The sequence below is a fragment of the Arachis stenosperma genome, chromosome 4 (assembly GCF_014773155.1).
Source record: "Arachis stenosperma cultivar V10309 chromosome 4, arast.V10309.gnm1.PFL2, whole genome shotgun sequence".
NCBI classification, from domain to species: Eukaryota; Viridiplantae; Streptophyta; class Magnoliopsida; order Fabales; family Fabaceae; genus Arachis; species Arachis stenosperma.
The window spans coordinates 44,577,890-44,649,978 of NC_080380.1; the positions used below are offsets into that span (position 1 = coordinate 44,577,890).

Here is a 72,089-nt window from a genome sequence, read left to right on the forward strand (position 1 = left end):
ATTTCAGCCAGAATTTACCTGAAATCACAGAAAAACACACAAACTCATAGTAAAGTCCAGAAATGTGAATTTAACATAAAAACTAAGGAAAACATCCATAAAAGTAGCTTAAACTCATTAAAAACTATGTAAAAACTATGCCAAAAAGCGTATAAATTATCCGCTCATCACAACACCAAACTTAAATTGTTGCTTGTCCCCAAGCAACTGAAAATCAAATAGGATAAAAAGAAGAGAATATACTATAAAGTCCAAAATATCACTGAATATTAATTTAATTACATGAGCGGGACTTGTAGCTTTTTGCTTCTGAACAGTTTTGGCATCTCACTTTTTCCTTTGAAGTTCAGAGTGATTGGCATCTCTAGGAACTTAGAATTTTGGATAGTGTTATTGACTTTCCTAGTTAAGCATGTTGATTCTTGAACACAGTTACTTTTGAGTCTTGGCTGTGGCCCTAAGCACTTTGTTTTCCAGTATTACCACCGGATACATAAATGCCACAGACACATAACTGGGTGAACCTTTTCAGATTGTGACTCAGCTTTGCTAGAGTCCCCAGTTAGTGGTGTCCAGAGCTCTTAAGCACACTCTTTTGCCTTGGATCACGACTTTAACCACTTAGTCTCAAGCTTTTCACTTGGACCTTCATGACACAAGCACATGGTTAGGGACAGCTTGATTTAGCCGCTTAGGCCTGGATTGAATTTCCTTGGGCCCTCCTATCCATTGATGCTCAAAGCCTTGGATCTTTTTTACCCTTGCCTTTTGGTTTTAAGGGTTATTGGCTTTTTCTACTGCTTCTTCTTTTTCTATATACTCTTTTTAGATCCTTTTTTTTTCACTGCTTTTTCTTGCTTCAAGAATCAATTACATGATTTTTCAGATCATCAATAACATTTCTCTTTGTTCATCATTCTTTCAAGAACCAACAATTTTAACACTCATAAACAACAAGATCCAAAGACATATGCACTGTTCAATCATTCATTCAGAAAACAAAAAGCATTGTCACCACATCAATATAATTAAATTAAATTCAATAATGATTTCGAAATTTATGTACTTCTTGTTCTTTTGAATTAAAACATTTTTCTTTTAAGAAAGGTGAAGGAGTAATGGATTTTATTCATAGCTTTAAGGCATGGTTTACATACTAATGATCATGAAATAAAGACACAAAACATAGATAAACACAATAATTAAAAACCGAAAAACAGAAAGAAATAAAGAACAAGGAATGAATCCACCTGAGTAAGGGTGGCGCCTTTTTGAAGGTCCAATGGTGCTCTTTGAGCTCCTCTATGTCTCTTCCTTGCTTCTGTTGAATGATTCCTAGTAATTTTCATGTTCTTCCCCTTAGTTGCTTCCAATATTTGTGTGGAGGACAACTTATCCCCTGAGGTATCTCAGGGATCTCTTGATTTGCAGCCACATGTTCTACCACTGAGCTATGATGGCTTTGTGAGTCTTTCCATCTCCCATGACTCAGAGGTGGAAGCTTTTTGTCTTCCCTTTGAGGTTTCTCTGGCTTTAGGTGCCATTAATGGTAATGAAAAAGCAAAAGAGCTATGCTTTTACCACACCAAACTTAAAATATTGCTCGCCCTCGAGCAAGAAAAGAAAGGAGAGAAGAAGAAGAAGAAGATGGAGGTGAGTGAGGGGAGATGGATTCGGCTATATGGGTGGGATTGGGTGGGAAAGAATTTTGAATTTTGAAGGTGAGTGGGGTTTATGGGAAAGGGTGAGTGGTGAATGAAAAACAGAAGGGATGACCATGAATGGAGAGAGAGAGGGCGAGGTAGGTGGGGATCCTGTGAGGTTCACAGATCCTGAGGTGATCCTGTGGGGTCCACAGATCCTGAGGTGTCAAGGAATTCCATCCCTGCGCCAAATAGGCATGTAAAATGCCTTCATGCATCATTCTGGCGTTCAAACACCCATTGGTGCATGTTCTGGGCGTTCAACGCCCATGTAATGCATGTTTCTGGCGTTGAACGCCAGTTTCATGCTTGTTCCTGGCGTTCAGCGCCAGTTTGTCCTCTCTGTGCACCATCCTGGCGTTTAACGCCAGGTTGTTGCTTGTTTTGGGCGTTCAGCGCCAGAATGGTGCTCTGTTCTGGCGTTGAACGCCGGCCAGATGCACCTTCTGGGCGTTGAACGCCAGCCCGTGCGTCCTCCAGGGTGAAAAATTTTTTTCTTCTGTTTTTGACTCTGTTTTTAATTTTTTTGATTTTTTTCGTGACTCCTCATGATCATGTACCTAATTAAACACAAAATAGCAAAGAAACAAAATAAAATAAAATTAGATAAATAAATTGGGTTGCCTCCCAACAAGCGCTTCTTTAATGTCAATAGCTTGACAGTGGCTCTCATGGAGCCACAAGGTGATCAGGTCAATTTAAGTGTGGTATTCCCAACACCAAACTTAGAGTTTGGATATGGGGTTTGAACACCAAACTTAGAGTTTGGTTGTGGCCTCACAACACCAAACTTAGAGTTTGACTGTGTGGGCTCTTCTTGACTCTGAACTGAGAGAAGCTCTTCATGCTTACTCTCTTTTGTCACAGAGGGATGGCCATGTGCCTTAAACACAAGGTAGTCCCCATTCAATTGAAGGACTAACTCACCTCTGTTGACATCTATCACAGCTCCTGCTGTGGCTAGGAAAGGTCTTCCTAGGATGATGCATTCATCATCTTCCTTCCTAGTGTCTAAGATTATGAAATCAGTAGGGATGTAAAGGCCTTCAACCTTTACTTACACGTCCTCTACTATTCCATATGCTTGCCTCACTGACTTATCTGCCAATTGTAATGAGAACAAAGCAGGTTGTACCTCAATGATCCCCAGCTTCTCCATTACAGAGAGTGGCATAAAATTTATCCCTGACCCAAGGTCACATAGAGCTTTTTCAAAGCTCATGGTGCCAATGGTGCAAGGTATTGAGAACTTACCAGGATCTTGCTTCTTTTGAGGCAGAGTTCTCTGAATCCAAGTACCTAGTTCACTAATGAGAAAGGGAGGTTCACTTTCCCAAGTCTCATTACCAAACAGCTTGGCATTCAGCTTCATGATAGCTCCTAAATATTGAGCAACTTGCTCTCCAGTCACATCTTCATTCTCTTCAGAGGATGAATATTCTTCAGAGCTCATGAATGGCAGAAGGAGATTTAATGGAATCTCTATGGTCTCTAGATGAGCCTCAGATTCCTCAGGATCCTTAATAGGAAACTCCTTCTTGCTTGAGGAACGTCCCAGGAGGTCTTCCTCACTAGGATTTTCGTCCTCCTCCTCCTTTGTGCATTCGGCCATATTGACTATGTCAATGGCCTTGCATTCTCCTTTTAGATTTTCTTCTGTATTGCTTGGGAGAATATTGGGAGGAGTTTCAATGACTTTCTTACTCAGCTGGCCCACTTGTGCTTCCAAATTTCTAATGGAGGATCTGGTTTCATTCATGAAACTGAAAGTGGCCTTTGACAGATCAGAGACTATATTGGCTAAATTAGAGTTGTTTTGTTCAGAATTCTCTGTCTGCTGCTGAGAAGATGATGGATATGGCTTGCTATTGCCCAGCCTAGTACGTCCACCATTGTTAAAGCCTTGTTGAGGCTTTTGCTGATCCTTCCATGAGAAATTTGGATGATTTCTCCATGATGAGTTATAGGTGTTTCCATAAGGTTCACCTAAGTAATTAACCTCTGCCATGGCAGGGTTCTCAGGATCATAGGCTTCTTCAGAAGCTGCCTCTCTAGTACTGTTGGATGCATGTTGCAATCCATTCAGATTTTGAGAGATTATGTTGACCTGTTGAGTCAACATTTTGTTCTGAGCCAATATGGCATTCAGAGCATCAATTTCAAGAACTCCTTTCTTCTGAGGTACCCCATTATTCACGGAATTCCTCTCAGAGGTGTACATGAACTGGTTATTTGCAACCATGTCAATGAGTTCTTGAGCCTCTTCAGGCGTTTTCTTCAGGTGAATAGATCCACCTGCAGAATGATCCAATGACATTTTCGAAAATTCAGAGAGACCATAATAGAATATATCTAATTATGGTCCATTCTGAAAACATGTCAGATGGACATCTTTTGGTCAGCTGCTTGTATCTTTCCCAAGCTTCATAGAGGGATTCACCATCTTTTTGTTTGAAGGTTTGAACATCCACTCTCAGCTTGCTCAGCTTTTGAGGAGGAAAGAATTTATCCAAGAATGCAGTGACAAGCTTATCCCATGAGTCCAGGCTGTCCTTGGGTTGTGAATCCAACCATACTCTAGCTCTGTCTCTTACAGCAAAAGGGAAAAGTATGAGTCTGTAAACTTCAGGATCAACCCCATTCGTTTTTACAGTCTCACAGATCTGCAAGAACTCAGTTAAAAACTGATAAGGATCTTCAGATGGAAGTCCATAGAACTTGCAGTTTTGTTGCATTAAAGCAACTAGTTGAGGCTTAAGCTCAAAGTTATTGGCTCCAATGGCAGGAATGGAGATGCTTCTTCCATCAAATTTGGATGTTGGCTTTGTGAAGTCACCAAGCATTCTCCTTGCATTATTATTATTATTTTCGGCCATCTCCTTCTCTTGTTCGAAATTTTCTGAAAGGTTATTTCTGGATTGTTGTAATTTAGCTTCTCTTAATTTTCTCTTCAGAGTCCTTTCAGGTTCTGGATCAATTTCAACAAGAGTGCCTTTATCCTTGTTCCTGCTCATATGAAAGAGAAGAAAACAAGAAAAGAAAAAGGAATCCTCTATGTCACAGTATAGAGATTCCTTTATGTTAGTAGAAAAAGAAAGAGGTAGAAGAGTGAAGAAGAGGGTTCGGATTTTTGGATGAAGAGAGGTGAAGAGAAGTGTTAGTAATTAAATAATTAAATAGAAGAAGAAAAGAAAAAGGAATTTTCGAAAATAATTTTTGAAAAAGAGGTTAGTAATTTTCGAAAATTAGAAATAAAATGTAATTAAAATTAAACATGAAACAATTAATTAATTAAAAAGAATTTTTGAAAAAGAGTGAGATATTTTCGAAAATAGGAGAGGGAGAAGTAGTTAGGTGGTTTTGAAAAAGATAAGAAACAAACAAAAAGTTAGTTAGTTGATTGAAAAAGATTTGAAATCAAAATTGAAAAAGATAAGAAGATAAGAGGTTAGATAAGATATGTTGAAATCAAATTTTGAAAAAGATAAAATTTTTGAAAAAGATCAAGTAAAAGATAAAAAGATTTAATTCAAAAATTTTGAAATTATTTACTTCACTAACAAGAAACTACAAGATAAGATTCTAGAACTTTAAAGATTGAACCTTTCTTAACAAGAAAGTAACAAACTTCAAATTTTTGAACCAATCACATTAATTATTAGTGAATTTTCGAAAATTACATATGAAGATAAGAAAAAGATTTTGAAAATAATTTGAAAAAGATTTTTGAAATTTTCGAAAAATAGAAAAAATTGAAAAAGATATGATTTTTGAAAAAGATTTTGAAAAGATAAGATTTTTAAAATTGAAATTTTGACTTGACTTGTAAGAAACAACTAATTTTGAAAATTTTTGACCAAGTCAACCCAAAATTTCGAAAATTTGGAGGGAAATAAGGAAAAGATATTTTTTTTTATTTTTGAATTTTTAATTATGAGAGAGAAAAACAACAAAAATACTTAATGCATGAAATTTTTAGATCAAAATCATGAATGCATGCAAGAATGTTATGAATGTCAAGATGAACGCCAAGAACACTTTGAAGATCATGATGAACATCAAGAACATATTTTGAAAAATTTTTAATGCAAAGAAAACATGCAGGACACCAAACTTAGAAATTTTTAATGCTTGGAAAATATGAATGCAAAAATGCACATGAAAAACAAGAAAAGACACAAAACAAGAAATCATCAAGATCAAACAAGAAGACTTGTCAAGAACAACTTGAAGATCATGAAGAACACTATGAATGCATGAAATATTCGAAAAAATGCAAGAAAAATTTTTAAAGCATGCAATTGATACCAAACTTAAAAATTAGCACAAGATTCAAACAAGAAACACAAAATATTTTTAGTTTTTATGATTTTCTAAATATTTTTGGATTTTTATATAATTTTTTCGAAAATAATGTGAAGAAAAACGAAAATAAAAGAAAAATTTTGAAAAAGATTTTTGAAAAAGAAAATTACCTAATCTGAGCAACAAGATGAACCGTCAGTTGTCCATACTCGAACAATCCCCGGCAACGGCGCCAAAAACTTGGTGGACGAAATTGTGATCATCATTATATGTTTCTTGGATTTTGAATGAAAGCTTTTTTATGGCACTGGTTGAATTCACAACTCCGTTCAACTAACCAGCAAGTGTACTGGGTCGTCCAAGTAATACCTTACGTGAGTAAGGGTCGAATCCACAGAGATTTTTGGTATGAAGCAAGCTATGGTCACCTTATAGATCTCAGTCAGGCGAATTAAACATTATTTATGGGTTCGAGGATAGGAATAATAAAATAGAAAATAAATAATAAAAAGGATAGAAATACTTATGTAGATTCATTGGTAGGAATTTCAGATAAGCGGAATGGAGGTGCTGTAGAGCTCACGGACGCCTGCCTTCCCACTGCTTCTACTCAATCCTTCTTACTCCTTCCCATGGCAAGCTTTGTATAGGGGTTCACCATCAACTGTGGCTACTTTCAATCCTCTCGGGGAAATATCCTATGCGGCTGTCACTCGCACAGCTAACCAGTCTGGAGGCATCACCCATGGTTGATGGCTACATCCCATCCTCGCAGTGAAAACTAATGCTCACGCACTCTGTCACAGTACGGCTAATCACCGGTTGGTTCCCTCCCCTACTGGAATAGAATTCCTCTTTTGCGTCTGTCACTAACGCCCAGCAGGTTGCAAGTTTGAAGCACGTCACAGTCATTCATTACCGGAATCCTACTCGGAATACCACAGACAAGGTGAGACTTTCCGGATTCCCAGGATCCTACTCGGAACACCACAGACAAGGTTGGACTTTCCGGATCCTCATAAATGCCGCCATCTATCTAGCTTATACCACGAAGATTCTGTTGGGGAATCTAAGAGATACACATTCAAGCTCTGTTGCATGTAGAACGGAAGTGGTTGTCAATCACGCGCGTTCATAAGTGAGAATGATAATGAGGGTTATCTAACTCATCACATTCATCATGTTCTTGGGTGCGAATGAATATCTTGGAATAAGAATAAGATAGAGACCGAATAAAAGAAAATAGAACTTCATTAATACTTGAGGTACAGCAGAGCTCCACACCCTTAATCTATGGTGTGCAGAAACTCCACCGTTGAAAATACATAAGTGAAAGAGGTTCAGGCATGGCCGAATGGCCAGCTCCCTTAAACGTGATCAATAGTCTCTTAGGATGAAGAATAAAACAAAACTGAGACCAAAGATGTCTAATACATTAGTAATTCATCCTATTTATAATAAACTAGCTCCTAGGGTTTACATGAGTAAGTAATTGATGCATAAATCCACTTCCGGGGCCCACTTGGTGTATGATTGGGCTGAGCTTGATCAATCCACGAGCTGAGGCTTCTCTTGGAGTTGAACTCCGAGTTATGACGTGTTTTGGGCGTTCAACTCCGGATCATGACGTTTTTCTGGCGTTTAACTCCAGACAGCAGCATGTACTTGGCGTTCAACGCCAAGTTACGTCGTCATTATTCGAATAAAGTATGGACTATTATATATTGCTGGAAAGCCCTGGATGTCTACTTTCCAACGCCGTTGAGAGCGCGCCAATTGGAGTTCTGTAGCTCCAGAAAATCCATTTCGAGTGCAATTAGGTCAGAATCCAACAGCATCAGCAGTCCTTTTGTCAGCCTTTTTCAGAGTTTTGCTCAAATCCCTCAATTTCAGTTAGAATTTATCTGAAATCACAGAAAAACACAAAAACTCATAGTAAAGTCCAGAAATGTGAATTTAACATAAAAACTAAGGAAAACATCCCTAAAAGTAGCTTAAACTCATTAAAAACTATGTAAAAACTATGCCAAAAAGCGTATAAATTATCCGCTCATCAGATTTCCATTCCAAACTCATAATTCACCAGTTCTCATCTCATATACCAATCCTTCTTTACGCTCCATCAATCCCATCCTCAACACACCAGAAACCTAAGCCTCCGTCTTCTAATTTTCTAACGTAAAACCCAAATAAATTCTCCTAAGATCTTTTCCCATGTTTTAATGCTCAAGAATAAACCCAAGAGTCTTAAAATGGTGTTATAGAAGCTTACAACCTTGTTGGGAAGGTGAAATAGTTGAAAACAAGTTTTAAATTTGAGAAACAGGACATGTGCGTGCGCAAGCCCAGAAGAAATTTCAAAATGTGTGCGTACGGATAGGGGTGTGTGTACACACAGGTGCCAAAATTCACAAAGTCTGTTCGCTTGCACAACCTGTGCCAGCGCCACCAACAGACTAGCCTTCCCAACGTGTGCGTGCGCACAGGGCTATGCGTACGCACATATTGCAATTTCTCATTGGTGTGTACGCGCACAAGCTGTGCTAGCGTTGCAAGCAGACTGCCTGCCTCTGCGTGTGCGTACACACAGGTCCGCACGTGTGCACAGGTTAAAGATTTCTCAGAGGTGTGCATATGCACAGGGTTGTTTGTGTGCACATACCAGAAATCACAAAATTCTGCAAAGTTACAGAATTTCAGATTTTGACACCAAAGTTTGAATGATCATAACGTCTTCTACAAAAATCTAAATTTTACAAACTTTATATCAATTTAAAGCTTTCAAAGCCATCTTTAATTTAAAACAAGTTTCATGTAATTTCAAGCTTTGAGGCTCAAGTTATGATCCATCAAAGTTCACTAAAAATCCATTTTTACCTAAAATCTCAAAAACTCAATTTTAATCAAACCTCAGTCCAATACCAATTCAATCACATTTCAACCATACCAAAACAGTCCAAAATTGATACCAAACACTACTTCAACCATTTTCTCAATCACACAACCTTCTAAACCATTCAACAATTCCAAATCCAACTAAATTCACATTTTCCACTTCCCATTAACCTTTGTAAGGTATCAGGCTAAAGATGATGAAGGTAAAGTAGAGAAAAAGAGAAGATGGATCTGAATTGTGAAAAGTGTGAATTTTTCTCTTATGGTTTTACAAGAGAGACAGCTGTATATATAGATGTAGGTGTAACTGATTAGCTAACTGAAAGGTAACTAACTGCTTCTAGAATCGTCTAGTAACTGATTTGCTAACTGTCACTTAGTCTACAAATTGCTTGTGTATTACTGCTAACAACCTTATTAACATCAACAAACTCTATCAATCATTAACAATCCTAAAAAATAATCATTTCTCGATTCCCACATCATGCACCAACACCATCATTTACCATAATCAACACAACTCATCAATAATCATCAACAATACCAACAAATCTCAACAACCGTAACAAATATCAACATTCATCCTCAATTTCCTCAACATCAACAACCATCATAACACTCATAATCAATATCAATCATCAGCAATATTAACAATCACTACAAATCCTCATCAATTTCAATAATCATCAATCCCTCATCAATTACAATTAAATCACACATTCATCATCAACCTTCATCATCATTAAATACCAACAATCATCATCAAACTCATATACTCCTCATACTAAAACTCCATATCATCATCACTATCATACAAGTTATCCCCAAACATACACCCAAAGCATTCAATCTTATCTTAAGGTCAACTAGCCTAAATGTCCAGAAACATTACATATTACAAAAAAAAAAAAAACAAAACCATACCTTGGCCGATTCCCAATATGCACAAACCACCACTTGAGTCCAAACAAGCTTCAAAGACTCACCAACAAGCCACCAAAGCTCAACTAACATCACATATATCACCAAAGTCAAAACCTAAGATATACAAAAATAACTAAACACAAGAGTTTAGTGAAACCTTACCTTACCCAATGAGATTAGGGGTAAAATCCAATAATTACCCGCTACTAGAGATCACCTAAACAAGCAAAACCATAAAATTTCCTCAAAAACCAAACCTCAAAAATGCAGAAACTTAGGGCTGGAAACTGGAGTGTGAAAAGAGAGATATTACCAGATTTCTTTAAATATAAAGGAATATCTCGTCAAGAGTTTCGTGTGGCCGCAAACAGCTCGTTAATCGGAGCTCCGGATCAAAAGTTATGGCTCCCGGAAGGTGGAGGTGAATAGTGTCACCCCCTTCCTTCTCCCTTCTCTCTTAATCCACGGCTCTCTCTCTCTTGGAGGTGAGAAATGAGCTGAAAGCTCATTAAACATGTATATATATGTTGGGCCTTGGGCCGGTCTAACCTGTTGATGACTTGCATCATCTACCCTTCTTTCTTGCATAAAGAAGACCATAAAAGAGCATAAATCTCATTTGATCAGTACAATTCATGCATTATTTGATGAATATTATGGTACACTACTTTAATATGAGTTGTGCTGAATTGCAGGTGAAAAAGGTATCAAAAATGGGAAGAAGACAAACAAGAAGCTGGGCGTGTGAGACTGGTGTGTCACTTGGGGGCAAACGCCACAAAAATGCACTGGCGTGTCACGCCAGGAGCTAAGCGTGGCATGCCAGGAGCTAATCGTGGCACGCCAGTACTAAATTCCAGAAGGGAGATCCAAGCATGCATGTGGGCGTGGCATGCCAGGGACTAGGCATGGCATGCTAGTACAAAATTTCAGAGAGTAAAATGGAGGAAACAAAAGGGGCATGGCATGCCAGGTTGGGTGTGGCACGCCTGACCCATCAACTACTATGGGCGTGCCACTTGAAGTCGAAGGCGTGGCACGCCAACTCACTACCTCAAGAAGAACCTCCACTACAGCATGCCATTTGGTGTCGAAGGCGTGGCACGCCAGCTCTAAAAAGTCACTTTGGCGTGCCACTTGAAGACCCAGGCGTGGCACGCCAAGCTTGAAGAGTGCACAAATACATGGGCGTGCCACTTGAGCAGCATGGCGTGGCACGCTGGTACAATGATCCAGAGAAGGGGCTGAAGGCTATTGAAGACTGGGCGTGCCACTTGAAGTCGAAGGCGTGGCACGCTAACCTCTCAACCTCACTTGGGCGTGCCACTTGGTGTCGAAGGCATGGCATGCCAGTTCCAAAAAGTTACTTTGGCGTGCCATTTGAAAGCCAAGGCGTGGCACACCACTTACTGGAGTGAGACAAGATCATGGGTGTGGCACGCCAACCTTTAGGTGTGGCACGCTGGTATAAGTTTCCAGAGAGGGTAGAAGAGGCCAATTACATGGGGCGTGCCACTTGGTATCGAAGGCGTGGCACGCCAATCACTATTCTTCACTTAGGCGTACCACTTGAGCAACCAGGCGTGGCACGCCAGAGTCATTCAGAGGCCAAAGCATCATTGGGGCGTGCCACTTGAGTTCGTGGCGTGGCACGCCAAACAGAGGAACCACTCACTCACAAAGGGGCGTGGCACGCCAGACCCTAGGCGTGCCATGCTAGTGTAACTTTCCAAAGAAGCTTAGCCAAGCACATAACAAGGGCGTGGCACGCCAGACCCTGGGCTTGCCACGCTAGTTCAAGTTTCCATAGGCAAACAAAGTGGAAAAATCAAAGGGCGTGCCACTTGAGCTCGAAGGCGTGGCATGCCAACACAAGAATGCCACTATAGCGTGCCACTTGAGTTCGAAGGCGTGGCACGCCAAGGTTGACAAGGGACGAGCGTGCCGCTTGAAGGATTGAACATGGCACGCCAAGCCATTTTGAAGGGCACGTGACACGCCGATGAAGCGCCAGCCACATGCCAGCTAAGGAGTCACGTTTATTGAGTGTTTTCTTTCCCTTCCAAAATTTAATTTTCCCTTTTTTACTTTTGTAAATTCTTTGTTTTCACTAGGAGTAGTATAAATACCCCCAAAGAGTATTGAAGAGGGGTTAAGCAGTTAGTTCTAGATCCACTTTTACACTCCACTTTTGAGTACTTTTCAAGCTATGAGTAGCTAACTTCCCTCTCATTGAGATAGGGAGCTCTGTTGTACTTGATGGATTGATAATAGTGAAATTCTTCTTCTCTTCATCTTCTCTTTGATTTTCTAGAAGGAATTTTGTCTTAATACTTAATGTTCAATTATCTTGGGAAATAGATTGAATGCAATTGGGTTTTATAGGAACCTTGGAAAAGAAAACATGAAACCATGCTTGAAATCCCTTCTCACACTTGAGTAGAATCTGGGTTTTGGTGATGGGATACGTGACATATAATCCCCCCTCTACCTGGCTCTACAAGGGTGTGTGGTATAATCAGGGACCGAGCATATCTCTCTTCATGAGCAATTAAACCAAGGAATTGGCTATTGATCAAGATCTAAAAGATTGAGTCACCAAGGGATTGGGGCTCAATCAATCATGATTGCCAAGAGGTCAGTGAGTTGCATGATTGAAGAGGATCTAAGCTAGATTTGATCCAAAGAGACAACATCTCCCAATCTCAATGAATTCCCCCATTCTTATCTATCCATTTCTTTATAGCTTGATTTTACATTCAGCAATTCCCCATTCCTATTTACATTCAAGTCATTTATGATTTAGCACTTTACATTCTGCAATTTCTAATTCTGCACTTTATTGCTTTTTTTTACATTCTAGTCATTTACATTTATGCCATTTACAATTCTGCACTTCACAATCTTATTGATCCACTTGACTAATTCATCAATCAATTAAAACTGCTTGGATTTGCCAATCTCTGTGGATATGATCCCACTCTACTATGGGTTATTACTTGGCGATAATTTTGGTGCGCTTGCCAAAAAAACTGTTTCACTAAATTTTTAAAAGGGGTAGTAAATTCAACTCATCAAGTTTTATGGCACCGTTGTCGGGGATTGGCTTAAATTTGACAGTGATTAAATTGATTGGGGAGCTAGATTAAGCAATTTAATTTCTTTGTTATTTTAATTTCTTTTATTTAGCATTTTTTATTTTATTTTGAGCTCTATTTCTTTCTTCTTTGATTATCCACATTTCCATCCTTCTAACTGTTTGATCAATTGCACCACTCACACTAACAACCACTCTAACAAAGTAATTCATTCACCCACTTTCTTTCTTGCTTTTTGCCTTGATTGGTTGTATGACAGGTAGGAGAAGCAGAGCTTCAACTTCCTTTGATTCTGAACCTGAGAGGACCCTCTTTAGATTAAGGAGGGAAGCAAGAGGGAAGAGAGTCGTTGGTGCTGAGGAAGAGGAAGAGTATTTTGAAACAAACATGGAGGAGAAAATGGAGAATCATCATGAGGAAGAAGTTTATAACCATGCCAGGGGAGGCCCAATTAACCATGATGGGCAAGAAAGGAGAGTCTTAGGCTCCTACATCAACCCAAACCCTGGAAATTATGGCAGCAGCATCCTAAAGCCAACAATTCATGCCAACAATTTTGAGCTGAAGCCTCAGCTCATCACACTTGTTCAGAATAATTGCTCATATGGAGGAAGTGCCCAAGAAGATCCTAATCAACATCTCAGCACATTCTTGAGGATATGTGATACTGTAAAGTCCAACGGGGTACACCCTGACATCTACAAACTACTCTTGTTCCCTTTCTCACTCAGAGATAAGGCAGCAAAGTGGTTGGACTCATTCCCCAAGGATAGCCTAACTACATGGGAGTAGGTCATGAACAGATTCTTTGCAAGATTTTACCCTCCACAAAGAATCAATAGGCTGAGAGCTGAGGTGCAAACTTTCAGACAACAAGATAGAGAAACACTCTTTGAGGCCTGGGAGAGATTCAAAGATCTAATAAGAAGATGCCCACTGGAAATGTTCAATGAGTGGGTACAGCTACATATCTTTTATGAGGGACTATCCTATGAATCAAAGAAGGCAGTGGATCACTCTTCAGGAGGCTCACTCAATAAAAAGAAAACCATTGAAGAGGCCATAGACGTCATTGAAACTGTAGCTGAAAATGAGTATTTCTATGCCTCAGAAAGGACCCAGAAGAAGGGAGTGCTAGAATTCAACTCTGTAGATGCTTTGTTAGCTCAGAACAAGGCAATTGCAGCACAAATAGCAGCCTTAACCAAGAGGATGGAGGCCAACCAAGCCTCAGTTATTTAAGATCAAACTCCTCAACAAGAAAGAATTGCATCAGAATCTGAAGGTGACTGGGAACAAGTTAATTATGTGCACAATTCATCCAGAACACCATATGACCCACACTCTAAGACATACAACCCAGGTTGGAAGAACTACCTAAACTTTGGGTGGGAAAATCAACAAAACCATAACCAGGACCACAACAAGCCTTATCCATCAAATCAATAAAACCACAACCCCAACCATCAAATAGGGAACCCTAGACCCTACCATAACTCACAAAATACAGCCTACCATAACAACCAACCCATACACAACAACCTCAATCAAGATGCACCATCCTCAACTATGCAACCATGTGAAATCAATAGCAACTTTGAGAGGATGGAGGCTGCAATAGCACAACTATCATCCCAGATTTCAGGGGTAGTCTCCTCCCTCATGGACAGACAAGCACAAACTGACAGAAGGATAGATGCTAATCAAGAGGAATATAGGTGGTGCACGAATTTGTGATTCGCACAACTAACCAGCAAGTGCACTGGGTCGTCCAAGTAATACCTTACGTGAGTAAGGGTCGATCCCACGGAGATTATTGGCTTGAAGCAATCAATGTTTATTTTATTTATCTTAGTCAGGATATCAATAGGATTCTTTAGCCTCGTATTTTAATAAAGAAAAAGGGCATAAAATAAATAATTATTACTTGAACAATAGAGTTATTTGTTTATAAAGGACTGTGGAATATGTTGGAGTTTTGGAGATGCTTTGTCCTCTGAACTTCAACTCTTCCTTGAAATCCTTCCACACACGCAAGATCCTTCCATGGCAAGCTCTATGTAGGGTGTCACCGTTGTCAATGGCTACCTCCCATCCTCTCAGTGAAAACGTTCCTATGCTCTGTCACAGCACGGCTAATCATCTGTCGGTTCTCAATCAGGTTGGAATAGAATCCATTGATTCTTTTGCGTCTGTCACTAACGCCCAGCCCTCAGGAGTTTGAAGCACGTCACAGTCATTCAATCCCAGAATCCTACTCGGAATACCACAGACAAGGTTTAGACTTTCCGGATTCTCATGAATGCCGCCATCAATCCAGCTTATACCACGAAGATTCTATTGGGAAATCTAAGAGATATTCATTCAGTCTGATGTAGAACGGAGGTGGTTGTCAGGCACACGTTCATGGATTGAGGAAGGTGATGAGTGTCACGGATCATCACCTTCTTCACAATTAAGCGCGAATAAACATCTTAGATAAGAACAAGCGTGTTTGAATGGAAAACAAAGGAATTGTATTAAATCATCGAGACGCTGCAGAGCTCCTCACCCCCAACAATGGAGTTTAGAGACTCATGCCGTCAAAAGTATGTAATTCAGATCTGAAAAATGTCATGAGGTACAAGAAATGTCTGTAAAAGTTGTTTAAATAGTAAACTAGTAACCTAGGTTTACAGAAAATGAATAAACTAAGATAATTGGTGCAGAAATCCACTTCTGGGGCCCACTTGGTGTGTGCTGGGGCTGAGATTAAAGCTATCCACGAGTAGAGGCCTTTATTGGCATTAAACTCCAGGTTATGACGTGTTTTGGGCGTTCAACTCCGGATCATGACGTTTTTCTGGCGTTTAACTCCAGACAGCAGCATGAACTTGGCGTTCAACGCCAAGTTACGTCGTCTATCCTTGCGCAAAGTATGGACTATTATATATTGCTGGAAAGCCCTGGATGTCTACTTTCCAACGCCGTTGAGAGCGCGCCAATTGGACTCCTGTAGCTCCAAAAAAATCCATTTCGAGTGCAGGGAGGTCAGGATCCAACAGCATCAGCAGTCCTTTTTCAGCCTAAGTCAGATTTTTGCTCAGCTCCCTCAATTTCAGCCAGAAAATACCTGAAATCACAGAAAAATACACACACTCATAGTAAAGTCCAGAAATATGATTTTTGCTTAAAAACTAATAAAATTCTATTAAAAACTAATTAAAACATACTAAAATCTACATGAAATTACCCCCAAAAAGCGTATAAAATATCCGCTCATCAATAGGTCAAATCTAAAAAATCAAGGTGCATCAATCTCAAAGTTGGAAGAACAAGTGAGAATTTTGTCCAAACAAATTCTACTTTCCACACACACATTTTCCAGCGATACCATGGCTAACCCAAGAGGGGAATGCAAAGCCATAACTCTAAGAAGTGGAAAGGTTGTAGAGGAAGGAGCCCCAAGCAAAGATAATCATGAAGAGGTTGCACCAAAACATGGAAACGAGGATGAAGGGGAGACCCCAGTTTCACCTCCACCAAAACCAGTTTTGAAGCCTTATGTGCCAAAGGCACCATACCAATAAAGATTCAGAAAAGATGGGAAGGATGGCCAGTTCTCTAAGTTCCTAGAGATCTTCAAGAGGCTTCAAATTAACATACCATTTGCTGAAGCATTAGAACAAATGCCACTCTATGCCAAGTTCATGAAGGAGCTTACAACCAAAAAGAGGAACTGGGAGGCAAAAGAAACCATAGTATTGACTGAGGAGTGCAGCGCCATCATACAGAAGAAGTTGCCTAAAAAACTGAAAGACCTAGGGAGTTTTCAAATCTCCTGCATCATAGGGGACATCATTATTGAGAAAGCTTTGTGTGATTTAGGAGCTAGCATAAATCTTATGTCCCTAACCATGATGAGAAGAATGAAGATTGAGGAAGCCAAGCCAACAAGAATGGTACTCCAATTGGCTGACAGAACATTTAAGTTTCCACATGGGGTGGTGGAAGACTTGCTAGTGAAAGTGGGAGAGTTCATTTTCCCTGCTGATTTTGTTGTGCTGGACATGGAAGAAGAAGCCAACACATCAATTATCCTAGGAAGACCATTTCTAGCTACTGCTGGAGCCATCATTGATGTGCAAAAAGGAGAATTAGTCTTGAGATTACATGAAGAAAAAATGGTCTTCAACGTTTTCAAAGCAATGAGTTACCCCAAGGAACCTATAGGAGAATGCATGCTGGTAGACACCATGGAATAGATAGTTCAAGAAGTTATGGGAGAAGAACAATGCGAAGAAAATATTGAGCTGGAGCAAGCATCAGATGGAAAACTACCACAAGCAACCATAAGGAACTCAATCATGCCAACTACCACAGACAACAAAGATGCAGAGTCACCAAAACTAGAGCTGAAAGCCTTACCAACCAGCTTGAAGTATGCATATCTGGGTGCTAACAACACTTACCCAGTAATCATAAATTCAAGTCTGAGTAAGGAACAAGAAGAGGAACTTATCCAAGTGCTGAGACAACACAAGGATGCCATAGGCTGGGCACTTTCAGATTTAAAGGGGATCAGCCCTTCAATGTGCATGCATAAAATCTTACTTGAAGAGGATGCCAAACCCTTAAGACAGCAACAAAGGAGGTTGAACCCAACTATGAATGAAGTGGTTCAGAAAGAAGTATTGAAGTTGTGGTAAGCAGGGGTGATCTACCCCATCTCGGACAGCCCTTGGGTAAGCCCAGTGCAAGTAGTTCCTAAGAAGGGAGGGATCACTGTTGTGGCAAATGAGAAGAATGAATTGATACCCACAAGAACGGTGACCGAATGGCGTATGTTCATTGACTACCGAAAACTTAATGAAGCCACCCGGAAGGATCACTTTTCCCTACCATTCATGGACCAAATACTTGAAAGACTGGCAGGACATGAGTATTATTATTTTCTAGATGGATATTCGGGCTACAACCAGATTGTTGTAGATCCCAAAGATCATGAAAAAACTTCATTTACTTGTCCATATGACGTTTTTGCTTATAGGAGGATTCCCTTTGGATTGTGCAATGCACCTGCCACATTCCAAAGGTGCATGCTCTCCATTTTTTCAAATATGATTGAGAAGTTCATAGAAATATTTATGGACGATTTCTCTGTGTTTAGGGACTCATATTCTGATTGTCTATACCATCTTTTTCTTGTGCTAAAAAGGTGTCAAGAAACTAACATGGTTTTGAACTGGGATAAGTGCCATTTTATGGTAACTGAAGGGGTGGTTCTTGGTCACAAGATTTCAAAAGATGGCATAGAAGTAAACAGAGCAAAAGTGGAAGTAATTGAAAAATTACCTCCACCTTGCAATGTCAAAGAAATCAGAAGCTTTTTGGGACATACTGGGTTCTATAGGAGGTTTATTAAAGAATTTTCAAAGATTGCAAAACCCCTTAGCAACCTACTTGTCTCAAATACTCCTTTTGTTTTTGATAGAGAATGCATGGTAGCCTTTGATGAACTCAAAAAGAGACTGTCATCTGCACCTATTATAGCACCACCAAGTTGGGATCTTCCCTTTGAACTAATGTGTGATGCATCTGATTTTACTGTTAGTGTTGTCCTAGGACAGAGGAAAGACAAGCTAGTACATGTAATCTACTATTCTAGCAAGGTTCTTAATAAGAATCAAAGGAACTATACCACCACAGAGAAAGAACTTTTAGCCATAGTTTTTGCTTTTGATAAATTTAGATCATATCTCATTGGCTCAAAAGTAATTGTGTTCACTGATCATGCAGCACTCAAATACTTGCTTACCAAACAAGAATCTAAGCCCATACTAATAAGGTGGATCTTGCTGCTCCAAGAATTTGATATTGAGATTAAAAATAGGAGCGGAGCAGAGAACAAGGTAGCTGACCACCTCTCAAGGATTCCACAAGAAGAAGAAATGCAGCAAGTTACAGTAAATGAAAGCTTTCCTGATGAACAATTGATGATGATTCGAGTAGCCCCTTGGTTCACAGACATAGCTAACTTCAAGGCTATTGGGGAGCTACCAACTAACATCAATAAGCACATGAGGAGGAAGCTAATCAAGGATGCCAGACACTACATCTGGGATGACCCATATTTGTTCAAAAAGTGTAATGATGGTGTCCTAAGAAGGTGTATATCCCATGAAGAAGGGTAGGAAGTGTTATGGCAGTGCCATAGGTCAGCATATGGAGGTCACTTCAGGGGAGAAAGGACAGCAACAAAAGTGCTTCAATCCGAATTTTACTGGCCAACAGTTTTTAAGGATGCCAAGGAAATGGTGTCAAGGTGTAATGAATGTCAAAGGGCTGGTAATCTAACCAAGAGGAATAAGATGCCACAGCAATACATACTAGAGCTGGAACTATTTGATGTATGGGACCATTCCCAACCTCATACTCAAATAGCTACATATTAGTGGATGTTGATTATATTTCAAGATAGGTAGAGGCCATAGCTACTGCAACAAATGACAACAAGGTTGTGATAAGCTTCTTGAGAAGGAACATCTTCAGCAAATTTGGAGTTTTCAGAGCTCTCATTAGTGATAGAGGATCACACTTCTGCAACAAACAACTGGAAGCACTCCTTCTCAGATATGGAGTCAAACACAAAGTGGCAACTTCATACCACCCACAGACCAAAGGGCAAGCCGAGATCTCCAACAGAGAGCTGAAACGAATACTTGAAAAAACTATTGGAAGTTCAGCAAAGGACTGGTCTAGGAAGCTAGACGATGCTCTATGGGCCTACAGGACGGCCTTCAAGACTCCCATTGGGATGTCACCATACCACTAGTATTTGGCAAGGCTTGCCACTTACCAGTTAAACTGGAGCACAGAGCCTTCTAGGCCCTAAAACTACTAAATTTTGATGAGCAAGCTATTGGAGAAAAGAGATTAATGCAACTCAATGAACTTGGCGGACAACCCTGACAACGATCACAACTTAAATCTAGAAAATAGAATGCCACAGAAGGACGCAGACACCACACCAAAGGAAACGTCTCAACCAAACGGAGACAAGAATTCACCAAACATACAAATCCTGGAAGCACTCCAAGCTCAACAAAATCGTCTCAAACAACTCAAAAAGGAGGCTGAGCACCAACGAGAAGCTGAGAAAGACCTTCGAAGGGAAACTAGGTGACGTAAAGAGTTAGAGGACAAACTCTTAAAACTTGAAGCCGATCTAAAAACCAAGACTACTCGATCCAGTTATGAAAGCCAAAATCCCAAAGGACTTCAAAACTCCCGACATGACCCCGTACAACGGCACATCAGATCCAAGCCATCATCTCAGTAATTTCAGAAGCAAAATGTATCTCACCGATGCATCAGATGCAATTCAGTGCAAAGCCTTCTTGACTACCTTAACAAAAATAGCAATTAAATGGTTCGACAATCTGCCCCTGAGGTCCGTCGCAAGCTTTGATGACTTAGCTGGAAAGTTTCTTGCCAGATTCTCCATCTAGAAGGACAAAACTAAGCACACCCCAAGCCTATTAGGAATCAAGCAAGGAGATCAGGAAAGTCTTCGCAACTACATGGAAAGATTTAACAAAGCATGCTTGGGCATACAAAGTCTGCCAACTGAAGCAACCATTATGGGTCTCATCAATGGCCTACGAGAGGGACCTTTTAGTCACTCCATATCAAAGAAACATCCCACATCTCTGAATGAAGTACAAGAACGAGCAGAGAAGTACATCAAGATGGAAGAAAACTCTCGACTAGGAGAGACCTCGAAATTCGGATCCTTTTACTCCTCTCGAGATAAGGATAAAGAGTCCAAGAAAAAAGAAGATCAGCATAGAGAGAAGATTAAGAAATACCACAATTACACCCATCTCCGGGTGTCTCTTGTGGAAGTATACCGAGAAGTATGCCACACTGAGAAGATCCCACCACCTCGCCCACTTAAAAGCAAAAAAGGAGGAGAAAATCAGACGGAATACTGTGAATACCATCGAATCTATGGACATCCCACCAACGAGTGCTTCGACTTGAAGAATATCATAGAAAAATTGGTAAGAGAAGGGAGACTAGATCGGTACTTAGCCAGCAAGACATATGAGCCTAGAAAAAGATGAAGGGATGAAGAGGTCGAACAAACTGAATGACCACCTCGCACCCCAGAAAGACATGTCCACATGATACATGGTGGATTTGCGGGAGGAGGAATCTCCAAATCATCTCGCAAAATGAACCATAAGGAAGTATATTACGTCGAAGGAGGAGAAGGAGCACCCGACCTGCCTACTATTACTTTCACTAAAGAGGACGCGGCTAGGATCATCTTGGGACATGACGATCCCATGGTCATCACTATCATATTGGCCAACGTAAACATCCACCGCACACTGGTGGACCAAGAAAGCTCGGCTGATATCTTATTCAAAACAGCTTTCGACAAACTCGGCCTAGAGGAAAAAGAGCTCAGAGCATATCCAAATAGCTTATTCGGATTAGGAGACACTCCAATCCAACCACTGGGATACATCTATCTACACACAACCTTTGGAAAAGGAAACCGGTCAAGGACACTCAACATAGACTACATCGTAGTCGACGTAAGCTCAGCCTCCAATGCCTTAATAGGTCAGACAACGCTAAATCAGCTCGGGGTAGTAGTCTCGACTCCAAATCTATGCATGAAGTTCCCAACTACAGAAGGGATCGCTACGATAAAAGAAGACCAGAAAACAGCACGCCACTGTTACAACGAAAGTCTGAATCTCAGAGGAAAAGGAGAAGAAATCCATACCATCGAACTTGGGGGAAGTCGAGGTCGAGAAGAACTTCGTCCACAACCCGAAGACGAGATAAAAAAAGTCCAGATCGGAGATGTCCCAGAGAAAACGACCAATATTGGTGCAATCTTAAAAGGAGATATAAAGGAGTCCCTCATACAGTTCTTAAAAGATAATGTCGATCTCTTTGAATGGAATGCCGCAGACATGCTGGGCATAGACCCCAAACTAATGTGCCACAAGCTGGCAGTGTATCCAGGATCTCGGCTAGTACAGTAGAAGCATAGAAAGCTCGAACCAGAAAGATCCCAAGCTGTGGAAGAACAGGTACAAGCTCTACTAGAGGCAGGATTCATAAGAGAAGTCAAGTACCCACTATGCCTAGCCAACATTGTCTTGGTGAAAAAATCAAATAGGAAGTGGCGAATGTGCACTGATTACACCGACCTCAACAAAGCTTGCCCAAAAGATCCTTATTCACTCCAAAGTATTGACGCTCTAGTGGATGCCTCCTCCGGATACAAATACCACTCGTTTATGGACCCTTATTCGGGGTACAATCAAATCCCAATGTATCCACCTGATCAAGAAAAAACCTCATTCTTAACCCCAGAAGCAAACTACTGTTACATTGTCATGCCATTCGGACTCAAAAATGCAGGAGCCACCTACCAAAGATTGATGAACAAGGTCTTTTCAGATCATATCGGGAAACTTATGGAAGTATATCTGGACGACATGTTAGTAAAAACACAAAGTAAAGAGTCATTACTGTCCGACCTCGCCCAAGTGTTCAAAACCATAAGAATGCATGGCATGCGACTTAACCCTACAAAATGCACTTTTGCATTAGAAACTGGCAAATTCTTGGGTTTCATGCTCACACAAAGAGGAATTGAAGCAAACCCGGACAAGTGACGGGCCATACTTGACATGAAAAGCCCAACCTGTGTCAAAGAAGTGCAACAGCTCAACGGGCGACTGGCAGCATTGTCCAGATTTCTAGCCGAATCAGCCATAAGGTTTCTCCCCTTCTATGCCATACTAAGGAAGGGAAAGAAGTTTGAGTGGACAACAGAGAGCGAGCAAGCTTTCCAAGATTTCAAAAGATTCTTGGGACAACCGCCCATTCTTACCCGACCAGTGGAAGGAGAAGCACTCATATTATACCTCGCAGTGGAAAGTCGGCAGTAGCCTCAGCACTAGTTAGAGAGGACGAGAGGGGAAAACAACCCATCTACTTCATCAGCAAAGCCCTACAAGGGGCCGAACTGAACTATCAAAGGATAGAAAAGTTTGCCTACACCCTCATACTAACTTCTCGATGACTTCGCCCCTATTTCCAAGCTCACACCATCAAGGTTCGGACTAACCAACCCATAAAAGGCATTCTACAAAAAACGGATTTAGCCGGAAGAATTCTACAATGGGCGGTCGAGCTATCTGAGTTCGATATTCAATATGAAACTTGGACGGCCGTCAAGTCCCAATATTTGGCTGACTTCATTGCTGAGTACACCGACACTCCGGGAACTCCTACAAATTGGAATCTCTATGTAGACGGCTCCTCAAACAAAACTGGAAGTGGTGCAGGTGTGATAATAGAAAGCGATCAGGGAACCCAACTCGAACTCTCCCTCAAATTCGGGTTTCCTGCTTCAAACAACCAGGCCAAATACGAGGCACTACTAGTTGGTCTAAAGCTGGCTAAGGAGGTTGGAGCTCAAAAGCTTATCATCTTCAGCGACTCATAAGTAGTCACCTCATAAATAGCAGGAAGCTACCAAGCTAAGGACCCTACTATGAAAAAGTACTTGGACAAAATCAGGGAACAACTCAGACAACTCGGGGAATATGAGGTCTGCCATATACCTCAGGAGCAGAATGCCCAAGCTGACGCACTTTCAAAATTAGCCAAAACCAAATCAGGGGGCAACAATAGAAGCCTCATCCAGGAAATACTATAGAGCCCATCAATTTCGGAGGAAGAAAAGGTCCTAGCCATATTAGGTTAGGATCAAGGATGGATAACTCCCACAATCAGCTACTTCAAATTCGAGATACTCCCCACAGATAAGAAGGAGGCAAAGAGGTTAACACGAGAGGCACAATACTACACCATCATAAACAACATCATATACAGAAGAGGGATCTCAACCCCTCTACTGAAATGTGTACCGACCTCTAATACGAAAGAAGTTTTAGAAGAAGTACACAGCAGCATCTGTGGCAATCATCTCGAAGCATGAGCTCTTGCCAAGAAAGTACTCCGAGCCGGATTCTTTTGGCCGACTTTACAAAAGGAAGCCACCGAGTTCGTTAAGACATGTCCACCATGTCAGAAACATGCCAATTTCCACATCGCCCCACCAGAGGAACTCATCAACGTAACATCACTTTGGACATTTGCAAAGTAGGGACTCGATCTCCTCGGGCCCTTCCCCCAAGGATCGGGACAGGTCAATTTACTCATTGTTGGGGTAGATTATTTCACAAAATGGATTGAGACAGAGCCCCTAGCCAATGCCACAGTGCAAAGAAGTCGAAAATTCTTATATAGAAATATTGTCACAAGGTTCGGGGTTCCTTACTCCATTACCACGGACAATGGCACTTAATTCACAGACGCAGGCTTTAGAAAGTTGGTAGCCGACTTGAAAATAAAGCACCAATTCACATCCGTAGAACACCCACAGGCTAATAGACAGGCAGAAGCTGCCAATAAAGTCATACTAGCCGGGTTAAAACGGAGGCTACAGGACACAAAGGGAGCCTGGGCTGAAGAGCTCCCACAAGTCCTATGGGCATATCGGACAACCCCACATTCCACCACAAAGGAATCACCCTTCCGACTGGCTTATGGAATGGAGGCAATAATACCAGTAGAAGTCGAAGAAGGATCTTCCAGAACGATCCTATACAGCGACGAAGCTAACTCTCAACTTCAAAAAGAAGAGCTCAACCTACTCCCGAAAGTCCGAGAAAGAGCTCGAATCAGAGAAGAATCATTAAACGTTGCATGGTTTCAAGGTACAATCGAAAGGTAGTGCAGCGAAGGGCAAACACCCACATGTATATATCTGCATATTTTCTATTTCAAATAAAGTTTTTCTAGATTTTCTACACATTCTCTTTATCAAGACGCATTAATCTGAATCCACAAAATTCATCGCCCGATTATAAAGCTACAGATCAGCAAAAGTGAAAACCAAATTCACTGCCCGACAAGGTTGACAAAATGAAAAACTGAGTTCATCTAAAGTCGGCCAAGCAAAATGCACTACCCAATTTCTACAAAATCGACAAGATGAAAAGCGATGAAAACAGAATAATGCAAGAAGTTATCAAAAGTGATCCATAAGAAAAGACCTAACGAGATCTTAACAAAAATGGGTTGCTAGAAATAACTTAAAGACAGACCGACACAAAGAAGTCGGACCAGTCAAACAAGCAAAAGTTATAAAAAGTAAATCTATAGAAAAAGAGGCCTGGCCAGCCTTGAAAATGGATTACTAGAAATAATTTATAAGGGACCGACGTGACGAAGTCGGCCCGAAAAGTTATGAAAAAGTTATAAAAAGTAATCCATAAAAAAGAGACTTGGCAAGGTCCAAACAAAATGGATTACTAGAAATAACTTAGAAGAGACCGACGTGACGAAGTCGGCCCAAAAAGCTGCAAAAAGTTATAAAAAGTAATCCATAAAAAAGAGACCTGGTAAGGTCTAGATAAAATGGATTACTAGAAAATAACTTAGAGCAAACCGAGATGAAGAAGTCAGCGCAAAGTAATTAAAGTGACAGAAGTTGTAAAAGGTAAACCCAAATGATTACTAAAAATAACCCAACACAATCTGATGAAAGACATGCGCTAGAAGGGGCACAGCTCCACCATTACTTCACCAGAATCGACCTACCATGGGAGGACTACAAAGAATAAGTCGAACAGAGCTAACCTCAAAAGCCGCTTTAACTAAACGCAGAAAGTAAATAAAAGCCCTCAAAAGAGGTCAGACCACAAGGCTCCAACATTCCAAAAGATTCCTAGAAGTGCTGACAAAGCTTCAGATAAGAATATCATAAAAAAGCAAAACTACTACAGTAAAAGACTCAAAAGGCCGCCCGAAAGACGACCTCAGGAGCTTAAAAAACTACTTTGTTTTTTTTTCTTTTCAAATAAGAGTTGCTATAGGAAAGCAACTAAAATATCCAAAGTCAAACAAACCAAACTACAGATACTAAGAGTTCAAAATGCACACAGACCGGGCAGTACAAAACATCAAAAGGAAACTCATCAAAGATCCAAGTTCTCATCGGGAGCAGCATCCTGAGTAGATGAAGGATAGATGATTTTCGTCGGAATTGCATCTACAGTCCCATCATCCCGGTTCAGGATCTGGACATCAGGGTTGGACTCGGGCTGGGGGACCTCGGCAGCAGGAATTGAAGAAGCCAGAGCAGTAGAAGCTTTGATGGATGGCGCAGGAGGTGGATCCACATTTTCATCATCATCCGAGCCATCAGGGATAATCTTACTATTTTCTACAATATTGTCCAAACAGAAAAGAGACAGGTCGAGCTCGGGCGCGAGAACTCGAACCTAAGCCTTCAAATTCTCATAAGCGGCATTCATACTACCCACGAGATGTCCCTAGAGCTCGGTATAATCCGCTTGAACAGATTTCACCTTCTCTCTGGCCTCCATCAGCTCACTATAAGTCCGGACATAGCTCTCCCTATATTTCTCTGCCATCTCCTCAGCCAAAGTTGTCGAAGCCATTGCAGCAATAGCTCGAGTCTTCTCACCTTCCAACTCCTTAATCTTATCATACTCCGACTTGGCCTCTTCCATAAAAGCCTTTGTTGTATTAACCGGAACGTCCTGAGCAGTCCAGAACAAGGCCACTCCCATATGCGCCATCTTAATGCTATTTCGGGTGATGAAATCCAAATGATGAAGAATGGAGACATCATCCGTAGACACGACACCATAAGGAGCAATTTGATGATCAAAAAATCCCACGGCATCAAAGTCAGGGGCATCAAGGTTAAAGGCCTCAACAGCGTTTTGTTTCTTCGGTGGAGGACCGGTAGTAGGAGAAGAAGTTGCACCAGAAGTTCTGGGAGGATCAACCAAATAAACTGGCAGAGTAGGAATCACCCTCCTCGGCCCAGAAGTACTCAAGATCGGCTTCTTAGGGGGGATTTGTGAGGATCCTTCCCCAGCTACCTTGGCCGAGATGTTCTGGGCAGCTGTAGCCTTCCTCGCCTTCTTGAAGGCCTTCATGGAATCATTATTCTTCACCATCTCTGAAAACACAGCAAAAACCAAGATTGCAAGTGAGAAAAAGCATGGATTCACAAAACAAACAAATAAGACAAAGGGAAAAGGCCAGTAAAGAGATCGGCAAACTACCCAATTCAGCCCGAAGAAGGGAGGGGTCCCCCAACCACTTCTTAGTATCACTGTGGGGAGGTTCCCCCCAGCTCTCCTCCAACACATGTACTAGAGCCTGCTTAACATCTCCCAAGAATATCTAGACACAACAACATTTTTTTGCCAATTCAAAGGAAAGGCAGACTCGCCATTTTCATCGAAAAAGAAGGGCCGAGCTCCTTCAGCAGCTTGGACCTTAAAGAAATAGTTCTTAAAGTCTCTAAAAGATTCATCATACATGGAAAATACTTTCTTTTCCTGGGCAGCTCGAAAAGATACCCAAGAAGCCTTTTTCTTAGCCACCCCAGGTTTGGTCAAAAGAAAGAGGTAAAGAAAAAAGGTTTGAGAGGGCTTAATGCCCAATTCTTGACATAGTAATTGAAAGATTTTTATGAAACCCCATGAGTTCGGATGAAGTTGGAATGGAGACACATTGCACGACCACAACAAGTTGGTCTCAAAAGGAGTAAAGGGAAAGGTAATGTTCATTTGACTAAAGAAATAGTCATAGGCATAGAAGAAGGGACGTTCCCCCTGAACCAAGGTAGGAAAACAAACCCTCTCGTCAGAATCAGGGGCTACTAACTCATAATTCTTCTCTTGCTCCTGATTACTACAAATCCTGTGATGCTTCCTCAGCTCCATACAATACTCAAAATTAACCACAGAAAAACACATCAAAACGAGGGAGTCCAGCCAGTCTGACATGCCCTCAGGGACTTTTGAAGAAGTCTCAACAATATTTTTGCAAGACGACATGGGTCAACTAAAGCCCTAAAGTAAGAAAAAGAAAAAGGGGTTACTAATCAAACAGCTCGGGTAAGTCGACAAAGCAACTCAAGCATAAATGGTTACAATCCGGACTAAAGCATGCAAAAGTTAAAGAATTTAGACATAGCAACAAAAAGGAAGCCCCGGGATTCACACCAAAAGATCCAGGGGCATCCTTTGGAGGCAGTAACAGGAATAAGGACCCAGGAAAATCTACAGCTTACATCCCAACATCTCTCAAACAAGAAAAAGAATACTTCAAGCAGCGATATTCCACAAGAAAAAACACAAAATAATCGGTCAAAGTCATCACCTTTTTACAACCTATCAGCAAAGCAAATTATCAAACATCAAAGCATGCAAAGGGGAAATCGTCAACCTCGCAACCTTTCTCAGAATCAAACGGTTCATCATTTCAAGGGGAAATCATCAAAGGCGTAAATTAAGAAGATACAATCAGAGACAGTACCAACATTCAAAAACCCTAACTAGCAGGAAACACGAAAGGTCATACACATCAAAGAAACTTTCAGACGCACGACAAATGCAGAAAAGATTCAAGCTTTCTAACACGAAACCAAGCAAGATCAAAACTTTTCAAGCATAAAATAATGCGGAAAAGAAGAAGAAGAAAAAAGGACCAACCTGTAAAGAAAGAGGGTGATGAAGACGAAAACAAACAGCAAATCCCACACTAGCAATCGCCTCCGAGAAAAGCACGAAGATGGTTAAAAACTTGGGAGCAAGCGAGAATGGGCAAGTCACAGACAAACCAGAAAACGCAAGAGGGGAGAAAAGTTACAACGAGCAAAGAGAAAGAGAAACGGAAAAGAGAAGCTTTTTTTATTCAAAAAGAGATGAGAAGGTGGGGGACAAAAGAAATGGCAAGGATAAAAATTAACGGGTTATTAAACCCTTGCGCATTTCCAAGAAAAGTGCAAAACGCGTGCAAATAAATAAAGAAATGTTTCGCATTCAAAAACCACTAAAAGGAATTCTACCAAGCAGCTCTACAAATGCTCGAGCTCGGCTTCTCCAAAAGGATTAAAAAAAGGACTCGACCTCAAAGGGAAAGACCGCGCTCAAGCTGGGGCACTGTTCATGTCCTGGGTCGAGTTGTACGACCCGGGCTGACTAGAAGACAAGACGACCGACCTATTCAGACCAGGACCACCCAACCTCTTTATGGAAGAAGTCGGCCAAACCGCTACAGAGGCCCAAGAAGGCCCAAACAGAGGAACACGACCTAAAAATCTAAAGGAAGCCCAAGCCTAGAAACATAAGGGTAGTTTCCTTAAAGATAAGATGACTTCACTCAAAGATAAGATAAGATAATTATCTTATCTCCAGAAAGGTCACTCCACACCATTATAAATACACTGGAGCACCCAGGTATAAATCATACTCTAATTCTACTAAAAACCTGCTTAAGACCATTGCTAACTTAAGTATCGGAGTCCCTTGCAGGTACCACCACCCTCTGGTGACGAAGGATTAGCACCACCACCAAGTCCAACAAGTCGGACACAGTGTCTCCGGCCACCATCATCAAGTCAGACTAAACAGCACCGACCAATACAGAAGATCTCGTCTAAGATTGACCTACAGTTTCAGGTAACCAACGGAACAATATTAATAATAATTTAGAAATTACAAAAATGAAATAAACTAAGCTAAAGGTGCGAAAATCCACTTTTGGGCCCACTTGGTGAGTGTTTAGGTTCACCTTGGCGTCCAACTTGGAGGAATGGGAGTTGAACGCCCACTAGGGAGCGAAACATAAATCATGGATCAACTAAGCCCTCTCGAGGACTTGCTTAAGAATAAGAAGAATAAAAAAGAGGAAGTGAGAACGGGGATAAGGAGGTCAGCCGCAGGATGCTTTGATCTTTTAGCTTAGACTTGTCTGATCTTCCCCGATTTTAAAGGTGTAGGATTTTAATGCCCAGGTCTTGAAATGGAATCGATAGCATTATCTAGGCTAGGGATTAAAGCGTGTCCACGCAGCCTTGATGCTTCCTTGGTGACATTGAACACCAGTCTTGGGCATTCAATGCTGGCTTAGGTTCTCTTGGGGCGTTGAACGCTAGAAAGGGACTAAGTTGGGCGTTCAACACCCAGTTTGGGCCGTCATTTCTAAAGAAAGGTATAGATTATTATATATTGCTGGAAAGATATAGATGTTAGCTTTCGAACGTCATTAAGAGCGCGTCAATTGGACCTCAATAGCTCTAGAAATACTCATTTGAATGCACGGAGGTCAGGACCTGACAGCATCTGTTACCCTTTCTATGTCTTTGAATTAGACTTTACCAAAACTTGCTGAATTCTCCCAAAAATCACCTAAAATCATAGAAAACCACAAAAACTCAAAGTAGCATCCAAAAAGTGATTTTTGTGCAAAACCTACAAAAACATAATAAACTTAACAAAATATACTAAAATCACTGAGAAAATAGTGCCAAAAAGTGTATAAAATATCCGCTCATCAGAATACCAAACTTAAACTGTTGCTTGTCCTCAAGCAACCAGAAACAAAGTAGGACTAAAGAGAAGAGAAAGATACAATAAGTCTTAGAGTTGTCAATGAAGCTCAGTTCCAAATACTGAGTGGGGCTATTAGCTCTTTTCTTCTGAACAGTTTTGGCATCTCACTTTCCTTTGAAGCTCAGAGGTATTGGCATCCCTTGGAACTAGAATTTGGATGATATTATTGATTTTCTTTTTTTTAGATCTTCTTGATTCTTGAACACAGCTTTTTCTTTTGGTGCTTTGCACCTTTTGAGCCTAGCCGTCACTCTAAGCGTTTTGTTTTTCCGTATTACCACCAGATACATAAACGTCACAGGCACTTAACTGGGGAAACCTTTTGAATTCGAATTTAGCTTTGCTTAAATTCCCAGATAGTGGAGCCCAGAGTTTTTAAGCGTACTCTTTAGTTTTGGATCACGACTTTAACTGCTCAGTCTCAAACTTTTTTCTTGACACCTTGACACCATAAACATATAGTTAGGGATAGCAACTCATTTGAGCTTTTTTGGCTAATTTTTAACCCTCCTAACCATTGATGCTCAAAGACTTGGATCCTTGCTCTTTTCTTTTTCTTTTGAGCTTTTTATTTTTCTTTTTCTTTTATTTTTCTACTTCTTTTTGTTGCTTTTTCTTACTTCAAGAATCAATATTTTTTTATTTTTTGGGGAATCAATAATACTTCTCTAAATTCACTATTCTTCAAGAGCCAACATACTCAACTTTAATATCAATTATGCACAGTTAATTCATACATTCAGAAGATGAATGCATGGCCACCACATCAAAATAATTGGAATAACTTATGATGTAACTCAAAACTTATGTATCTCATTATTCCTTTTCAAATTAAAATTTTTCTTTTAAGCATGGTGAGGAATACATTGGATATCTTATAACCAAAACAAAACAAGAAAATAAAACTAGAAAAGAACAAAAGACTAAATGTGATCATGAACTTAGAAGAGAAAACAAACAATAAATTGAAGTATAATGAAAACAGAAATAAAACAAATAGAGGGATAATGGGACTCAACAACCTCAGTGATGATGGCTGCTGCTTCCCCTGGAGAATCCAATGCAGTATTTGAGCTCCTCTATGTCTCGCCCCTGTATTAGCTATTCCTCCATCAACCTTCTCTGATCTTCTCTTATCTCATGGAGGGTAGTGGCGTGCTCCTAGTGTTCCACTCTCAGCTGATCCACGTTTGAGTTCAGCTTCCCTATTGAGGTATTCAATTGATCCCAATAGTCTTAGAGAGGAAAATACATCCCTTGAGGTATCTCAGGAATTTCTGGTGGAGGCGACTGCACAGGTTCTTGCTGTTGTCCATGTGCCTGCTCTCTTACATGCTCCATGTTCCTCTTTGTGATGGGCTTGTCCATCTCTATGAGGATATCTCCAGCTATGCCAATTCCAACTGAGTTGCATAGACGATATATGAGGTGTGGAAAGGCTAACCTTGCTTGAGTGAAGGTCTTTTCAGCCTCCTTGTACAACTTTTGAGGTATCACCTCATGTACCTCCACCTCATTCCCAAGCATAATGCAATGAATCATTATTGCTCGATCAATGGTAACCTCAGATCGGTTACTTGTGGGGATGATAGAGCGTTGGATAAACTCCAACCATCCTCTGGCCATAGGCTTGAGGTCAAGCCTACCCAATTAGTAGGGCTTCCCTTGTGCGTCTCTTCTCCATTGTATTCCTTCCACACAGATGTTCGCAAGAACTTGATTCAGTCTTTGGTCAGAATTGACCCTTCTAGTGTAACAGTGTGGATCTCCTAACATTTGTGGCAATTGTAGCGCCACTTTCACACTCTCCGGGCTGAAATCCAAGAGTTGCTCTCAGACCATGGTGGGCCAATTTTTAGGGCTTGGGTTCACACTTGTATCATGAGTTTTGGTGACCCAAGTATTAGCAAAGAATTCTTGCACCATTAGTGTTTCGACCTTTGAAACAGGATTGGTCAGAATTTCCCAATCCCTTCTCCAAATCTCCTGTTGGATCTCTGGATACTCCCCTTGTTTGTGATCATGGTGCACTTTGGTGAGGAATCTCCATGATTTCCAAGGTTTGGAAGTGGAAGCAGGAGCCTTTTCCTTGAAGCTTCGCTGGCCTTTGGTGCCATACATAGGAATATTAGAAGTAAAAAAGCAAAGCTTTTGCAACACCAAACTTAAGAATTTTTCTTGTCCTCTCGCAAATGTGAACAAAAGAGAATAAAAGAGTAGAAGCAAGAAGAAAAAGATAGAGATAGAGGGAGAGAAGGGCTTCGGCCAAGTGGGGGGAAGTAGGGAAGAAGAAGAGTGTGTATAGTGTATAGGGTAGGAAAGAGAGAGTGTTTAGGTGTGGGGATAATGGGATGAATGAAGGGGTATTTATAGGGGTGGAAAGGTTAGAGTTCAGTTATGGGAAGGGAAAATTAGTGGGAAAGGTTTAAATTTGAAGTGGGTGGGGTTGGTGGGAATTGAATGATGGATTTATGATAGGTTTTGGGAAGAGTGTGTATTGGGAAGAGGGAAAGTAGGGTGTGAGTTTCAAGGTTTAGAAAGTAGGAGAGAAAAGGAAAGGTGGGGTAAGTGGGGTAGGTGGAGAATCTGTGGTGCCCACTGTCTGAGAAGGCTTTAGAACTCGAGCTCCCTGCCCCCTACCTGGTGTTCAACGCCAGGAATGCTCTATAGGGGGCGTTGAACGCCCAATGGGGGCCACAAAGTTGGCCCTGGCTGCTCTTTCTAGGGCGTTGAACGCCCATATTGGTCCTTTACTAGCGTTCAACGCCAGTCTATGCTCCCTCGTGGGAGTTGGATGCCCATGATGCTCCCTTTTTGGCATTCAACGCTAGTTCCATAATCCTTGATGAGCATTGAACGCCCTTCTTTCCTCCTTGTCTAGCATTTAATGCCAGCAAGGGGTTCTCCCCAGGGTGTTTTGTTTTCAGTTCTGAATGTTTTTGTCACTGTTCTAAGTAGCACATGATCACTAACATTAAAAAGAAAAGGAAACTATACTATAAAACTAAAAATAGAGGAAAAGGAATTGAAAATACTATGCTGATGGTTGGGTTGCCCCTAACAAACGCTTCTTTATCGTCATTAACTTGACGGACAGCTCGATTACGGAGATAGATAGGGGCTCAGATCTTCACCCCTCACAGTGAACTTTCTTCCTATGCTCTCATGAATGAGCTTCATATGCTCTAGAGACAGGATCCGGTTCACAGTGTGCAGAATGACTGGACTTTTAGTGAAGACAACTCTCATGCCAGGTGAGAAGTCTTCAGTGAAAATCTTCTTGTCCCTCCAGCCTTTAGGTACCTTTTTCATAGTGCCTTTGTTCCCAGAGCTTGATGAAGGTTGCCCAACACCAAACTTAGAGTTGGTGTCTGGAGGCTCTGAAAAACTCTACACTAAGAGGGAAGACTAAAACACTATGTGTTGTACAATGATACCTCTTTTGTTAGATGGATATTGAGGGTTGGGGATCTTGAACAAAATACAATCCTCATGTAGCCTCAAGACTAACTTTCCCTTTTCCACATTAATTAAGGCCTTAGTAGTTGTTAGGAAAGGCCTTCCAAGGATGATGGAGTCATCTCTGTCCTCCCCAGTGTCTAGAATCACAAAATCTGCAGGGAGGTAAAGGTTTTTAACCTTTACAATGACATCTTCCACCATGCCATATGCCCTTTTCAGGGACTTGTCTGCCATCTCCAATGAGATCTTGGCACGCTGTGCCTCTAGAATTCCTAGCATCTTTATTACAGATAGAGGCATCAAATTGATGCTTGAGTCAAGGTCGCATAAAGCCTTTTCAAAGGTAATGGTCCCTGTAGTACAGAGAATCAGAAAGCTTCTAGGATCCAGCAGCTTTTGAGGGAGCTTCTTCTAGACAAGGCACTGTATTCTTTGGTCAGTACCACAATCTCATCTCTCCTTGAGGCTTCCAAACACGCCATAGAAGGGATATCCTTCTCCAATCCCTTCGCATGAGAGGAATTGGCTTTCAAATTTCTAAGGATTGCTAGGAATCGAGCAATTTGCTCCTTCTTAGGCTCCTCTTCCTCGACTAAAGAAGTGTATTCTTCAGGTTTCTCTCTCAGCAAAGGGGAGTGCAAGGTGACTGTATCAGTCTCCTCATGATCTCTGATTTCCTTGAGCTCCTCAATAGCAAGCTCCTCTTTATGTTTGGCCTTTGCCTCCACAGTGAGGGCCTTGCACTCTTTCCTTAGATACACCTCTGTGTTGCTTGGAAAAGTGTTGGATGGGATCTCTGGGATCCTCTTGCTCAGCTGACCAACCTGTATTTCTAAGTTCTGAATGGAAGACCTAGTTTTAGCCATGAAACTATGAGTGGTCTTGGAGTGGTTAGAGACTATAGTAGCCAGGTTAGAGAGGCTCTTTGTGGGAGTTTCTGTCTGCTGCTAAAAGGGTTAGAATGGTCTGTTGTTGAACTGGTTCTAGTTCATTCCACCCTGATTATTACTGAAGCCTTGTTAAGGTTTCTGCTAATCTTTCCACCCAAAAATTGGGGCGGTTCCTCCATCCCTGATTGAAAATATTTGAGTAGGGATTGTTGTTGGAGTTTCTGGAGGAATTCCCATGTAGTTCACCTCCTCCATTGTGGTCCATGTGTTATCACCAGCGTCTATTTCAAACGCTATTTTTGGACAATAAGCATCTGAGCTTTGTGTCCTATTCAAGTGTTGAGAGATCATATTGATTTGTTGGGACATGAGCTTATTCTGAGCCAAAATAGTGTCTAGGGTGTCTACCTCCAAGACTCCTCTCTTCTAAGCTGCCCATTGTTCACAGGGTTCCTCTCAGAAGTGTACATGTATTGGTTGTTGGCAACCATGTCTATGAGTTCCTACGCCTCTTCAAGCGTCTTGTAAAGTGGATGGATCCACCTGCAGTGTGGTCCAATGACATCTTGGACGCTTCAGATAGGCCATCATAGAAGATGTCTAGCATGGTCCTATCTGAAATCATATCAGGAGGACATCTCCTAATTAGTTGCTTGTATCTTTCCCAAACTTTATAGAGAGATTCACCTTCTTTCTGTCTGAAGGTCTAAACTTCCACCCTAAGCTTACTCAGCTTCTGAGGTGGAAAGAACTTGGTCAAGAATCCATTGACCACCTTCTCCCATGTATCTAGGCTCTCCTTAGGCTGAGACTAGCCATAGCCTTTCTCTGTCACTTATAGCAAAGGAAAAGAGCATGAGTTTGTAGACTTTTGGATTTACTCTATTAGTCTTGACAGTGTCACATATCTGCAAGAAATCAGATATAAATTTATTTGGATCTTCCTGTGGAAGTCAATGAAACTAGTAGTTCTATTGTATCAGAGTGACTAGTTGAGGCTTCAACTTAAAGTTGTTTGCCCCAATGACAGGAATGGAGATATTGTGCCCATAGAAATCAGAACTGGGTATAGTGTAAGATCCTAGGTCCTTTCTTGCATCTTCTCCAGCTTCTGGATTAGCTGCCATTGTCGTATCTTCAGCTTCTTATTCTAGAGCTCCTGTGAGATTTGTTACGGCTCTGCTAGCTTGGACTTGTTGCAGACGCCTTCTTAGATTCCTTTTAGGTTCATAATCTGGATCAAAGGGAGGTTCTTTATCCCTATTCCTGCTCATAAACAAGAAGAAGGAAACCAAGAAGAGAAAAGAAAAGAGTCTCTATGTCAGAGTATAGAGAACTCCTAGTGAGAAAGTTATATGAAGAGAAAAGAAAAAAAGGATGTCTTTGAAATTAAAAAGAATTGTCAAAAATAGAGAGAAAAAGAAGAAGAAGATTTTCGAAAAAGAAGAGAGAGAAAAAGGTTAGAAATTTTCGAAAATAGAAGAGAGAAAAAGAAGAATTAAAGAGGCACCAAACTTTTTAAAATTAAAATAACATTAAACAAATAACTAACTAACAAGATTTGAAAATAAAAGATTTGATTTTTAAAATTTTTTAAATTTAAACAGAAAAACTCAATTAAAGATTTTAAAATTTAAATTTAGAAAGAAAGAATCAAATAAGATAAGATAAGATTTTAAAAATTTAAAATTGAAGATTTGATTTTGAAAATTTTGAAATTCGAAAAGGAAAGTCAAAGAAAAAGTTTTAAAATTTAGTGATTTTAAAATTCAAAATTAAAAAAAAGGAAAATAAACAAAATACTAAACTTTTAAAATTTGAAATTAAAAGGAAAGATAAGATAACAAAATTTTGAAATTCAAATAAAAAGATAAGATAAAGATTTTTAAAGATAGAAGAGATAAACAAGAAAAATAAGATTACAAACCAAGACACCAAACTTAAAATTTTGAATTTAAATAAAAGAAATTTTCAAAAAAATTAAAAAGAAAAACAAACACAAGACACCTAATTAAAAAGTTTTGAAATCAAACAACAATTATTTCGAAAAATTAAAAAGAAAGACACCAAACTTAAATATTTTGAAATCAAACAAAGAAAAACATATAGAAAATTTCAAACACCAAGAAAGAGAGACAAGAACAATTTTCAAAAACTCAAGAAAAGAAATGAAAACCAAAGGAACACCAAACTTAAAAATTGACACAAGACTCAAACAAAAGAAAAAGACAACTAAAGATGAAAATATTTTTGAAAAAAATTTTAAAGAAGAAAATAAAAAACATGAAAAGAAATACAATAAAAAGTACCTGATTTAAGCATCAAGACAACCGTTAGTTTGTCAATCTCGAACAATTCCCGACAACGGCGCCAAAAATTTGGTGCGCAAAAATGAAGCTCACACAACTGAACCGGCAAGTGCACTAGGTCATCCAAGTAATACCTCAGGTGAGTGAGGGTCGAATCCCACGAGGATTGCGGGATTGAGCAAGTTGTGGTTATCCTGCAGATCTTAGTCAAGCGAATAAAAAATTGATTGTTGTTTAGGCGCATAAAATAGAATAATAAAGAAAGCAACAATGAATTAACATAAAAACATTAACAAAGAATCAGTTAAGGCCTCGGAGATTCTTGTTCTTCCGGATTGATACTTTTTACTAACTACTTTAACAATGAGTGATTCATTCACTAGCAAGGCTGTAAGTGATTAAGCCATGGGTCGTGGTCATTAATCTCCTCGGATCTAAACCAAACACCCAAATAGGTCAGTCAATCTGGAAGAGGGTGAAGCTCACATAATTCAATCTCTAATGATCTTACTCAAAACACCACAGACAAAGTCGAATCTTCCTGATCGAAGAAGGAATCTCTATGATTCGAGCCTTGGAGCCACAGGAACCTCAATTACCCTGACTAATGAAATTTCATGTCACATATCCTAATTAGCCTAAGTAACTTGTTGGAACCTGTGATGTACTCTCAAGCTGTAGCTCAATGCTATCCGGATTAGGACTCGTATAGTGCTCATGTAGAATAAGGTGTCATACTGTCGTTCCACCACAGATTCATAAAGATGAAAAATGAAAATACACCATTGAATGGAATCAAACATATATAGAAGTAGAAAAATAATTATATTAATCCATAGGAATGAGCAGAGCTCCTATCCTTAGCCAAAAAGGTTTAGCCACTCATAATTTATAGAGAAAAGATATGTTCTAAGAAGCTGAAGATCCAAAGTTTTTTTCTAACAAAAGTGATCTTCCTTTTATATATACTAATACTAGATCTAAAAAGATATTAATAATAATTTAGAAATTACAAAAATGGAATAAACTAAGCTAGAGGTGCGAAAATCCACTTCTGGGCCCACTTGGTGAGTATTTTGGTTGAGCTTGGCGTCCAACTTGGAGGAGTGGGCATTGAACTCTCACTAGGGGGTTTCCACGCAGCCTTGATTTTCCCTTGGTTGCATTGAACGCCAGTCTTGTGCGTTCAACGCTGGCTTAGGTTCTCTTGGGTCGTTGAACGCCAGAAAGGTGGTAAGTTGGGCGTTCAACACCTAGTTTGGGCAGTAATTTTCACGAAAAAGGCATATAATATTATATATTTCTGGAAAGATCTAGAAGTTAGCTTTCCAACGCCATTAAGAGCGCGTCAATTGAACCTCTGTAGCTCCAGAAATGCTCGTTTCAATACACGGAGGTCAGGATCTGACAACATCTGCTACCCTTTCTGTGTCTCTGAATCAGACTTTGCCAAAACTTGTCAAATTCTCCCAAAAATCTCCTAAAATCATAGAAAACCCACAAAAACTGAAAGTAGCATCCAAAAAGTGATTTTTACACTAAAGCCGACTAAAACATAATAAAACTTAACAAAATATACTAAAAACACTAAGAAAATAGTGCCAAAAAGTGTATAAAATATCCGCTCATCAAGAGTCCAGGTACTCAAACACCAGATTTCCCTTGATGTGGACCTAAACAAGCCTCTGTCAGGTCATTTGGATGAGACATTTGCATTAGGTGACTGATGAGCGGATAATTTATACGCTTTTTGGCATTGTTTTTAGGTAGTTTTTAGTAAGTTCAAGCTACTTTTAGGGATGTTTTCATTAGTTTTTATGTTAAATTCACATTTCTAGACTTTACTATGAGTTTGTGTGTTTTTCTGTGATTTCAGGTAATTTCTGGCTGAAATTGAGGGACTTGAGCAAAACTCTGAAAAAGGCTGACAAAAGGACTGCTGATGCTGTTGGAATCTGACCTCCCTGCACTCGAAATGAATTTTCTGGAGCTACAGAACTCCAAATGGCCCGTTCTCAACGGAGTTGGAAAGTAGACATCTAGATCTTTCCAGCAATATATAATAGTCCATACTTTATTTGGGAATTGACGACGTAACTTGGCGTTGAACGCCAAGTACATGCTGCTGTCTGGAGTTAAACGCCAGAAAAACGTCATGATCCGGAGTTGAACGCCTAAAACACGTCATAACCTGGAGTTCAACTCCAAGAAAAGCCTCAGCTCGTGAATTGATCAAGCTCAGCCCAAGCATACACCAAGTGGGCCCCGGAAGTGGATTTATGCATCAATTACTTACTCATGTAATCCCTAGGAGCTAGTTTATTATAAATAGAACATTTAACTATTGTATTAGACGTCTTTTGACCACGTTTCATCTTTGGTCTCAGTTATGTTTTATTCTTCATCTTAGGAGGCCATTGAGCACGTTTTGAGGGATGGCCATTCGGCCATGCCTGAACCTGTCACTTATGTATTTTCAACGGTGGAGTTTCTGCACACCATAGATTAAGGGTGTGGAGCTCTGCTGTACCTCAAGTTTCAATGCAATTACTATTACTTTTTATTCAATTCTCTCTTATTCTTATTCCAAGATATACGTTGTACAACACTTTGATGAAGGTGATGATCCGTGACACTCATCATCATTCTCACCTATGAACGCGCGTGATTGACAACCACTTCCGTTCTACCTTAGGCCGGGTGCATATCTCTTAGATTCCCCAACAGAATCTTCGTGGTATAAGCTAGATAGATGGCGGCATTCATGAGGATCCGGAAAGTCTAACCTTGTCTGTGGTATTCCGAGTAGGATCCTGGGAATCCGGAAAGTCTAACCTTGTCTGTGGTATTCCAAGTAGGATTCCGGTATTGAATGACTGTGACGAGGTTCAAACTCCTGAAGGCTGGGTATTAGTGACAGACGCAAAAGAATCAATAGATTCTAGTCCAACCTGATTGAGAACCGACAGATGATTAGCCGTGCTGTGACAGAGCATTTGGACCATTTTCATTGAGAGGATGGGATGTAGCTATCAACCAAGGGTGATGCCTCCAGACGATTAGCCGTGCAATGACAGCGCATAGGACCATTTTCCCGAGAGGATTAAAAGTAGCCATTGATGATAGTGATGCCCTACATACAGCTTGCCATGGAAAGGAGTAAGAAGGATTGAAGGAAGAGTTAGTAGTGAAGTAGAGTTTCAAGAGGAACACAGCATCTCCATACACCTATCTGAAATTCCCACTATTGATTCACATAAGTATTTCTATCCCTTTTTATTAATTATATTTGATTTTCTAAATTCCATAATTTTATCCTCCTGACTGAGATTTACAAGGTGACCATAGCTTGCTTCATACCAACAATCTCTGTGGGATCGACCCTTACTCACGTAAGGTATTACTTGGATGACCCAGTGCACATGCTGGTTAAGTTGAACGGAGTTGTGTCCACACATAGCAAAGAGCCACAAGAATAATTCCATATAAAATAAAGAATACAGTATTGTGAGTATCACAATTTCGTCCACCAAGTTTTTGGCGCCGTTGCCAGGAATTGTTCGAGTATGGACAACTGACGGTTCATCTTGTTGCTCAGATTAGGTAATTTTCTTTTCAAAAATCTTTTTCAAAATTTTTCTTTTATTTTTCGTTTTTCTAAACTTTATTTTCGAAAAAAAAAAGAAAATAAATAAAAAAATCCAAAAAAAAAATTAGAAAATCATAAAAATCAAAAATATTTTGTGTTTCTTGTTTGAGTCTTGAGTTAATTTTTAAGTTTGGTGTCAATTATATGCTTTTAAAAATTTTTCTTGCATTTTTCGAAAATTCATGCATTCATAGTGTTCTTCATGATCTTCAAGATGTTCTTGGTAAGTCTTCTTGTTTGATCTTGATGTTTTCTTGTTTTGTGTCTTTTCTTGTTTTTCATGTGCATCTTTGCATTCACATTTTCCAAGCATTAAAAATTTCTAAGTTTGGTGTCTTGCATGTTTTCTTTGCATCAAAAATTTTTCAAAATTATGTTCTTGATGTTCATCATGATCTTCAAAGTGTTCTTGGTGTTCATCTTGACATTCATAGCATTCTTGCATGCATTCATTGTTTTGATCTAAAAATTTCATGCATTGAGTAATTTTGTTGTTTTTCTCTCTCATAATTAAAAAATTCAAAAATCAAAAAAATATATTTTCCTTATTTTTCTCATAATTTTCGAAAATTTGAGTTGACTTAGTCAAAAAAATTTTTCAAAATTAGTTGTTTCTTACAAGTCAAGTCAAATTTTCAATTTTAAAAATCTTATCTTTTCAAAATCTTTTTCAAATTATATTTTTTTCATTTTTTTTCTATTTTTCAAAAATTTCAAAAATATTTTTTTCAAAATATTTTCAAAATCTTTTTCTTATATTTATATCATATTTTCGAAAATTCACTAATAATTAATGTGATTGATTCAAAAATTTGAAGTTTGTTACTTTCTTGTTAAGAAAGGTTCAATCTTTAAGTTCTAGAATCTTATCTTGTAGTTTCTTGTTAGTGAAGTAAGTAATTTCAAATTTTTAAATTAAATCTTTTTATCTCTCATCTTATCTTTTTCAAAAATTTTATCTTTTTCAAAATTTGATTTCAAAATATCTTATTATCTTCTTATCTTTTTAAATTTTGATTTCAAATCTTTTTCAATCAACTAACTAACTTTTTGTTTGTTTCTTATCTTTTTCAAAACCACCTAACTACTTTTCCCTCTTCAATTCTCGAAAATACCTCTCTCTTTTTCAAAAATTCTTTTTAATTAATTAATTATTTTAAATTTTAATTTCAATTACATTTTATCTCTAATTTTCGAGTATCACTAACTTTTTTTTTAAAATTATTTTCGAATTCTCTCTCTCTTCTCTTCTTCTATTTAATTATTTAATTACTAACACTTCTCTTCACCTCTCTTCACCTAAAAATCCAAATTCTTCTTTATTCTTCTACTCCCTTCTTTTTCTACTAACATAAAGGAATCTCTATACTGTGACATAGAGGATTCCTCTTCTTTTCTTGTTTTCTTCTCTTTCATATGAGCAGGAACAAGGATAAAGGCACTCTTGTTGAAATTGATCCAGAACCTGAAAGGACCCTGAAGAGAAAATTAAGAGAAGCTAAGTTACAACAATCCAGAAACAACCTTTCAGAAATTTTCAAACAAGAGAAGGAGATGACAGCCGAAAATAATAATAATGCAAGGAGAATGCTTGGTGACTTCACAAAGCCAACGTCCAAATTTGATGGACGAAGCATCTCCATTCCTGCCATTGGAGCCAACAACTTTGAGCTGAAACCTCAGCTAGTTGCCTTAATGCAACAAAACTGCAAGTTTTATGGACTTTCATCTGAAGATCTTTATTAGTTTTTAACTGAGTTCTTGCAGATCTGTGAGACTGTAAAGACGAATGGAATTGATCCTGAAGTATACAGACTCATGCTTTTTCCTTTTGCTGTAAGAGACAGAGCTAGAATATGGTTGAATTCACAACCCAAAGATAGCCTGGACTCCTGAGATAAGCTGGTCACTGCCTTCTTGGATAAATTCTTTCCTCCTCAAAAGCTGAGCAAGCTGAGAGTGGATGTTCAAACCTTCAAACAAAAAGATGGTGAATCCCTCTATGAAGCTTGGGAAAGATACAAGCAGCTGACCAAAAGATGTCCATCTGACATGTTTTCAGAATGGACCATATTAGATATATTCTATTATGGTCTATCTGAATTTTCGAAAATGTCATTGGACCATTCTGCAGGTGGATCTATTCACCTAAAGAAAACGCCTGAAGAGGCTCAAGAACTCATTGACATGGTTGCAAACAACCAATTCATGTACACTTCTGAGAGGAATCCCGTGAATAATGGGATACCTCAGAAGAAAGGAGTTCTTGAAATTGATGCTCTGAATGCCATATTGGCTCAGAACAAAGTGTTGACTCAACAGGTCAACATGATCTCTCAAAATCTGAATGGATGGCAACATGCATCCAACAGTACTAGAGAGGCAGCTTCTGAAGAAGCTTATGATCCTGAGAACCCTGCCATGGCAGAGGTTAATTACATGGGTGAACCTTATGGAAATACCTATAACTCATCATGGAGAAATCATCCAAATTTCTCATGGAATGATCAACAAAAGCCTCAACAAGGCTTTAATAATGGTGGACGCAACAGGCTGAGCAATAGCAAGCCATATCCATCATCTTCTCAGCAACAGACAGAGAATTCTGAACAAAACACTTCTAATTTAGCCAATCTAGTCTCTGATCTGTCAAAGGCCACTTTCAGTTTCATGAGTGAAACAAGATCCTCCATTAGAAATCTGGAGGCACAAGTGGGCCAGCTGAGTAAGAAAGTCATTGAAACTCCTCCCAGTATTCTCCCAAGCAATACAGAAGAGCATCCAAAAGGAGAGTGCAAGGTCATTGATATAATCAATGTGACCAAATGCACAAGGGAGGAGGAGGACGAAAATCCTAGTGAGGAAGACCTCCTGGGACGTCCCTCAAGCAAGAAGGAGTTTCCTATTAAGGATCCAAAGGAATCTGAGGCTCATATAGAGACCATAGAGATTCTATTAAATCTCCTTCTGCCATTCATGAGCTCTGAAGACTATTCTTCCTCTGAAGAGGATGAAGATGTAACTGGAGAGCAAGTTGCTCAATACTTAGGAGCTATCATGAAGCTGAATGCCAAGTTGTTTGGTAATGAGACATGGGAAAGTGAACCTCCCTTGCTCATTAGTGAACTGGATACCTGGTTTCAGCAAATTCTACCTCAAAAGAAACAAGATCCTGGCAAGTTCTTAATACCTTGTATCATAGGCACCATGACCTTTGAAAAAGCTCTGTGTGATCTGGGGTCAGGGATAAATCTTATGCCACTCTCTGTAATGGAGAAGCTGGGGATCATTGAGGTACAACCTGCCTTGTTCTCATTACAATTGGCAGACAAGTCATTGAGACAAGCTTATGGAATAGTAGAGGACGTGTTAGTAAAGGTTGAAGGCCTTTACATCCCTGCTGATTTCATAATCTTAGACACTAGGAAGGAAGAGGATGATTGCATCATCCTTGGAAGACCTTTCCTAGCCACAGCAGGAGCTGTGATAGATGTCAACAGAGGTGAATTAGTCCTTCAATTGAATGGGGACTACCTTGTGTTTAAGGCACATGGCCATCCCTCTGTGACAAAAGAGAGTAAGCATGAAGAGCTTCTCTCAGTTCAGAGTCAAGAAGAGCCCCCACAGTCAAACTCTAAGTTTGGTGTTGGGATGACACAACCAAACTCTAAGTTTGGTGTTAAGATCCCATATCCAAACTCTAAGTTTGGTGTTGGGACTACACAACATTGACCTGATCACCTTGTGGCTCCACGAGAGCCACTGTCAAGCTATTGACATTAAAGAAGCGCTTGTTGGGAGGCAACCCAATTTTATTTATCTAATTTTTATTTTATTTTATTGTTATTTTGTGTTTTATTAGGTACATGATCATGAGGAGTCACAAAAAAATCATAAAAATTAAAAACAGAGTCAAAAACAGCAGAAGAAAAAAATCGCACCCTGGAGGAAGCACAGGCTGGCGTTCAACGCCAGTAAGATGCATCTGGCCGGCGTTCAACGCCAGAACAGAGCATCATTCTGGCGCTGAACGCCAGAAACAAGCAACATTCTGGCGCTGAACGCCAGGAATGTGCCCAGAGAAGAAAAGCTGGCGCTGAACGCCAGTAACAAGCATGAAACTAGCGTTCAACGCCAGAAACATGCTTTACATGGGCGTTGAATGCCCAGAATGTGCACCAATGGGCGTTTAAACGCCAGAATGGTGTGCAAAGGCATTTTACATGCCTATTTGGTGTAGGGATGGAATTCCTTGACACCTCAGGACCTGTGGACCCTACAAGATCACTTCAGGATCTGTGGACCCCACAGGATCCCCACCTACCATATTCCCACCTTACCTCCTAATCCTAGTTTTTGTGATTACTCTTCCCCATGTCACACTTCCCAACACCCTTCACCAATCACCTCAATTCCTCATCCCAATCACCCCCCTCACCACTCACATCCATCCACTCTTCCCCATAAACCCCACCTACCTTCAAAAATTCAAAACCAATTTCCCACCCATTCCCACCCTAAATAGCCGAACACACCCTCCCCCCTCTCCCTATAAATACCCTTCCATTCTACTTCATTTTCACACAACACAACCCCCTCTTCTCACCCTTGGCCGAACCATCACTTCCCCTTCTCCTCCATAGTTTCTTCTTCTTCTTCTTCTCTTCTTTCTTCTCTTGCTCAAGGGCGAGCAATATTTTAAGTTTGGTGTGGTAAAAGCATAAGCTTTTTGTTTTTCCATTACCATCAATGGCACCTAAGGCCGGAGTATCCTCTAGAAAAGGAAAAGGGAAGACAAAAGCTTCCACCTCCGAGTCATGGGAGATGGAAAGATTCATCTCCAAGAGCCATCAAGACCACTTCTATGATGTTGTGGCAAAGAAGAAGGTGATCCCTGAGGTCCCTTTCAAGCTCAAGAAAAATGAGTATCCGAAAATCCGACATGAAGTCCGAAGAAGAGGTTGGGAAGTCCTAACCAACCCTATGCAACAAGTCGGAATCTTAATGGTTCAAGAGTTCTATGCCAATGCATGGATCACTAGAAACCATGATCAAAGTATGAACCCATCCAAAGAATTATCTCACAATGGTTCGAGGGAAATACTTAGATTTTAGTCCGGAAAATATGAGGCTGGCATTCCACTTGCCCATGATGCAAGGAGATGAACACCCCTACACTAGAAGGGTCAACTTTAATCAAAGGTTGGACCAAGTCCTTATGGACATATGTGTGGAAGGAGCTCAATGGAAGAGAGACTCCAAAGGCAAGCCAGTCCAACTAAGAAGACTGGATCTCAAGCCTATAGCTAGAGGATGGTTGGAGTTCATTCAACGCTCCATCATTCCCACTAGCAACCGATCTGAAGTTACTGTGGATCGGGCCATCATGATTCATGGCATCATGATTGGAGAGGAAGTAGAAGTTCATGAGGTCATCTCCAATGAAATCTACAAAATAGCCGACAAGCCCTCACCCATGGCACGGCTAGCTTTTCCTCACCTTATTTGCCATCTATGTTACTCAGCTGGAGTTATCATAGAAGGAGACATCTCCATTGAAGAGGACAAGCCCATCACCAAGAAAAGGATGGAGCAAGCAAGAGAGACCCTTCACGGTTCTCAAGAGATGCATGAGGAAGCTCATCATCAAGAAATCCCTGAGATGCCTCAAGGGATGCACTTTCCTCCCAACAACTATTGGGAACAACTCAACACTTCCTTAGAAGATTTGAGCCACAATGTGGAACAATTAAGGGTGGAATATCATGAGCACTCCATCATTCTCCAAGAAATAAGAGAAGACCAAAGAGCAATGAGGGAGGAGCAACAAAGGCAAGGAAGGGACATAGAAGAGCTTAAGGACATTGTTGGTCCTTCGAGAAGAAGACGCCACTAAAGGTGGATTCATTCCTTGTTCTTTATTTCTTTCTGTTTTCGGTTTTTAATGTTGTGTTTATCTATGTTTTGTGTCTTTACTTCATGATCATTAGTATGTAACCATGTCTTAAAGCTATGAATAAAATCCATTAATCCTTCACCTCTCTTAAATGAAAAATGTTTTAATTCAAAAGAACAAGAAGTACATGAATTTTGAATCTATCCTTGAATTTAATTTAATTATATTGATGTGGTGACAATACTTTTGTTTTCTGAATGAATGCTTGAACAGTGCATATGTCTTTTGATCTTGTTGTTTATGAATGTTAATATTGTTGGCTCTTGAAAGAATGATGAACAAAGAGAAATGTTATTGATGATCTGAAAAATCATGAAATTGATTCTTGAAGCAAGAAAAAGCAGTGAAAAGTAAAAAGCTTGCGAAAAAAAAATGGCGAAAAAAAATAGAAAGAAAAAGAAAAAGCAAGCAGAAAAAGCCAATAGCCCTTAAAACCAAAAGGCAAGGGTAAAAAGGATCCAAGGCTTTGAGCATCAATGGATAGGAGGGCCCAAGGAAATTAAATCCAGGCCTAAGCGGCTAAACCAAGCTGTCCCTAACCATGTGCTTGTGTCATGAAGGTCCAAGTGAAAAGCTTGAGACTGAGTGGTTAAAGTCGTGATCCAAAGCAAAAAGAGTGTGCTTAAGAGCTCTGGACACCTCTAACTGGGGACTCTAGCAAAGCTGAGTCACAATCTGAAAAGGTTCACCCAGTTATGTGTCTGTGGCATTTATGTATCCGGTGGTAATACTGGAAAACAAAGTGCTTAGGGCCACAGCCAAGACTCATAAGTAGCTGTGTTCAAGAATCAACATGCTTAACTAGGAAAGTCAATAACACCATCCAAAATTCTAAGTTCCTAAAGAAGCCAATCATTCAGAACTTCAAAGGAAGAAATGAGATGCCAAAACTGTTCAGAAGCAAAAAGCTACAAGTCCCGCTCATCTAATTATAATTAATATTCATTGATATTCTGGAATTTATAGTATATTCTCTTCTTTTTATCCTATTTAATTTTCAGTTGCTTGGGGACAAGCAACAATTTAAGTTTGGTGTTGTGATGAGCGGATAATTTATACGCTTTTTGGCATTATTTTTAGGTAGTTTTTAGTAAGTTCAAGCTACTTTTAGGGATGTTTTCATTAGTTTTTATGTTAAATTCACATTTCTGGACTTTACTATGAGTTTGTGTGTTTTTCTGTGATTTCAGGTAATTTCTGGCTGAAATTGAGGGACTTGAGCAAAACTCTGAAAAAGGCTGACAAAAGGACTGCTGATGCTGTTGGAATCTGACCTCCCTGCACTCGAAATGGATTTTCTGGAGCTACAGAACTTCAAATGGCGCGCTCTCAACGGCGTTGGAAAGTAGACATCCAGATCTTTCCAGCAATATATAATAGTCCATACTTTATTCGGGAATTGACGACGTAACTTGGCGTTGAACGCCAAGTACATGCTGCTGTCTGGAGTTAAACGCCAGAAAAACGTCATGATTCGGAGTTGAACGCCCAAAACACGTCATAACTTGGAGTTCAACTCCAAGAAAAGCCTCAGCTCGTGGATTGATCAAGCTCAGCCCAAGCATACACCAAGTGGGCCCCGGAAGTGGATTTATGCATCAATTACTTACTCATGTAAACCCTAGGAGCTAGTTTATTATAAATAGAACATTTAACTATTGTATTAGATGTCTTTTGACCACGTTTCATCTTTGGTCTCAGTTATGTTTTATTCTTCATCTTAGGAGGCCATTGAGCACGTTTTGGGGGCTGGCCATTCGGCCATGCTTGAACCTGTCACTTATGTATTTTCAACGGTGGAGTTTCTGCACACCATAGATTAAGGGTGTGGAGCTCTGCTGTACCTCAAGTTTCAATGCAATTACTATTACTTTTTATTCAATTCTCTCTTATTCTTATTCCAAGATATACGTTGCACAACACTTTGATGAAGGTGATGATCCGTGACACTCATCATCATTCTCACCTATGAACGCGCGTGATTGACAACCACTTCCGTTCTACCTTAGGCCGGGCGCATATCTCTTAGATTCCCCAACAGAATCTTCGTGGTATAAGCTAGATAGAAGGCGGCATTCATGAGGATCTGGAAAGTCTAACCTTTTCTGTGGTATTCCGAGTAGGATCCTGGGAATCCGGAAAGTCTAACCTTGTCTGTGGTATTCCGAGTAGGATTCCTGTATTGAATGACTGTGACGAGCTTCAAACTCCTGAAGGCTGGGCGTTAGTGACAGACGCAAAAGAATCAATGGATTCTACTCCAACCTGATTGAGAACCGACAGATGATTAGCCGTGCTGTGACAGAGCATTTGGACCATTTTCACTGAGAGGATGGGATGTAGATATCAACCAAGGGTGATGCCTCCAGACGATTAGCCGTGCAGTGATAGCGCATAGGACCATTTTCCCGAGAGGATTAAAAGTAGCCATTGATGATAGTGATGCCCTACATACAGCTTGCCATGGAAAGGAGTAAGAAGGATTGAAGGAAGAGTGAGTAGTGAAGTAGAGTTTCAAGAGGAACACAGCATCTCCATACACCTATCTGAAATTCCCACTATTGATTCACATAAGTATTTCTATCCCTTTTTATTAATTATATTTGATTTTCTAAATTCCATAATTTTATCCTCCTGACTGAGATTTACAAGGTGACCATAGCTTGCTTCATACCAACAATCTCTGTGGGATCGACCCTTACTCACGTAAGGTATTACTTGGATGACCCAGTGCACTTGCTGGTTAAGTTGAATGGAGTTGTGTCCACACATAGCAAAGAGCCACAAGAATAATTCCATATAAAATAAAGAATACAGTATTGTGAGTATCACAATTTCGTCCACCAGTGACACTCCTCCCTCAGCAATTGCAGCTGTATCCCCTGATCATTCAGGTCCATCCACCCCACCCAAACCGACTGGAGACGAGGATGAGGTACCTTGATGAATCCAGATTTGACGATAATTTTTTGTTAGAATCGAGAGGATTTCATCATATAAACCTACATTTATTCCCTTAAATAGCATGCTTTTGAGCTTTCCTCCTAAATTATGCTTGATTATGAAAACATGCTATTTTGTGCTTAATTTAGTCTATTTTATTCCATTTGCCTTCCATTTGATACCTTGATGTTGTTTGTGAGTGATTTCATATGTATAACAGTATAAGGTAGGAATGGCTTGGTGAGAATGGAAGAGAAGCATGCAAGGAGGAGGAAGCATGAAGAAACAAAGGAGAAGATCAAAATGATGTGTGCGTTCACATAACCTCTTGTTCGTACGCACAGGTAGCAGAGCAGAGCAAAGTGTGCGAAAGCACAGCATCTTACATGTCACACGATCATCCAAAGTATCACGAAGTGTGCGTGTGCACAGCCTTTTGTGCGTATGCACAACCTGAGATTTTGGCCAAGTGTGCGTGTGCACACATCTGTGCGTACGCACAAGTACCCGCACATGCCTTTATTAAAAACGCACATGACTCAAGTTTTTGAGGGATTGGAGGCCCAATTCTGATGGCCATAGCTCATATTGCAAGGGGCAAACATTGAAGAATCATAGCATATCATTAGGAGTAGTTTGTAGATAGAGTAGGAGGCTTTAGGTTTAGTTTTTCTTTAAATTTTCTCTCAACACCATTAGGGTTCTATTAGGATTTTACATTTTAAGTGCCATTTTTCATTTTTGATCTTGCATTTGTGCTAGCCTCCATTGTAAGTATCTCTTAATTACTACTTTTTATAGTAGCAATTTTGATACTCTTTCTTGTAGTTAAAGTCATAGTGTTAATATATATGCTTTTTGAAATTTTGATCTCTTGTTGATGATTTTGATGATTGATGATTGTTATATACTTGGTTGAGTTGCTATTGTTGCTTTTGATTAATTGTTACTCATAATTTCAAGCATTTTCTCAATTTTGTCATGAATTGTGTTTATGCCCACCAAGTGTTTGTGGAAATGTCAATTTTGATTATGGGCTAAATTTGCACCTCTTGGCTTGGGGAAAATGAGCATATGGGTTCCTAGAATTGTAATGTCCAACATTTAGTGATAATTCTTGGATTGTTAATTGTTCTTGTTTCCACTAACACTAACTTGTTGCTAAGGTAATTAGAAAGTGAGTTAGGATTTGTGAATTAAGAACAACTATTCTCACTTGACCTACTCTTCGATGTAAGGGTTAACTAAGTGAGATTAATTCATTACAATTGTCATAGTTGTGGTTGCAACACGGAAAGGATCCCATAGCTCATCCCAAGCCAAGTTTCCATTTGTGCTTTGAATCATACACACACACATATATACATCAATCACTTTTTATATCTTACTTGTTTGTATTACGTAGCTAGTTCTTTAATTCCTTTATTAGTTCATTACTTGCAATTTTGAATGTTCTTTTATTCATTTAATTTTTTATCTCTTCATTGAAAATCTTGTTTGCCTTCACAATCGAATTTACGCACTCATTGATCACTAGTCCTTGGGAGACGACCCGGGAATTAAAACTCCCAGTTTATATTTGTTTTGAATAGTGACAATTTGCCTTCTAAACTTTGGTGGAGAGTTAATTATTGGTCTATACTATGCTTGCAACGAGATTCTATATTTTTGTGAAATTCTAAACTGACAATAATTCTTATACCATGTTTTTGGCGCCGTTACCGGGGATCTAAGTGCAATGAGTGCTATAGTTTTGGATATTGTGAATATGTGAATAGTGTGAATACTTGATCTTTGTTTGTTACTTGACACTAATTGGTAGTTGGCGCCTCTATCTAAATAGTTTTAGTAGTTATTGACTTTTAGGTTGTTTTCGTTTATTCTCTTATTCTTGTTTTGCTTTTGGTAATTGCAGGTTTTCATTGATTCCTCAATTGAATGATACGGTCACTTCCAGACCCGAGCTTGTCCCCTTTTGACCCTGAAAGAGAAAGGGCTTTAACACATCTTTGGCAAGCTCGGCGCCGGCTAGCATTTGTGGATAGTGAATTGGACTCTCTTGAAGAGCAAACCAATTCACCATCACCTTCTAACCGTGATCCTCATTCTTCACTTAACGAGGGAACCTTGTATTCTTCTGTTGCAAGTGTTGAAATTTTTTTGAGTGAATTAGGTGACAACAATATGGCAGAGCCACCTCGGCAAATTACTTTAAAGGAGGCCGGAGCCCCGGACATCACCTTACAACCTGTACAAGTTCGGTACCCGGATTTAGATGCCAACTTTGAGCTCAAGACGAGTATGATCAACATGCTTTCAAATATAATGGGTTACCGGGAGAATACCCTCTTAAGCACTTGGAAGATTTTCAAGTTATGTGCTCTACTGCAAAAAGACATGGCTTAGATGAGATAGCGGTCATGGTTTTCGCTTTCCCTTTCTCCCTAGAGGGAAAGGCAAAAGAATGGTTTTACAACCAACCTGACGAGGTAATTTCTAACTGGGATTTGCTACACAAGGAGTTTCTTAAGAAGTTTTACCCACCTCAAAAGACGGATCGTCTAAGGAAAGAAATCTCTTGCATCATGCAAAGAGATGAAGAGACCCTTTATGAATATTGGGAAAGGTTTAAAAAGTTGTTGGAAGCTTGTCCTCACCACCGCATTGATGAATTAGTGCTCATAAGTTATTTTTTCCAAGGGATGATCCCTTAAGACAAGCTCCTTCTTGATGCCTCAAGTGGAGGATCTCTCATTAAGAACAAGACCGCTGAAGAAGCTTGGGAAGTTATTGCGGACTTGGTGGATTTTACTCAACATTTAAGGACAAGAAATCCCCAACCAAAGGCTATAAGTGAAGTCTCACCTTCCGGTGATGCTATCTTGACTAAGACGCTTGGTGAGATGACGATCTTCTTAAGATAAATCACTCAAGGCTAACAAATTTCACAAATGTTGCTATCTCCTCCACCCCAACCTCCTAGAATTAAAGGACCTCCTAGATCTTGTGGTATTTGTGCTTGCAACGGTCACTAGACCGATGAGTATCCTCAAATCCAAGAGGACAACACATTGGCAGTGACAAATCCTTACCCACAAAGGTCCAATTACAATCAAGGGAACCAAGGATCTCATCACTATAGAGGGAACCAAAGTCAAGGATGAAGAGACAACTCCCATCAAAGGTGGAATCAACCATCTCAAGCTCAAGCTTATTCCAACCAACAAGTCTATTATCACCAACCCTCCCAAGGCCAACAACCTTATCATCAACCACCACAACCTCACTACCCACCATATCAACCACAATGTCCACCTCATGCCCAACCCAATCAACAACCACATATTCAACATCAAGCAAGATATCAATAGCTACACACTAGGCCTAACCTCACTCAAAATAATCAACCTCCTTCTCCAAGTCAACCTTATATGAATGATGCACTTCAAAACTTCATGCAAGAGCAAAGGGAGTTTCATAAGAAGTACGAAACGTACATGGCAACCATTGCCAAAGCTTTATCCCATTTGACTCTTTCTCCTTCAACTACTCAAAATGTCCATCAAGCTTCTACCTCTAGCGGTCTACCTTCTCAACCCCAACTAAACCCAGAGGGAAGCATCATTAATGCTATCACCCTTAGGAGTGGTATCAAGTTAGATGAAGTTGGTCTTGAGCCTACAAGTTTGAGCAAGGAGCCCCACAATGAAGAAATGGGAGAAGAAGTGGAAGTAGTGGGAGATGAGGAGAAAAATATTGCAAAAGGTGAGGAGGAACTATTAGAGGTCAAGGAGCCCAAAAGGAAGAATCCTCTTGAAGAGCCTATGCCAATTTCTTTTCCAACATTGACCAAAAAGGCTAAGAAGCATGAAGACCTTAACCCCAATATGGTGGAGATTTTTAAGAATGTGGAAGTTACCGTTCTTTTTTAAGCCATCCAACAAGTTCCAAAGTATGCCAGATTCCTCAAGGATGTTTGCACCTACAAGGACAAAATTGGTGAGCTAAACAAAAGTCTGGTGAATAACTCGATTTCTTCTCTCATTCTGGAAAAATATAATGATCCCGGTCCTTATTTGGTGACTTGTGTGATTGGTGGCATGGAGTTCACAGATTGCATGTGTGATTTGGGAGCTTGTGTAAGCATTATGCCCCCTCCCTATCTATGAGAAGTTGAACTTGTCACCATTGAAGAGGTTTGGAGTAAGATTTGTGTTGGCGGATAAAAGTATTGTGTCAGTTGTAGGAATTGTAGAGGATGTATTGGTCAATATCCAACGGTTGCTATTTCCAGTAGATTTTCACATCTTGGAAACCCCTCCAATTGATTCAGACAAGCCATCCTCTATTCTCCTTGGGAGACCATTTTTGAAGACATCTCGATTCAAGTTGGATGCATTTTTGGGAGCTTACTCATTTGAAGCCTATGGGAAAGTAGTGAAGCTCACTTTGGATGGATCGAAGAAGCCCACTCTTAAAGTTTACTTTATCTTTGGTTGTGACCTAATTGAAGATCAAGTGGTTAAGCCTACTAAGGAGCATGAAGAAGAAAATGTTGTCAAGGAGCCTAATTCATTGGACCAGACACAATCTAAGCATGCCAAGGAGTTGGAGATTTTTCTCCTTGAAGAGGCTCCAAATGATCAATGAATTCATGCAAGTCCAAATTAGGACTTTAAACCAAAGAGCTAGGTGGGAGACACCCCACCATGGTAACATTGTTCTAACCCTTCTCTTTTTCTTTATAGTTCTTTGACTTAATTGCTTTTTGTCATGTTGATTCACCTAGGATTAGTTTAATCTTTGAGTTAGATAGGTTCATTTGCTTGTGGGTCATGAATGTTTGGATGTTCGTATGTTTGGGGTTGAAATTTTGATTGAGCTAAGGTTGAGTACCTTAGAAATTGAGAAAAAAATTTTGGAAAAATAAGGCATCGTGCGTGTTCACAAAATCTCTATTTTCTATGTCTTGTGCGTGCACACCCACCTGTGCGTGCGCACACTCATGTTTCTGCCCTCTATTCGCAGTGGTTGCACGGCTTGTGCGTGGGCACTCCCCTGTTTTCCTTGCCTCTATGCATATGCACCTGCTTGTGCGTACGCACGCACCACTATTTTTGCACACTCTATGCGAGCACACAGGCTTGTGCGTTCGCACACCAGCTTGCACCCCTTCTGTTGGGAGCGCTGGCACAGCCTATGCGCATGAACTCCTGCAACTTTTTGCCTCTGTGCGTGTATATGGACCTGTGTGCGCACGCACACATGACCCTTCCCCAAGTAATTTGCTCAAAAAAAATTTTCAATCATTTGTGCGAGCACACAGCTTTGTGCACCCGCACACCTCGATGCATTCTCTCTGCTGGGAGCGTTCGCACGTCTGGTGCATCCGCATCCCTTTTTTTTGCTTCTTGTGCGCGTGTACCCACTTGTGCATACGCACGCATCCTTCATTTTGCGCCCCCCTGTGCGCACGCACAGTGCTGTGCGGCCGCATACTCCTTTACGCACCTTCTGCTGGGAGCGCTCGCATGCTTTGTGCGTCCGCATCCCCTTCTATTTTGCTTCTCGTGCGTGCGCATGGGCCTGTGTGTGCACGCACAAACCTCGACCTGGGCATTAAACAGGGCATAAACCTTGTTCAGCCAGTAGCTTCTTTCTCTCTTCTTCTTTTTGCTGCTGCGTCATCCCCTCCGCCCAGCCTCTTTCCAGCATCCTGCCACTGTCAGCCACCGCCACCCTTCTTTCTGTCTCTTCTCTCTTTCTTCTTCCTTTCTTTCTTCTCTTTCTCTTTTCTTTCTTTACCACCAAAGAGCTTCTCCACCTTTGTGGAACTCCGATGTGTCTCCGGCAAAGCTAACCGCCGTGAACTTGCAGTGGCTATAACAAGTGCCATTGTTTCATCTTCTCATCTTATTTTCTTCATTCTTTTATTTTCGGGTTTTTATTTTCTTTTCATGTTAATTTTGAAATTTTTTTCATTTTCTTTTCATGTTAATTAGATTGAGTTTATTGCTTTCTTTAATTATTTTTGTATTGCAAGTGTTTAAATTTTGAGTTATTGGGTTGCTTTTGATTGAAATTGAGCTTAATTGTCACAAGTTTGCACAATGCACATCAAATGTTTGATTAAATGCCTAAGTCAAATTTTGTTTGATTCATATGAGATGGTCTTCATATGCTCTCAACTTATCTCTTGTTTGGCATGTTCTATGATTTGTGCAACTTCAATTATGATTTTTTATGATGGTCAACTTGAATTTACCAATGCATTCCCTTATTTCTTGAACTTGAAGCTCCAAACACCCATGTCTTACATGATTTTTATTCCTTTGTTAATGGATGACTTGTTGCGAATGTATTGTTCTTATTTGAATTCAATTTTCATTGTTTATCTTAGCAATTGAATTGAGTAATCACATTACAAGTGTTCATTCTTTGATGTCTTGATCAAACATCTTTTTCTCTAACTTAAGCACATTGTTTATATGATTCTCACACCTTCAGGATGAACAATTGACATTTCACTTTGCTTAAATGGTTATTGTTGTTGTGCACCCTTTTCAATAATGAAATTTAATGTCCACAACCCCGATAACCATTTCCTCAAAGAATTCAATTAAGTCATTTGATGCTTGCTTAAGGTTGCTTACATGTTCATTCTTTATACTTGCAACTTAAGCACTCGATTGAGAAGCATTGAACTTTGATTGTTTTAATAGTGTGATTGCCGTTTCAACTGGCTGGCGTGTGTGTTCTAATCGCGTGCACATTTGGAATACGCACATTGTTTCATCTCAAATCACACTATTTTGAAAGCTTCCAATTAAGAATTTAAATTTTTCTTCACTTTAATTGTGCTTCCTCATTGATCTTATTTATTTGTTGCCGGATGATCTTGAAATCTTTTGTTTCTAATTCTCCTTTTTAGGATGTGCAAGAAAGGTAAAGCACCGGGCACATCACCGATTGTGCAACCAACACCTCTCGCCCTTCTAATACTTCATTCATGGATCGCCAAAGTGGGAGACCAAGTACCTTGGTTAACCGAAGAGCCAACTCCCAATATGAAGCAATTGAGAAAAGAACAATCCATTGGGAGAGGACACTAAAGGTTCCAAACAAATACAAGGCAATCATCCATAAAAGGATTGCCTCGCTTCATTAGGGATTTCTTGAGCAAGACCCCATTGAAGTTAATGAATCTTTGGTGCGGGAATTCTACGCTAACTATCAAGCTTGGGAAGCGAAGTCGGTATTCCTCAGAGGGAAGACGTTGGACACTTCCAACAAGGCTCTAGAAACTCTTCTGAAGATTCTCCGCATTCTGCCTGCGAAGGATGATTATTCAAGGATCAAAGCGGATGTGTTCAAGGGGGAATGCCCTTGGCTCCTATTCTTAAGAAAATTGGCCGTCCTGGTGCATCTTGGAAATATAGTAAGGGAGAAAAATATGTTCCTGCTAGTATTGCTTATTTTAATTTAAATGCCGAAGCGCGTATTTGGCATCAAATTGTGGCCGACTATATAATTCCTAGCACCTATGCTACCCATGTCAGACTTAAAGCTGCTTTGCTAATTTGGACTATTTTGGAAGAGAAGAAAATAGCCATTTTGCCTTTGATACCCACATCGATTTGGAAACTCATTGAAAAGAAAAAGATCATTTCTTTTCCATTGATGGTGATGTAACTGGCTATAGCAACGGGAGTAGAGAGGCAACCTTTGAACGTCATGTTCAAGATACCAAGAGGCAACAAATTCATTCCAAGTGGAGATTTAGATGGATCGACAAAGAAGACATTCTCCAAGAGGAAAGCACTCGCAGCACCATCATCAAATCCACCAACTTCATCAACTCCTCTACCATTTCTTCGGTCTCTTCTGGACTTCTTCCAAGACATATTACATGATATCCACGACATGGAGCGACTTAAGCAAAAGCGTTTCGAATGGGTAGCAGCAAAACTACAAGAAAGAGACCCCAGCCCAACTCCCAAAGCTTTATTAGAGTTAGTGGGGAGGAGGATGATGGAAGTCATCAACCCATGTCAGTGACCACCAGCTGAAGGTAGAGCCCCTAAGTTATCTATCTCCCAGATTATGTGGATGCATGGAAGACCGTGCATTAATTAAGTGTGGGGGACGTTCGGCAACTTTGAGGGGGGTAAAATTCTTTTGTTAGACACTTTGCAATACCTTTTAGTTCTTTTTCTTCAATTTTAGCAATTTTGTTTTTATTGCATTTTTCTTGGTTTGTTTGTAAATATTTCTTTAGTGCTTATAGTTTTATGGTAGTAAATATTTGCATGTTGCATGGTAGAGTGAATAATTTTGGTAAAACAACAAGAAATTTTCATGAAATCTTTCTTAGGGCGTTCCATTGATTGAATTAAAATTTTTTTTTCAACTTGCTTGAAGTATTCTTTTCATAGAACATAGAAAAAGAGCTAGAACAGCATACCTTGTGAGATTTGAGCTCTAATGGATGGTTGCACATCTTCAACCATAAAGTTTGTTCTTGTGTGATTATACTCTTTTTTATTATAATCTTAGATTTGCGTGAATCTTTATATTCTATATTTGGTGTTTGAATGCATTTAGTATGATTGAGGCTATTTTTGATATTGAACTCACTAACCCACATGGCCAACCCTTGCATTCACCTTTGTAATCCCTTTTTGAGCCTTTAAATCCCCTTTTGTTTTGATTCTAAGCACATTATTCTCCCTAAAGCAAAAAACCATTGATGTCCTTAAATTTCTCTTTGATTAGCTTGGGTGGAGTGTGTGTGCTACTCAAAGTGTGGGAGAAATTGTTGGAAAATATTGGTGATGAAGTTACATGGGATATTCATTGTGAAAATTTGAAAAATGGGTAATTACTCATGCGTTTATTGTTCAAGACATATACATCTCTTGTTGTTGACAAAAACAAGAAAATTTTGATTTTAAAAAAAATCAAATCAAATCTTGTGCATAATAGCATATGAAATAAAAAGCTAAATAAAAAGATGCATATGTTTGTATTTTGGAAAGAAAATACATGAGTGGATGTGAGATAGAAGATAAATGGGTGGTTAGGTTGTTTTTTATGTGTATATAGGATGGTATGGGATTAGGTGGACACTTGAGATAATTAAAAATCTAATTCACTAAGTCCACTTAACCATATTAATCTTACCTTAACCCTAGCCCCATTACAACCCTATGAAGACCTCATGATATTTGTTTTCAGGCATCAAGTATTAGTTGATTGTTAGATGACTTGCAAATCTTTGAAAAGCATGATTGAAGGAGAATTTAGTGATTAAGCCCTAAACATTGAGCGAATAGAGTGAATACACATCCGGTGAGGGGTTCGATCACTCAATTCTATGTTCTTGTTTCTTATATTGTATCTTCTCGCAAGTTGTTTGTTAGTTTTGAAAATCTCAATTCAATTCTTTGGACATTGATCATGGTGCATTGACTTTTTGCCTTGGCCCTAACGCTTTCTTGATTGATTGGAATTTTATGGTTTGTTTCTACAAACTTTCAGTAGAATAGATATTAGTAGGTAATATTTAAGATAGTTGCATGCATATAGGTTGTACATTAAATAAATTGTCTACCCTTTCATTCATCTCCTTTGAGTGTGATTAGCATGAGGACATGCTAGTGTTTAAGTGTGGGGGAATTGATGAATCCAGATTTGACGATAATTTTTTGTTAGAATCGAGAGGATTTCATCATATAAACCTACACTTATTCCCTTAAATAGCATGCTTTTGAGCTTTCCTCCTAAACCATGCTTGATTATGAAAACATGCTCTTTTGTGCTTAATTTAGTCTATTTTATTCCATTTGCCTTTCATTCGATACCTTGATGTTGTTTGTGAGTGATTTCAGATGTATAAGGTAGGAATGGCTTGGTGAGAATGGAAGAGGAGCATGCAAGGAGGAGGAAGCATGAAGAAACAAAGGAGAAGAGCAAAGCGATGTGTGCGTGCGCACAACCTTTTGTGTGTACACACAGGTAGCAGAGCAGAGCAAAGTGTGCGAGTGCACAGCATCTTGTGCATCGCACGATCATCCAAAGTATTGCAAAGTGTGTGTGTGCACAGCCTCTTGTGCGTACGCACAACCTGAGATTTCGGCCAAGTGTGCGTGCACACACAGCTGTGCGTATGCACAAGTACCCTCACATGCCTTCATTAAAAACACACGTCACTCGAGTTTTTTAGGGATTGGAGGCCCAATTCTGATGGTCATAGCTCATATTGCAAGGGGCAAACATTGAAGAATCATAGCATATCATTAGGAGTAGTTTGTAGATAGAGTAGGAGGCTTTAGGTTTAGTTTTTCTTTAAGTTTTCTCTCAACACCATTAGGGTTCTATTAGGGTTTTACATTTCAAGTGCCATTTTTCATTTTTGATCTTGGATTTGTGCTAGCCTCCATTGTAAGTATCTCTTAATTAATACTTTTTATAATCACGATTTTGATACTCTTTCTTGTAGTTAATGTCATAGTGTTAATACATATACTTTTTGCAATTTTGATATCTTGTTGATGATTTTGATGATTGATAATTGTTATATACTTGGTTGAGTTGCTATTGTTGCTTTTGATTAATTGTTGCTTATAATTTCAAGCATTTTCTCAATTTTGTCATGAATTGTGTTTATGCCCACCAAGTGTTTGTGGAAATGTCAATTTTGATTATGGGATAAATTTCCACCTCTTGACTTGGGAAAAATGAGCATATGGGTTCCTAGAGTTGGAATGTCCAACATTTAGTGATAATTCTTGGATTGTTAATTGTTCTTGTTTTCACTAACGATAACTTGTTGCTAAGGCAATTAGCAAGTGAGTTAGGATTTGTGGATTAAGAACAACTATGCTCACTTGACCTACTCTTCGATGTAAGGGTTAACTAAGTGAGATTAATCAATTACAATTGTCATAGTTATGGTTGCAACAAGGAAAGGATCCCCTAGCTCATCCCAAGCCAAGATTCTATTTGTGCTTTGAATCATACACACACACATATATACATCAATCACTTTTTATATCTTACTTGTTTATATTACATAGCTAGTTCTTTAACTCCTTTATTAGTTCATTACTTGCAATTTTGAATGTTCTTTTATTCCTTTAATTGTTTATCTCTTCATTGAAAATCTCGTTTTCCTTCACAGCCGAAATTGCACACTCATTGATCACTAGTCCTTGGGAGACAACCCGGGAATTAAAACTCCCAGTTTATATTTGTTTTGAATAGTGACAATTTATCCTTCTAAACTTTGGTGGAGAGTTAATTGTTGGCCTAGACTATGCTTGCAATGAGATTCTATATTTTTGTGAAATTCTAAACCGACAATAATTCTCACACCATTCCTCTCGCTCAAAGAGCATAGAGGATCAGGCACTCACGTCGCTGCTTCACAGGGTCGCATCTATTCAGACTAGTCGGATGACTGTTTAATTCACTACAAGAAAAAAACCCATTCAGGTATACTTGAAAGGTGTAGCCAACAGTGAAAAAAATGATGCCTTAAGCTACGGCTACGCTTTCTGGGCTACAGCTACGCTTTTTGGGGTGATTCATATTCGGCCGTTGCCTATTCTCAAAGGCTACGCTTTTCTACACCAAGGGCTACGCTTTTGGCGTTTGGGAATAGGGTGCGCTTTTCAAGTGATGCTGTCCAGGACCAAAGGCTACGCTTTTCAACTTCCATTTTTACTAGAATAGGCTACGTTTTTCAACGCTACTGCATCACCTGTAGAGCGTAGCCACATTATATTCCATCGCTACTTTTTATAAGTGTAGCCTTAGGTCCCTCGTTTTTTTTTTGTATACTATAGCTACTGTATATAAGTGTAGCCTTAGGTCCCTTATTGGTTTTTTTTTTTAATTTTCTATATATATATATATATATATATATATATATATATATATATATATATATAATATTAATACAATATAATATTTAGTACTATAATAACATATATAATAATTCTGTATTTTTAATTAAATGAGTTAAATATTACAAAATAAAAATAAATACATAATTATACTAAATAATTTTTTTAAATAATAAAAATTATCTGTAACCAAAATATATTTATAATAATGATCCAAAAGTATTAGAATGATGTTAATTTTAAATATTCATACATCTCATATTAAAATAAACATAGCCATATCAAAATAACTATGATATCACTTAGAATTTACTACTAATGCTCTATAAAAAAAACTAAAATATTATATCCTACATAAGTATCTTCTAATAAAAGTTATTAGTCAACCATACACGTATGTATCCATTCCCAACACTACTCCCAATATTATCCTGCATAATTATATAAAAAAGTAATTAGAAAAATATTTATAATGACATTCGCGATTATAAAAATTAAAAAATCAGACTCAAAACTATCAATGACTTATATCATTAATTCTTTCTATACCGTGTACAAGTTTCACCAATGTATAGTAGTATTTCACAAATCCAAATTTAGAATTCAAAGATAAAAAAAGCATAAGCTATAAACCATAAGATAAAGAGCTATAATTTAAAAAATCATCACCCTGGCAGCTAGACAAAAATCCCCTACCTCCCACAATGCCAAAATCATAACTGTTGCTACAAAGTTTTCCTATTCTCTTCACATTTGAAAAGTTGAACTCTCCTACACAAGCCAATCTTAAATTATTTCTCCTAAAACTACTACTACTATATGCAGCAGCAACATATAAAACATAATTAGGACTAGCACCTGAAAACTAAAATTTTATGATTAGGACTAGCACCTAAAAATTAAAATTTTAATATATTAGTATCATGTTATACATACTATATCTGCTGTTTTATGTCATATTGCAACATTTTTTTAATTAAAACTAATAACTTTAATTTGAAAATACTAATACTATAAGTCTATAACCATAGCTAGTATTATTTGCTTTTTATCTGCAGATGAATAAAAAAAGGGACAAATTCATATATACCAAGTCATCCCATGTTTCTAGTTCATGGTGAAAAGAAAAGAACCAAAAATAGCAATATAACTTTTAGCCATAGCAAACAGAAGTGCATAAAATAAAAAATACAACAACCAAAATTGCACAAATAATTTTCAGCCATAGCAATACAACTCAAGTATTAAAGTGTTAATAAAGCCAGCAACATATGATTTCCAGCCATAGCAATTAAATTAAATGCAAGCAAAAAACTATGGAACTAGGAAAAGAAGAACATACCACATCTATGTTCAGAAAATGCGTTGATCCATGAGCGCTTTATTAGTTCACTTTACGAGAGGAAAAAGAATACTGAATACAAAAATGGATGTCAGTGTTGAAAAATATCTCATGTTTTGCATGGAGAGAACATATCATATTATGAACAAGAGGGAGAGTTAACTTTTATACTCAATGAAATAGAACACAAAGATGCTAATGTTTTGAAACTTTTAAATAATTATTATTTTTTTAATTCATGTATGATGCCAGGGCATCTAGGCCAGTTTCACTGACCTTTTCTTTACTGTTTTAGGGTAGTTTCATGCATTTTCCTAGTAAACAAGGCAAGTTTTGGGTGAAAATATACTTACACCTTCATTTAAGCAACTATTGTGAATTTTGCATGATTTCATGAGATTTTTGCCAGAATTGCATGATAATTTAATGATGCATAATCTCATGACTTTGGCTAGAGCTTTGATGCACTTTAATTGCTTGATTTCAGGACAAATGAAGCATGGAAGAATCACGTTAGCATTCACGTGACTACTAACGTGGAATGGCAAATAGCTTGCAACGTTAATGAGAAAAGTGATCACCAATAACGCCTGCGAAGCCATTCATAGCCTACGTTAAAAGCCACGTTAACTAAGTTAACGTGGTACTTAACGTTGAAGAAAAAGAGGACTCCATGTTAATGAGAAACGTGAACTCCAATAACGTTTCTCCTCAATGTTAGTGGTAAAAGTGAACACCACTAACGTTAAGAGTCACGTTAACTAAGTTAACGTGAACTCTAACGTGGAAGAGGATCAACAATGCCAACTTTAGTGACATTCACTTTTGTCACTAACGTTGGATCATTAGCATTGCCTACGTTAACTCTCACGTTAAGATTGTTAACGTGAAAGTTAACATGGAGTGGGGTTCAAAGAGCCAACGTTAGTGACACTCACTATTGTCACTAACGTTAGGAGATGGCTTCATTACTACGTTAAGAGCCACGTTAACTTAGTTAACGTGGGTTCTAACGTAGGGGCTTAAGGCAATTGGAGCGTTAGTGACAAAGGTGAGTGTCACTAACGCTCTCGAAGGTGATAGATGCCCACGTTAAGAGCTACGTTAGCTAAGCTAACATAAGACCTAACGTAGGGGGCAAGAGGCAAGCAACGTTAATGGGAAAAGTGATTCCCATTAACGTTTGCGAAAAGGGGCACAAGCCAACGTTAACGGGAAAAGTGAGTCCCATTAACGTTGGCCAAGAATTGAAAAGGAACGTTAGATGTCACGTTAAGACTTCTAACGTTGAGAATAACATGGGCATATAAGGGTGGAACGTTAGTGGAAAAGGTGAATGCCACGAACGTTCTCGCACCCAGAAATGTATTCCACGTTAATCTCACTAAATGCCCAAGCCTAATTCATATTTCTCTACAAGCTGGGCCCACTAAAGATGAGAATTACTTCAACTCAAGGTCCAAAGCCCACATCCAAGACTTGAAGAACTCACTAGAAGATCATGAAGAGTAGTATATATAGGAGTAGTTTTGAACTAGCTAGGAGCTTTTGGACTTTTGGGAACTACTCTCTGCATATTTACTTTTCTGTACTTCTAGCATGGATTCTTCTTTTCTGCCAATTTTGATTCTTAGAGCTATGAACAACTAAACCCCTTTCATTGGGTTAGGGAGCTCTGTTGTAATTTGATGGATCAATATTAGTTTTCATTCTTCTTCTTCTATCTTTTCTCTTGATTTTACTAGAAAGCTTTCAATCTTAATTCAATTGGTTAGTTGTCTTGGAAAAGAAACTCTCCATAATTGGATCTCTTCGGAACCTTGGAAGAGGAATGAAAAGATCATGCTAGAAATGCTTTCTCATGTTGGACCAATTTGGGTTTGGATGGATATGTGACTATAATCCTACCAATACTTGATTTGAGAATGCATGTGGTATAATCAGTGACCATACTTCATCTCTTCTCATGAGCAATTGACCAAGGAATTGGCTATTGATCAAGATTTGAGAGATTGGATTACCAAGGAATTGGAATCCAATCACTTAAGATTGCCAAGGAGATCAATGAATGCATTGATTGAGGATGAGATGAGAATGAACTTGATCCGGAGAATTGCAACATCTCCTAAACCCAATGATCTCCCCATTTCTGATCTTACCCATTCTCTTTAATTTCTGCCATTTACTTTTATGAGCATTACCCCAATTCCCCATTTAAGATTCTGCACTTTAATTTCTGCTATTTACTTTCCAGTCATTCAAATTTCTGCATCTTAACCTCAATTCTGTTTAGCTCAACTAGCATATTCTTCTAACTAAAGTTGCTTGACCAATCAATCCTTGTGGGATTCGACCTCACTCTATAGTGAGTTTTACTTGACGATAATTCGGTATACTTGCCGAAGAAAAATTTGTTGAGAGACAAGTTTCCATGCATCAAGTTTATGGCGTCGTTGCCGGAGATTGATTTTGAATCAACAATGATTAAGCTAGAAGATCACTAGATTGAGCTTTTTTTATTATTATTTTTCGTTATTCTTTTCTGTATTCAGTAATTTACCTTAGTTTGTTTTTAATTTCTTCCTCATCCCCTTTACCCTCTCTATTTTCTGTTCTTTTTTTCTTAGTTTATCATAATTCAGCTCACTAACCCACTAACTGTTTGATAAATTGCATCACTCACACTAACAATCATTCTAACAAAAATAGTCTTCACTATATCTCTTGTTGTGCATTCTGTTTGTTGTATGACAGGGAGAAGAGAAGGAGTCTCAACATCCTTTGATTCAGAACCTGAGAGAACCCTTTGGAGACGAAAAAGGGAGGCAAGAGGAAAAAGAATTATTGGTGCTGAGGAAGAGGAAGAGTACTTTGAACCCAACATGGAAGATAATTTGGAGAACAATCATGAAGAAGAAGCTCATAATCATGCCAGAGAAGGCCATGCAAACCGGGCTGGGCATGAAAAGAGGGTCTTAGGATCCTATATCAATCCTAATCCAGGAAACTGTGGAAGCAACATTCAGAAGCCCACCATACAGGCCAACAATTTCGAGCTAAAACCTCACCTCATCACCCTTGTGCAGAATAATTGTTCATTTGGAGGAGGTGCTCAAGAAGATCCTAATCAACACTTGACCACCTTCTTGAGGATTTGTGACACAATGAAGTCCAATGGAGTCCACCCGGATGTCTATAGGCTGCTCTTGTTCCCTTTTTCACTCAGGGACAAGGCATCCAAATGGCTTGAATCCTTCCCAAAGGAAAGCTTGACTAATTGGGAAGAAGTGGTGAACAAGTTTTTAGCAAGATTTTATCCTCCTCAAAGGATCAATAGGCTAAGAATTGAGGTGCAGACTTTCAGGCAACAAGATGGTGAGACACTTTATGAAGCATGGGAGAGATTCAAAGACCTAACAAGGAGATACCTACCAGAGATGTTTAATGAGTGGGTTCAACTTCACATCTTCTATGAAGGTCTTTTCTATGAGTCAAAGAAGGTTGTAGATCATTCATCAGGAGGTTTTTTAAACAAGAAGAAAACCATTGAAGAAGCCATAAATGTCATTGAAACAGTTGCTGAGAATGACTACTTCTATGCCTCTGAAAGAAGTAACACTAAGGGAGTAATGGAGCTGAACCACATGGATGCACTATTAGCCCAAAACAAGATGATCACCAAGCAGCTAGCAGATCTTACCAAGAAGGTGGAAGAGAACCAAGTTGCAGCAGTCATCACCTCATCACCAACTCATGAAGGAGTAAACATAGGAGAAGAAGGTGACTGGGAGCAAGCCAACTATGTGGGAAATTCACCTAGACAAGTTCATGATCCATACTCTAAAACCTACAACTCTGGATGGAGAAATCATCCCAACTTTGGATGGGGAAACCAACAAGACCAAGGACAAGATCAGAGACGTTCCAACTTCAACTCCAACAACAATGCCACTCATCAAAATACTTCACAGAGATATTACCAACATCTATCTAACCAACCTTCTCAACCACCCAATCTCAACCCACCATCATCCACAGATGATAGGCTTTCAAAGATTAAGGCTCTACTCAAAATTCTATGCAAAGAAATTCAAGATAGTAAAGCTTTCCGGGAAAAAGTGCAATCTAACATACAGAATCAAGATGCTGCCATCAAGAAACTGGAAACACAGATTGAATTCTTATTCAAGCAAACCCCTGGACATAATAATTGCAGCAATATTAACTCAATACCAAGGGAAGAATGTCAGGCCACACCCTCAGGAGTGGAAAGGAATTGAAGGAGACCCACAAGAAACCACCAGAGAAGGAACTGGATGAAAAAATAAGAGACATGAGGAAGCTCACACCTCAATCCCCAAGTCACATCAAGAAAGAGAAGTGCCCAATCCATACCTCTCAAAGACCCCATACCCACAGCAGCTACAATTAAAGAAGAAGGGAGAGGACAACCAATTCTCAAAATTCTTGGAGATCTTCAAGAAATTACAAATAAACATACCCTTTGCTGAAGCAATCGAGCAAATGCCACTCTATGCCAAGTTCTTGAAGGAGTTGATGACCAAAAAGAGAAGCTGGAAGAACAATGAGACTGTGGTACTTACAGAAGAATGCAGCGCCATCATCCAACACAAATTGCCTCAAAAATTGAAGGATCCTGGGAGTTTCCAAATCCCTTGTATCATTGGAGAAATCACTGTGGAAAAGGCTTTATGTGATCTAGGAGCCAGCATAAATCTAATGTCTCTAGCAATGATGAAAAAGATGAAGATTGAAGAAGTCAAACTAACAAGAATGGCCTTGCAACTAGCAGACAGGTCATTCAAATTTTCCCATGGGGTAGTAGAAGACTTGTTGGTGAAGGTGGAAAACTTCATTTTCCCAGCAAATTTCATAGTACTAGACATGGAGGAAGGAGCTAAGACCTCCATCATCCTGGGGAGGCCATTTTTAGCCACTGCCGGAGCCATTATTGATGTCCAAAAGGGTGAACTTGTCCTCAGATTACACGAGGAGAAAATGACATTCAATGTGTTTAAGGCCATGAGGTACCCACATGACTCATTGGGAGAATGTATGAGGTTAGACTCAGTAGAAGCTTTGGTACAAGAAATTCTTGAAGAAGAGCTTGAAGCATCAACAGAAGAGGAGTTAGCAACAAGCGAAGAAACTGCAGCCGCTGAAATACATGTTCAAGGTGGGCTAGAAGAGAAGGAAGAAAGAAAAGAAGCACCCAAATTGGAGCTTAAAGCACTGCCAACCACTCTCAAGTATGCATACTTGAGAGAAAATAAAAGCTATCCAGTAATCATAAATTCAGCTCTCAGCCAAGAACAAGAGGAAGAGTTGCTTCAAGTCTTACGAAGGCATAACGATGCCATTGGATGGACACTTGCTGACTTGAAGGGAATCAGTTCAGCCATATGCATGCATAAGATACTCCTAGAAGAAGGTGCCAAACCTTCCATTCAGCCCCAAAGAAGGTTAAATCCAGCAATGAAAGAAGTAGTGCAGAAAGAAGTCATGAAGTTGTGGCAGGGAGGAGTAATCTATCCAATCTCAGACAGCCAATGGGTCAGTCTAGTTCAGGTGGTTCCCAAGAAGGGAGGAATCACTGTGGTGTCCAACGAAAGGAATGAGCTAATCCCTACAAGAACCATTACAGGCTGGAGAATGTGTATTGACTACAGGAAGCTTAATGAGGCCACAAGAAAAGATCATTTCCCACTTCCCTTCATGGATCAAATGTTGGAAAAACTTGCGGGACATGCATATTATTGTTTTCTAGATGGTTATTCAGGATATAAACAAATAATGGTTGATCCAAGAGACCAAGAGAAGACATCATTCACTTGCCCATATGGAGTGTTTGACTATAGGCACATGCCATTCGGGCTATGTAATGCACCCGCAACTTTCCAACGCTGCATGCTCTCCATCTTTTCAGATATGATAGAGAAGTTCATTGAAGTTTTCATGGATGACTTCTCAGTATTTGGAGATTCCTTCCCTAATTGCCTAACCCATCTTGCCTTGGTATTGAAAAGATGCAAGAAACCAACTTAGTCTTGAACTGGGAAAAATGTCACTTCATGGTGACAGAGGGAATAGTTCTTGGCCATAAAGTTTCTAATCAAGGCATTGAGGTAGACAGAGCTAAGGTGGAGCTAATTGAAAAGTTACCTCCACCCAGTGATGTCAAGGCAATTAGGAGCTTTTTGGGGCATGATGGCTTTTATAGAAGGTTTATTAAAGATTTTTCAAAGATAGCCAAGCCCTTAAGCAATCTCCTAATGTCTGATACACCATTTAATTTTGATGAGAAATGCATGCTAGCATTTGAAAACTTGAAAAAGAAATTGTCCTCTGCTCCTATCATTTCCCCACCTGGTTGGAACTTACCCTTTGAATTGATGTGTGATGCATCTGATTTTGCACTTGGGGCCGTGTTAGGGCAGATGAAAGATAACTTAGTCCATGTGATATACTATGCTAGCAAAGTCCTCAATGATGCTCAAAGAAACTATACCACTACTGAAAAGGAGTTGCTAGCAATAGTTTTTGCATGTGACAAGTTCAGATCATATCTCATCGGTGCTAAAGTGATTGTTTTCACAGATCACACAGCACTTAAATATTTGTTTGCCAAGCAAGAATCAAAACCAAGACTAATAAGATGGATCTTATTGTTGCAGGAATTCAATATTGAAATCAAAGACAAGAAAGGAGTGGAGAACAAGGTAGCAGATCACTTATCCAGAATCCGTCATGAGGAAGGTGGAACACATGATACAAGTGTGAACGAGCTCTTCCCTGATGAGCAATTGATGATAATTCACAAAGCACCATGGTTTGCAGACATTGCCAACTTTAAGGCAACCGAGGCCCTACCTCCAGGGATCAATAAACATCAAAAAAGAAAGCTCATAAATGATGCAAAATATTTTGTCTGGGATGAGCCATATCTCTTCAAGAAGTGTTCAGATGGAATCCTTAGAAGATGTGTCTCGGAAGAAGAAGGACGAGAGGTCCTATGGAATTGCCACAGCTCATGCTATGGAGGCCATTTTGGAGGGGACAGAACTGCAGCAAAACTGTTACAAAGCGGATTCTTTTGGCCTGCCCTTTTTAAGGATGCCAAAGAACTAGTAAAGAGCTGCAATGAATGCCAAAGATCTGGAAACTTGCCCAAAAGAAATGGGATGCCACAAAATTTCATCTTGGAACTGGAACTGTTTGATGTATGGGGAATCGATTTCAAGGGACCATTCCCAACCTCATATTCAAACAAGTACATCTTGGTAGCAGTGGACTACGTTTTCAAGTGGGTAGAGGCTATTGCGACTCCAACGAATGATAACAAGATGGTCATGAACTTCCTCAGGAAGAATATCTTTATCCGTTTTGGAGTCCCCCGAGCACTCATCAGTGATGGAGGGAGCCATTTTTGTAACAGACCACTAGAAGCGCTCCTCCTACGATACGGGGTAAAACACAAGGTTGCCACACCTTATCATCCCCAAACAAGTGGACAAACTGAGATATCCAACAGAGAGCTAAAAAGGATTTTGGAAAAGACTGTGGGTGCATCAAGAAAAGATTGGTCAAAGAAGCTGGATGATGCCCTTTTGGGCATACCGAACAGCATTCAAAACACCACTTGGAATGTCCCCATATCAACTGGTGTATGAAAAAGCTTGTCATTTACCACTGGAACTGGAACACAAAGCTCTCTGAGCTCTCAAGATACTAAATTTTGACAGCATTGCTGCTGGTGCAAAGAGGATCTTGCAGCTGCAAGAGATGGAGGAATTTAGATCGCAAGCCTACGAAAATGCCAAGATTTATAAAGAAAAGGCGAAGAGAAGACATGATCTGCATATTGCACCCAGGAGTTTCAAAAAGGGGCAACAAGTACTCCTCTACAATTCCAAATTGAGACTGTTCCCAGGAAAACTCAAATCAAGGTGGTCCGGACCTTTTCTTGTCACAAAAGTCTCGCCATATGGACACATAGAAATCATGGATGAAAGTTCAGAGAGGACTTTCACTGTGAACGGACAAAGGCTGAAGCATTATATGGGCAATATGGGGGGAAAACCCCAGAGTAAAGTATCATCTCAAGTAATGGAGGAATCATCGAGCTAGCGACGCTAAAAGAGCGCTCTGTTGGGAGGCAACCCAACCTGAGGTAGTTTCCTTTTCATCTTCATTTCAATAAAGATCACAAGTTGTTTCCCCTGTATTACAAGGAGCTAAGTTTGGTGTTCCACACCAAAACAATCCAAGAGTGAAAGTGTAATTCTAAGTTTGGTGTCCCACCAAAGATATTAGTTAGAATCACACTACACCCCCAAAACACATTGCTAGCTCCAACCAATCAAGGGAACCACTTAGCTGTAGTTTAGTCTCCAGTTAAGAATTATTTTGTTAACAACATGATATGAGGTTCTCTGCATGTATGCAAACTTTTGTACTGGGCAAGGAACTAAGTTTGGTGTTCACACACCAAATTCAGTTCAGAAGTTCACAAGCATACATGCAAGCTAACTATTTCTCAAGTGCTTCGGGAATAAGCAACTTCCAATAACTTTGCAGGAACCTTATGAGGAAATGGTGCACCTTCATCCAAGGAAGTAAAGTAGCAAAGACTATGGATGGTGACAAAGAGGAGAACAACTAGAAACCATCACCCGAAGGTTGTATTGTTACTTAATTCCATGTGCTGAGAATGTTAAAATTGGAAGTCCAAATGCATCTTTGATTAATAGTTGCTCGTTAGTTGGAACCTTTTCAATTCTGTCTTCAATTCTCCTTGTTTAAGTCTATGTTATTGAGCCAAATGTCTTGAATGTTCACTTGCACCTTTCTTACTTGTATGCTTGTCTCTTTAAGTTAATCAAAAAGAAAATGTTATGAAAAGAATGAGAGTGGAGTTATTTTGTAAAGTGCATTCTGAATGTTTGTGGTAGGATGATTAGTAAGCTAAGTTGGTTCACCAAGAAAGGAAAGAAAGCAATTATCCATCCTAAGTCCTATGTTTGAGACACATTCGTTGAGGCTAGCTAAACAATAAGATCCCAGCAAAAAAAAAGAGCAATACAAGTGAAAATAAGAAAAGGAACACAATAAGAAGCAATGCTAGGCACCAAGGGTTTCGAAATTGAGGCATGTGTCTGTGG

The 72,089-nt window shown here is 39.5% G+C and overlaps 1 protein-coding gene and 1 non-coding gene across 2 annotated transcripts; one reads left to right on the top strand and one right to left on the bottom strand.

Annotated features, from left to right (window-relative positions):
• Positions 1–16,833: 16,833 nt before the first annotated feature.
• Positions 16,834–17,169, top strand: LOC130974939 (uncharacterized). The gene has a single exon (XM_057899778.1). The coding sequence runs from the start codon at positions 16,834–16,836 to the stop codon at positions 17,167–17,169; it is 336 nt and encodes a 111-aa protein (XP_057755761.1).
• A 35,045-nt stretch (positions 17,170–52,214) lies between these two features.
• LOC130978520 (small nucleolar RNA R71) lies at positions 52,215–52,321 on the bottom strand. Its single transcript, XR_009086147.1, has one exon. It is a non-coding gene; the product is annotated as a small nucleolar RNA R71 (small nucleolar RNA).
• Between the last annotated feature and the right edge of the window lie 19,768 nt (positions 52,322–72,089).

Excerpts from the sequence above, each read along its gene's own strand:
- LOC130974939 (XM_057899778.1), top strand. The coding sequence starts at position 16,834 with ATGAAGATTGAGGAAGCCAAGCCAACAAGAATGGTACTCCAATTGGCT.